The sequence below is a fragment of the Calonectris borealis genome, chromosome 27 (genome assembly GCF_964195595.1).
Source record: "Calonectris borealis chromosome 27, bCalBor7.hap1.2, whole genome shotgun sequence".
In the NCBI taxonomy this organism is placed as follows: Eukaryota; Metazoa; Chordata; class Aves; order Procellariiformes; family Procellariidae; genus Calonectris; species Calonectris borealis.
In genome coordinates, this window is record NC_134338.1 from 6,882,278 (window position 1) to 6,954,366 (window position 72,089).

Consider the following 72,089-nt stretch of genomic DNA (forward strand, 5'->3'; position numbering starts at 1 on the left):
TCTCAAGGCACAACAGGTACTTACGGCAAGGTTCATCATCCGTGATAGTGGATGTGAATACGTATTCCAAATCTCTTGATCATTTTGGATTTTCGGGGGGCAATTTCTTGTCACATCTGATTTGATCATCCTTGGTTTTGCCTCTTCTCGTGGCTGGCAAAGAGCTTATAGGAGGAGCAGGAGAAGGGTCAGCGCTGCTGTTTCCATGTTGGTCACTTGTACCGGAGTTATCAGGTTTATCTTCCACCCATGGCTTCTTTGCAGGCGTCTCTTTACGGCCACTTGTCTGTTTTGTGAGGGGTAGTGGACTTAACGGGAGACCTTTTGTTCCTCATTAGTGCCTCAGAGGTTTACCTGACATTTTTTGTTTGTTTGTTTGCTTCTTATTTGCTGTGCTTGATTTAAAAAGCTTATTGTAGCTCTTTGGATTTCTGTCACTAAAGGAAGTGTCTAGGATTTCTACGCAGGAGTGAGATGTCCAGGAAGAACTGTCCTTGTACACTGATGTCAGCCTTCAGTCTGGAGAAGTGTCTGGTAATGGTGTATGCTTAACAGGAATGTAACTCACATGCATCTTAAGTGAGGACACTTTAGAGTAGAGAAGAGAATGTGAAAAACACTTCAATGATATGCATCTAGTGAGGATGAAAGTACCTGCTTTAACTTTTTTTGGTTGTTTTTGCATTCTTTGGCAATATCTACTTAAAAGTCTACTTAGCAAAAGAAGAAGAAATCTCTTCCAATTTCTGTGTCTGACTAAAAGAACTAACCTGATCATACAGAGAACTGATGTGAAGAGCCATTTTTTGTCGTTATTGGGTACCACATCTGACTTGTTGTGCTTTCTCTGTGCGTAGGGTGATGGTTTGTGCATGGCACTGGTCTGTGCTGCGGGGTCCACATCCCTGTTGGTGCCAGATGCAAGGCAAAGGCCTTATCCTGGTTAAAAATTACTTGTCTATTTTCAGAAACTGTCTACATAGGTTTTAAAATGAAACTCTTCCTAATCTCTTTGTGCATTAGTAGAGAAGCAGTGTGGGGTTTTCAGGGCCGTGCCTGTGAAAGAGCCTTTAGGAGATCCTGTCCCTTGACTCTCAGATGGGGTAATGAAGAGTTTGAGAAAGTCATGGGTGTTTTGGTGTTCACCAAAGCATTTTTTTCTTTTGTAGCTTATGTAGCTTATGTTTCTTATGTAGGAGAGCTGTGAGGCTGGGAGGAAAGTCTGTGGGTAGGAGGGAATGTGCTTAGTTACACATCAAAGGAAGATAAAATAAATATCTAAGTAAGGGTCAGCGTAACTATTCAGTTTTGGCTGTTTAAATGTTGACCTGAACTTTTACCGAAATGGATTTGCTTGCATTTTTCTTTTTTCTTTGCAGTTCCCTGCACCTGTACTTTCTCTTGACTTTCCCCTATTTTTAGTACCTTCCCAGTGAATGCATATCCCACAAAGACAATCGGGTGAACTCACCCTGTGCCAGCTGTGTAGTACACGATAGACTCGCTCGCTAGGTTGGCAACCCATAGACTCCCATCTGAATCACCAAATTGTTACTGAAATGGATTTACTTGCTTTTTTCTTCTCTTCCAGTTCATGTGTGGGTACAGGAAAGAAGGCAGCAGACATACACACTAGCTAAAACCTCTTTTTATTGCTGCCCATAAAGGTGCCTCTCAGCTGGGAGCCCAAGAAGGACCCCATGTTACAATTCTTGATTCCTTATATGCAATCTTAAGGCTACTCACATATTGATTTTTACAGTCTAAAGAATCTATTGGCTTTGGCCATGAGATCACCTGTTACCATTCACTTTTGAGTATTTGTACAACCCACCCCCCCCGCATGCACTCTTAATGCATATTTATTAGCTGAGTTTGCACTATTTTGTTGCAACTTTGCCGCTTTCATCCGGTTTCCATCTGGTTTCTTCTAACAATAGACCCACTGGTACAGGCGACATCACTGTCGGTCAAGTTCTCTTGTGCATGTCTTCAAAGCCATCTTTACGTAAAGAGCTTTTTCGTATGTACAACAGTCAGCTTTTTCACCAGGGCTAGTTCAAAGCCTACGCAACAGGATGCAGCTGCTGCCTGACAAGTTTTTTCTATCCCACAGGAGCTATATGGTGATAATGCCATTTCTAGCTTTCCTTGGGAGACAGGGAGGACCAAAGCAACAGGATGCAGCTGCTGCCTGACAAGTTTTTTCTATCCCACAGGAGCTAGATGGTGATAAAGCCATTTCTAGCTTTCCTTGGGAGACAGGGAGGACCAAAGCTCTTGCATCACAACTTGGCTTGGTCTGGGAAGGCAAACTGAAAACCACGTGGCGGTCACAGAAACTTGTGTCCTGGGCTGTGAGCTGTGCAAATGCCGGCAGAAATCTCTGGGAACACTTTGCACATACGCCAAAGCATTCCTGCTGCTACCCCAGTGTCGCCAGCCTGAGCCCTGACATCTGGAGACCGATGTTTCATGCCAGCAGGGCAGTGGAAGGCAGAGTTGCCTCCTCTCTGACAGGAGGCTGCCACCCTGTGGAGCAGGCGTGCGCTGGTGGGGTCAGACCAGGTGCCTTTCCTATCTCCTGGCCTTCATGTTCTTCTCATGCGCATGGACAGCCCCATCTCTGTTGACAGTCTTTCATAAAGGGGGTTTGCAGAAGTGGAAGTTGTTTTTCCCTCCTGATGGGAGCACGAACCGGGGCTTTGTTGCCAGAGAAGCAAGTGGGGAGTGCTTCTGGTTGGATGCAGGTCCCTTGGCAGATGCTTGTGCTTGTCTCTTGGCCGCAAGGTCTGATTCGTGCCTTCCTCCCACCCAAGCTGTGCTGCCGGCTCTTGTGAAATGGGGGTACCAAGGGCAGATGGTTTTACCACAGTCGGGAAGTGCCAGTCAACCCGTCAGGGATGTTTTCTTTCTGGTTCTTGCAGTTACAGGTTTTCAAGCAACCCAGCAAAGAAGTTTTCCAAGGAAACGTGATCAAGGGAAGTGCAGGGTTGAGCTCTGATTGCTCTCTGTGTGGATTGTGTCCGTCCTCAGCCAGGCACGCAGTAGCTTTCAGACAAGGGATGGGACTAATCCAGGCTTAAGTGAGCAATCAGGATCCAAACTCTGTTTTGTGTAAGGCAATCAGGTGGAAATGTGTGGTCGGAGCCTTCTTGGTCGCTTACTCTTTGATTTCAGTGATGTCCTCTAGTCTGAATCTTGCAGTGTATTTGCTGAGGCCTAAAAATTAAAGGGGGAAAGCAGATCATCCTCACCTTTATACACACCTTCCCCCCAGCTCAAGGTGAACAGACAAAATCTTTGGGGGAAGGGGAGAAAAAGGTGACCATAGCGACTTGTTCCCAAATATGTTTATTTGTAATTTGTCATTGTACATTGCTTTATGTGTGCCTTGGAACATTTATCTCACAGTTCTTTCTCCTCTCCTCCCCCTCTTCCTCTGCCTGATCGTCTTCCTCTACCTCCTGTCCCTACTCCTCTTCACTGTCATTCTTTTACCCTTCTTCTCCTCCTTCTGTCTGTCCTGTTTGTTGTTGCTGTAGTTGTCCTCATCCTCTTCTTCTTCCTCCCCTTCATCCCACTCCTCCTCCACAACCTCATCCTAATCCTCCTTCTCCTGTTAACTGTCCTTATTCTCCTGTTCATCCTCTTGCTCATCCTTTTCTTGTTTCTCCTCCTCCTTCTTCTCCTCTTTCTCTCCTGCCTCCTCTACCGCTTCCTCTTTGTTCTGTTCCTCTTCATCCTCCTCCTCCTTCTCTTCATCTTCCTCCTCCTCATATTCCCATTCCTCTTCATTCTCCTTCTCCTTTGCTTTCCTCCTTTGCGTCCTCCTGCCCCTCTACCTCCTCCTCCTCCTTCTCGTCCTACTCCTCTTCCTCCTCTTTTTTTCTCTTCTTTCTTATGTTTGTCCTCCTCCTCCTGTATCTTGTTCCTTGTCATGGTTTAACCCCAGACAGCAACTAACAACCACAACCACTCGCTCACTCCCCCCCTGGTGGGATAGGGGAGAGAATCAGAAGAGTAAAAGTGAGAAAACTCGTGGGTTCAGATAAAGACAGTTTAATAGGTAAAGCAAAAGCCGTGCACGCAAGCAAAGCAAAACAAGGAATTCATTCACTACTTCCCATCGGCAGGCAGGTGTTCAGCAACTTCCAGGAAAGCAGGGCTGCACCACACATAACGGTTACTTGGGAAGACAAACGTCCCCCAGCTTTATATACTGAGCATGACGTCATATGGTATGGAATACCCCATGGGCCAGTTGGGTTAGCTCTCCTGGCTATGCTCCCTCCCAACTTCTTGTGCACCTGGCAGAGCATGGGAAGCTGAAAAGTCCTTGGCTACTGTAAACACTACTTAGCAACAACTAAAACGTCAGTGTGTTATTAACATTGTTCTCGTACTAAATCCAAAACATAGCGCTGTACCAACTCTAGGAAGAAAATTAACTCTATCCCAGCTGAAACAAGGACATTCCTCTATCTTCTGTTCCTCCTCCTGCTCATCCTTCTTCTCTTCCTATTTTTCCTCCTGCTCCTAGTTCTGTGCCACCTGTTCCTCTTCCAACTATTCCTTGTGTGCCTCTTCCACCTTTTCTTTCTCCTTCTCTTGCTCCTCCTCATGTTCTTCCTCTTCCTCCTTTTCTTTCTCTTCTTCCTCCTTGTTCTCATTCTCTTTCTATGTTCTTCATCCTCTTCATCCCCTTCCTCCTCCTCCTGCCGTCCACCAGTTCATCCTGTTTGTCTTCCTTCTTTTTCTCCTCCTCCTGTTTGTCCTCCTGTTAATTCTCTGTGATGGGGTCATCACAACCTGGTTTGTTGGATGTCTGGGATTCAGTGATAAATAAAGGGATTCGATTCCCCGTTTAGAAACAGTTTTCCGAATGCCCTTTTCTTGTGTCAACGTGAGAAAAACGACAAGCTGACAGTGGGGGTTTTAAAGGGTTTGTGGGTTGGAGAGAGCAGGAAAATGAGCTCATTCCACTGGGCATCTGGTGGATACCTGCCCACTATTAAACCGTCGTTATTTAAGTGCTGTTAGTTTTGGGTCTATAGGGCAGGTTGAAGACCCAGGTGACTCTGTGAGGTTCACACCATTCCTGTACAATTTTATGTGTTGTATGAAGACAGAAAACCTCTGCCCCACAGGAGGGGAAGGTGCCATTTGTCATTTCCTCCACAAATTAGCCCTTGGAGGAGAAGAGGGAAAAAGTATTGCTTGATTTTATAGATGGTGCTCTGTGTGCTGCTGCACTTCCCTGTTCTGTGATGGGGTCATCATAACCTTGTTGGCTGGTGCCTGGGACCTTTAAGGCGCATGAGGAGGGAAGAAGTCGGCCTGGCGCCCAGGAACCTTGAGGCAGACAGGGAGGGGGAGAAGAAGTCTGCCTGGTGCACAGGACCTTCAGGGCCTGATGAGGAGGGGAAAGGGGACTGATAGGTGACCAGCTCGGTCACAGAGCATGGCCGTTTGCCTCATAAAATGGCATTCGTTATGCTAACCATATTACCAGGAGCAGGGGGTACCAGTCACAAGTGCAATTGTTAATTGCCTTTCTTAGGTACTGGGACGGCAGCAATGCCAGGTTAGGCTTCAGGCCACTGCTGTTATCCTGGTTCTCCCAGGCAAAGCACAAGCAGAGATGTACCCCTGCCTGCAGGGGTGCCTCTCTGAAGGGAGTGTAGCAGCTCTTGCCAATTCCCAAGGGACTGGGTGGCCCCAGCCCCTACAGCATCCGAATCAGCATAAACTGTTCTGGCTCCAGCTTCAAAGCCTCGGGTTATGGCCAGGGACTCAGCTCACTGGGCGGAGCCTTTTGTTTCCTCAGTTAACTCTGCTTTTCCGATTGCAGAAATGGCTGTGGATTTATCCAAACCAAACACCATTTTTCAAGTGAGCACTTCTGTCTGTAAACCATACTCCTAAAGTATTACTGGGGTCAGAAGGGGGAGCATCCTGCATAGGAGAGGATGTGCATCCCTCTCATATTCTTGTGGCAGTCCTATTCGAGTTATGATTTCAGTGGGAGTCCTTCCTAGTCCTTCCCAGATCATTTCCTGGGAGGACAGCGTGATGATGGAGGTAAAGTGTCCCCCACTGAACGGTAGGCTTCTAGACCACTCCTAGGGGCAATTCTCGGCCTTCGAGGATAAATTTCAGGATGAGGAGAGGGGTAGTGTCATGAAAATTTTGCAACTAGCCCATGCCAACTGAGGAGTCTAGAACATGAAGTATAGAATTACAAGAGTAATTCTCTATTCATGCGCATGAAGTGTCCCAGTCAAAGTGGAGCACCCCGAATGTGGTTTTACACATGGTTCTTACGCCTTTCAAGCATTCAGGTACAACATGATTTGACCAATAGCTTCTTAACACACACACATACTGCTGTTTTGCAAAGTAACTCTAATTCTATGGCGTCGTCATCCATCTACTTCTTTCTGGATCTAGACATCCCTGGAGTCAGTCTTTCTACAGTTACTGATCTCTGATGCCAGATCATGGGACGGTTTCACAGAGGTGTTGGAGGGGCTGGGATGCTGGCATGATCTGGGTAGTCCAGGGGTATCCTTTCTTCTTCAGAGTGGGGGCTATCCTTCTCCTTGCAATGAGTCGGGGTTCTTTAGTCATGCTTACTGAACCATGACTATGCAGTATGCAATGTAAACTATATATAGCTTAAGAAAGTTCATACAATTTCATACTCTAAAGACTAATTGGTACAATAGTTAGGGAATGAGATTTTCTTAACAATCCCTCCTTTTCTTTTGACCATCAGGGTCACACTATACTATTCATTATTTAAGTCGTAAGTCGAGCATGTAAGGTAATACAACACTGTAAACATACATATATAATTACAAAGCAAAACAAGGTAGTGAATAAAACAACCCAAATACTTTTAGTTCACAGTCCTCTACCTAAGTCTGGGAGCCAAGAGGTTAACCACCCAGACAGATTTAAGGGAGATCCCTGCCTTACTTCATGTAATATTTTTAAATGAGTCTTTGTCTTGTTTCTGTCAGTTTCATTTTTCTGGTCTTGATTTACATAAAAACCCCAGTAGCTGTTATTCAATAATGCACATACTCTGTCCTGTACTTCTAAAAAGTGGTCTAGGGCTAATTGATTCTTTATTACCATTTATGATAATAATTTGATTTCTGCCCGTAGGGCTATAATACTATGTGCGGTTTCATTAATGGCTTTTTCTAATTCTCTTGACTCGTTTGCAATAGCTCTTTCCAGTTTTTGCAACCGCTAACTGTGGGTAAAAGCTGCTACAGGCAGGTGGAACTTAGTGCCACATTCTATCAGAGGGCTGTAACACTTTTTCCAATAGATATCAGTAGTTGGGAGCTACAGAGGCAGAAGAAATACTGTGTGGACGGTAGTAATGCACTTAGAATACACTTCTGAGCTCAGGTTGAGGGTAAATGCTCGAATGCCCTTTCTCCACCTATCCTATATTGCCCTGGTAGTTGTGCAAATAAGATAGTATAATCTTCAAATAAATCTGAATCATGTAAATTATTTCCTGTAAAAGGGTTGTCAGGTGCCGGATTTGGTTGTTCAGGTAAACCAGTAAGGTTCATACCCAGAGTATATAACTGTCGTGGTTTAACCCCAGCCAGCAGCTAAACCCCATGCAGCCGCTCTCTCACCCCCGTCCCTCCGGTGGGATGGGGGAGAGAATCGGGAGGGCACAAGTAGGAAAACTCGCGGGTTGAGATAAAAACAGTTTAATAATTGAAATAAAATGAAGTAGAACAGTAATAATAACAATGATAACAACAACAATAGCAGAATATACAAAGCAGGCAATACACAATGCAACTGCTCACCGACCACTGACTGCGTGTCACGAACTGGGGGGCAAGTCCCCCCCACCCCCTGGTTTTTGTACTGAGCATGATGTCCCATGGTACAGAATACCCCATTGGCCAGCTGGGTCAACCACCCCGGTTGTGCCCCCCCTCCCCCAGCTTCCCCTGCACGTGGCAGGGCATGGGAGGCCGAAAAGAGAAACAAAAAGTCCCCGGTGCAAGCCCCACCCAGCAACAGCCAAAGCATCAACGGGCCTTCAAAGCCCCTCTCATACCAAACCCAAAAGACAGCACACCCCCCAAGCTACTGGTAAGAAATTTAAGTCTGTCCCAGCCGGAACCAGGACAGTATCCACCCCTTATTCTATACCGTCTACATCATGCCCAGGTCTCACATTTTCCAATACATTCCAATTAATCATCACCACTTTTCCTGCCTTTATATATATATACACACAGAGAGAGATCATTCCCTTAGTCCATGCGCCATCCCTCTAAAATGTCCGTTGAGTTCATTTAGTCCATGACTTCGGGTTCCATTTGTCATAACAGTCTTTCAGGGCAGGAGAGATGGTGTGTGGTGTTGGACTGTTGCATGCTGAGGCCAGTTCTGGTTCCATTATCACTGCGCTCATCTGGTTCTATCATCGTTGCACTTTGCTCGGTTTCATCAGAGTTCATTAATCTGAGTGATTCTTACTGCAATACCGTTGATATGACATATAGTAACCATGGAAATGATGACATACAGTATTATATGTAACTAACATCATACAATCCAGTTCATTGGCTATTTTCACCCAAAATTAAATCCCCTTGAGGTACACATAGGACTTCCTCATCCTTTCGCATTACCCACCAAGTGCTCCCAGGTCCTTGAGAAAAAGCAATCCCACGGATGGGTTTTCCCTTGCCAGAGGCAGGAGTAACCCGGACTGTCTTCCCCAGCATATTTCTTATGTGCACGACAGGGACTTTATCCCCCTCTACAGTGCGTAAGGGTTTGGATTGGGCAGGGCCAGCTCGAGTGACAGACCCCCTAGTGTTGACTAACCAGGTGGCCTTTGCTAAATGTGTGTCCCAATGCTTGAATGTCCCACCACCCATTGCCCTCAGTGTTGTCTTTAGCAGCCCGTTGTATCGTTTGATTTTCCCGGAGGCTGGTGCATGGTAGGGGATGTGATAGACCCACTCAATGCCGTGCTCTTTGGCCCAGGTGTCTATGAGGGCGTTTCGGAAATGAGTCCCGTTGTCTGACTCAATTCTTCCTGGGGTGCCATGTCGCCATAGGACTGGCTTTTTAAGTCCCAGGATGGTGTTCCGGGTGGTGGCATGGGGCACAGGATATATTTCCAGCTATCCTGTGGTTACTTCTACCATGGTGAGCACATAGCGCTTGCCTTGTCGGGTTTGTGGGAGTGTGATATAATCAATCTGCCAAGCCTCCCCATATTTATACTTCAACCATCGTCCTCCATACCCAAGAGGCTTTACTCGCTTGGCTTGTTTGATTGCAGCGCATGTTTCGCATTCATGGATTACCTGTGCAATAGTGTCCATGGTCAAGTCCACCCCTCGATCACGAGCCCGTCTATATGTTGCATCTCTTCCTTGATGGCCTGAGGTGCCATGGGCCCACTGAGCTATAAATAATTCACTCTTATGTTGCCAGTCCAGATCCACCTGAGCCACTTCGATCTTGGCAGCCTGATCCACCTGCTGGTTGTTTTGGTGTTCTTTAGTGGCCTGACTCTTGGTATTTGAGCATCTACGTGACGCATTTTTACAAGCAGGTTCTCTACCCGGGCAGCAATGTCTTGCCACAATGCGGCAGCCCAGATGGGTTTACCTCTGCAACCACCCCCACAGGGCATTTGCCACCATCCATGAGTCAGTATAGAGATAAAGTACTGGCCATTTTTCTCGTTCGGCAATGTCCAAGGCCAGCTGGATGGCTTTCACCTCTGCAAACTGACTTGATTCACCTTCTCCTTCAGCAGTTTCTGCAACTTGGTATATAGGACTCCATGCAGCAGCCTTCCGTCTCCGATGCTTCCCCACAAGGCGACAGGACCCATCAGTGAACAGGGCATATTGCTTCTCATTTTCTGGTAGTTTGTTATATGGTGGGGCCTCTTCAGCATGCGTCACCTCCTCCTCTGGGGATATTCCGAAATCTTTGCCTTCTAGCCAGTTCATGATCACTTCCAAGATTCCTGGGCGACTGGGATTTCCTATTTGGGCCCGTTGTGTGATCAGTGCGACCCACTTACTCCACATAGCATTGGTTGCATGATGTGTAGAGGGGAGCTCCCTTTGAACATCCAGCCCAGCACCAGCAGTCGGGGTGCCAGGAGAAGCTGTGCTTCAGTACCAACCACTTCCGAAGCAGCTCGAACCCCTTCATATGCTGCCAATATCTCCTTCTCAGTTGGAGTGTAGCGGGCCTCGGATCCTCTGTATCCCCGACTCCAGAACCCCAGGGGTCGACCTCGAGTGTCTCCTGGTGCTTTCTACCAAAGGCTCCAGGTAGGGCTGTTCTCCCCGGCTGCGGTGTAGAGCGCATTTTTTACATCTTGTCCTGCCCGGACTGGCAGGACAGGGGTTGACCTCGAGTCTCCCCTGGTGCTTTCTGCCAAAGGCTCCAGGTAGGGCTGTTCTCCCCGGCTAAAGTGTAGAGCACATTTTTTACATCTTGTCCTGCCCGGACTGGCCCAAGGGCTACTGCCTGAACTATCTCCTGTTTAATTTGTTCAAAGGCTTGTCATTGCTCAGGGCCCCATTTGAAGTTGTTCTTTTTCCTGGTCAGTTGATAGAGAGGGCTTATGATCTGGCTGTGATTTGGAATATGCATTCTCCAAAAGCCCACAACGCCTAAGAAAACTTGTGTTTTCTTTTTGCTAGTTGGTAAAGACATGGCTGTTATTTTATTGATCATATCCGTTGGGATCTGACAACGTCCATCTTGCCATTTTATTCCTAAAAACTGTGCAGGCCCCTTGACCTTACTTTGTTTTATGGCAAAGCTGGCCTTCAGAAGGATTTGGACTATTCTCTCCCCTTTCTCAAAAACTTCTTCTGCTGTGTTGCCCCACACAATGATGTCATCAATGTATTGCAGGTGTTCTGGAGCCTCACCCTGTTCCAGTGCGGTGTGAATTAGTCCATGGCAAATGGTAGGGCTGTGTTTCCACCCCTGGGGCAGTCGGTTCCAGGTGTACTGGACGCCCCTCCAAGTGAAAGCAAACTGTGGCCTGCACTCTGCCGCCAAAGGGATTGAGAAGAACGCATTAGCGATATCAGTTGTGGCGTACCACTTGGCTGCCTTTGATTCCAATTCGTATTGGAGTTCTACCATGTCCGGCACGGCAGCTCTCAGTGGCAGCGTGACTTCGTTCAGGCCACGATAGCCCAGTGTTTGTCTCCACTCTCCATTAGACTTTTGCACTGGCCATATGGGACTGTTGAAGGGTGAGCGAGTCTTGCTGATCACTCCTTGGCTCTCCAGTCAAAGAATCAGCTTATGGATGGGAAACAGGGAGTCTGAGTTGGTGTGGTATTGCCGCCAGTGCGCCATTGTGGTGGTGATTGGCACCTGTTGTTCTTTGACCTTCAGCCAACCCCACAACAGAAGGGTCCTCCGAGAGACCGGGCAAGGTGGACAGCTGTTTAATTTCCTCTGTCTCCAGGGCAGCTAAAAGCCCACCGGTACCCTTTTGGGTCCTTGAAATACCCTCTCCTAAGGTAATCTATGCCAAGGATGCACGGAGCCTCTGGGTCAGTCACAATGGGGTGCTTCTGCCACTCGTTCCCAGTTAGGCTCACTTCGGCCTCCAATACGGTTAACTCTTGGGATCCCCCTGTCACTCCAGAAATACAGATGGGTTCTGCCCCTTTACAGCTTGATGGCATCAGGGTACACTGTGCACTGGTGTCTACGAGAGCCTTATACTTCTGTGGGTCTGATGTGCCAGGCCATCGAATCCACACAGTCCAGTAAACCCGGTTGTCCCTTTCCTCCACCTGGCTGGAGTCAGGGCCCCTCTAGTCCTGGTCATCATATTTGCTACCCACTTCTTGTAACTATGAATCAGAAGTCCCTTTATTGAGGTTGCAAGTGGAATCAGCCCTTCTACTCTGTCTGTGGAACTGCTCACTGGAGACTGGAGCAGCAGTTTTCCTAGAAGAACCCCCTTTTGTGGTTGTTTTTTCTTGCAACTCACGTCCCGTGCCTCTAGGGTCGAGATAGATTTTCCATCCCACTTCCTCATGTCCTCTCCGTGGTCACGCAGGCAAAACCACAGGATGCCCCGGGTGTGTACCCACGATGTCTCCTCTCTTGAGCAGAGGGATGCTTGCTCCTAATGGCTGAGACACTGGCCTGTGCAGGCGGGGAGTAGGACATATCCTCTTTGAGTTGCTGGACGTCCTGAGACAGTTTCTCCATAGCAGAGACACAGTCCTGTAGGGAGGAAGAGACTTTCTTCATATTGCCGGAGTTGACCAGCCAATTCATCCACTGTTTGTTCCTCTCCATCTTTCCAGGTCATTACTGCCAATGAGTTTGCGGGTGACGCTGGTGCGCTCCGTACAAACTTCCGCCATGTGGGTTGGGTGCATTTGACTTCATCTGGATCTTTGGATAACTGCTCGTTGTTCAGGTCATCATAAATCACTTCCAGCACAGCTAATTCCCTCAGGTACTGAATACCTCTCTCCATGGTGGTCCACTTGCCTGGGTGGCATATAACATCTTCCTTGAAGGGATACCTTTCCTTCACGCCTGACAGGAGTCGCCTCCAGAGGCTGAAGACTTGTGCCCCTTGTCCAACTGCTTTGTCAATGCCCCCTTCCCTAGAAAGGGATCCCAGCTGCTTGGCTTCCCTACCCTCTAATTCCAGGCTACTGGCCCCGTTATCCCAGCATTGAAGCAGCCAGGTGGCAATGTGCTCACCTGGACGACGACTGAAGTCTTTTCGCATATCTTGCAGCTCACTCAGGGATAGGGATCGGGTGGTTACCATCTCATTTACGGGTTCTGCCTCTTCCTCCTCCTGTTCTCGTGACGGCCCTGTTCATTTTCATCCCTTACCAAATGAGCTGACTTCCTTGTGTATTTTCTTTTTTGTATAGAAAGTTAAGTCTGTCCCAGCCAGAACCAGGAGAATGACTCAGAGCAGTCAGGATCCTATAGGCCTGTAGTGGAAACCAAAATTGTATCATTATCTCTAGTTTGATTATGGATTCCTGCAGAATGCCAAGTTAATCTATCTGCGAATATCCACATTGTCTCAGAGTCTGCAGGGCCTGATAAACATCTAGGAAAAAATCTACAGTGTGATGGCTTATTAGGTTTTATGTAAGGGCTTCTGGAGAATCTCCCATCCATGTTCAGTGGATGTGGTACATAGTAAGGTTTTGGAATAATCTGTGGAGCAATACCGATTGCCTTTAGGCCTAGGAACAGGTCTGTGGAATGTTCCACACATAAGACTTCCCTTTTCATCTGTATGGTCTTAAGATCTGAATTGTCCATGTCCATCCATTGTATTAATTTTAAGGCTCTATTGGCCTTTCCAGTTCCCAGCCCCTATAGACTGGGTAAGCTTGTCAATAGGTTTGCTCTCCAAGCACACCCAGGGGTCTCCTTTCAGACTACCGACGAACCTTTCTTGGCGGAAGGGTGACATGCTTCCTTTCTTCAGTGAAAATTCATAATGCAGAAGCCCATCCTTGTACCACTGAGAATTCAATGGCACAGATACCCAGAAGAGTTGATTTCTGGTAGAGGATGGGCTTTTAGTGCATATCCAACAGTTGGGCTTGTTTGCCTCTGCTGCTGTAGTTTGGACTGTGGCCATGGCCAAATTATGGAATGAGTACGTATAATCCATATTCCACCACAGGCTTATAAGCAAGGCTACCATATTAAAACCTAGGCTTCCAAATCACTATTAACAGGAAAAACAAACAGACATAAATAGCAAAAATAACTATCCCTTGGATATAGAGGACAGCACTGAAATCAAAAGGGTTTCCTGACCCTGGAAGCCCAAAAGGCATTTAAAGATCTAAAACAAGCAGTCGTGGAAGCTCCCTCATTAGCCCTGCCAGACCACAACAAGCCTTTTACATTATATTTACATGAGCAGAAATGAATAGCCAGTTGGCCCAGAAATGTCTGCAAGCCATAGCATATTAATCAGCAGAACTAGACCTCGTAATTCAAGGCATGATTTCATGTGCTAGGATTGTTGCAGCAGCAGCTGCGATGATTGAGAAAGCAAGAAATACTGTCCTGGGGCACCTCCTAATGCCAATGGTTCGTTCCTTACTTTTTAGTCCTCCTCTCTAGAGGTCAAGCAACGGTGGATGTGCCACAGTGGGGAAGTACATTGGTTTATGGCCATAAACATAAATGGTCATTGGCTTCTTTGACTGAACTTTCCATGAATGCCACCAGATACACTCAAGCACCCTGAGATGTCCCCTCCCTTTGCTGGCCCTGCACCGCGGGCAGCCGAGCGCCACACGGCCAAGCCCGCTGCATCTGCCCCAGGCTGTCTTGCCCTGGCTGGCTGCTGACAGGAGGGGACACCAGGTGGTGACCGCCTGGGGGGTGACAGGACACCAGGCGGTGATGGGCCCGGGGGGTGACAGGAGGGACACCAGGTGGTGACCGCCTGGGGGGTGACAGGAGGGACACCAGGTGGTGACAGGCCCAGGGGGTGACGGGACATCAGGCAGTGATGGGCTCAGGGCTGTTGGGAGAGCCACCACAGGCCCAGGGGCTGACGGGAGGTGACGCTGGGCAGTGAAGGCCTGGGGGGTGACAGGAGGGACACCAGAGGCCCCAGGGGGTGACAGGACCTGGGGGTGTGACAGGACATTGGGAGTGACAGGCCCAGGGGGTGACAGGAGAGACACCAGGCAGTGAGAGGCCTGGGGGGTGACAGGGCACTGGGCAGTGACAGGCCAGGGGACAGCAGGGAGACCAGCGGCCCAGGGTAGTGACAGGCCCAGGGCTGACGGGCGGTGGCGCCGACCGGTAACGGCTTTTCCCTAGAGAGTGTTCAGTGTTAGGACAAAGGGGGCAGGTCTTTTATCATAATGTGCTGGGTCACGTGAGGCTGGGGCGGTGGGTGCGGTGTGCCATTGCGCGTGTGCAGTGACGCGCTCTCCATGGCCCGTGTGGTTGGCGGCTGGTAAACCCCGCGGCAGAACGGTGAGGCAGGGGTGTCCGAGTCCCCATAGCGAGCGGTCAGGCCTGGGAGTGCTGTATACGAGAGAGGGAGTGGAGGCCAAGCCGGGGCCAGGGGGGCCTCTCCCCGTCATCCACCCGCCCGGGCTGCGAGGAGGAGCTGGGCAGACGCTGCCGCTGCAGCGCAGCTCAATCGCTGAGAGCTGCGGCCCAGAGTCATTGCAGGGGCAGAGGCCTCACAGCACCGCTGTGATGGAGTCCTGAGGCCTCCGCCAGCTGACTGCCTGAGGCCCCAGAGGAGTGCTGTGGCCTCTGAGCGCCGCCGGCAGCTCAAGCTCAGCCCGCACTGCTTGCCCCAGCCCCCTAACCTGGCACGGAGGCCACGACGCCGTCTGCCGTGGTAGACGCTGTCGTGGAGCAGGCACTGCCTGGCCCCGACCATGTCGTGCGTCCACTACAAGTTCGCCTCCAAGCTGAACTATGATACGGTCACCTTCAACGGCCTCCACATCTCCCTGTACGACCTCAAGCACCAGATCATGGGACGCGAGAAGCTGAAGGCGGCCAACTGTGACCTGCAGATCATCAACGCCCAGACCAAAGAAGGTGTGTGGGAGGGCGGGCGCAGGGCCTCAGGGACTGCCCGGTTGACGGCGTCGCAGACCACCCCACAGTGGCTGCAGCGTGTGGGAGCCATGGGTCATCCCCATGTAGCTTGAGTCAGCCTGGGGCCCATCGTGCCGGTGGCCGGGGGGACCAGGAGGGCAAGTGGCGCCAGGGATTAAGCGGGGTGGGAAGCCATAATGCGATTTGGCCGCGATCAGTAGCAGTGACTTGTGTTGGGGGCCTCACAGAGCTGTTCTTTAGTAGTTGCTGTTCTGACAACTACCTTCAGATCCATGTTTTAGATGCAGAGCTACACGTAGAAGAATATGTGGTCGATGTGCGACGTATAGTGCTTACAAAAGTTTTGGTTTCCTGGAATTCTTCTAGGTAAAATAATAAAGAAATGTGGGAGAATATCTTATAATAACAAACTTGCCAGATGTCTTTGAAATCTGACGAAAGCTGAAAGTGATAGAAATAGAACAGATGGCTACATTGAAGAAAAAAAGTGGGTTTGGGGACTTAATTTTGTCTTCAACTTGTTTTACTCCACTGCATTGAAAAACTGGTTTTGTGGCTGTTGCAGAAACTTCTCACTAGCAACATTTTGGATCAAGGGTGTATCTGTGAGTTATAATCTATGCAGACCCTTTAAAGCCATCTTGCACATGGGTGTTCTCTGTACCTAAATTATACTTTAGAATTTCTTGTTAATATAACTTCTTTTCCACACTAAAGACATTGTCATTCAGATGCTATTGAGCATCATTTCATCATTCATTTCTAACCGTTTTTTTTTTTTCCTGGTACTACGTGTTAATCATGTCAGGGCAGTACTGAAGTTTTATGGCAGAACATTTAATGGTGACGTAAGAAATGTTCTTAGAGAAGTCATAAATTCTTTTAAATCTAATAAATGGTGCTTGATTCTCAGAGATTATGGTGGTTTTGTATGACTTAGTAGGGTATTTCAGTTTGGTAATCTGCCATCTTGATAACTTTGAATGTGATTAAAGACTGAGATGTGACTTTTCAGAAATAAAAAGACTTGTAAAGTGTTTTCATTCCTTAAACATTAGATTTCTTTTTTTTTTTTCCCTGCGGTTCTGTGACACTCTTATAACAGTCTTTTCTTTAACATGTATACTAGTGGTTTTTTTCCTCTTCCTGTTTGATGTATTAAAACTTAAACAGAATATATGTATATTGCGGTAACTGTAACTTCAGCCCTAGTCTTTAAAGTGGTTGGACCTAAAGGTTGCTGTTTATCTACAGATATTTAAACTATTTTCAGGAGAATGTCTGTGAAGAGACTTAACAGCACGATGTCAGGGTTCTTAGGGATGTCATTGGATTGCATGACATACGTAGGTAGAGATACATTTCAGAAGTCTTGAATTTTTCTACAAGTATTGAATAAAATTGTCAAGAGATTTTTGAAAAATGTTTAATTTGCTTTAAGGGCTTTGCTGCAGAAGGGTCTTTGAATTTTGTCTTCAGTTGCTACTGTACTTTCAGCTTCACAAATGCTGGCAGGCTGAATGGCCCACTGGCTGACGTCACTACAGTAATAGTTAGGTCTGTGTAAAACAGAGCCTTAAAAACATAATGTTGGATGGTAATAAACTGGGATGGAGCCCAGTTATTATCACCAGAAGAAAAAAATGTTTTGAAATAGACCAAACACATGGATTCTGTTGTAGCAGATGAGGAACAGAAAGCAAAGTTTTAGAAGAAAAAATTATGGTCATAAATATGTTATTCCATAAAGTGTTACTCTAATATACATAATACCAGTTTTACAAAATGTGTGGCTTTGTTTTCGTACGTAATCAGAATCCAGTGAAGAAAAAGTATCTGCTTCACTAGGTTATGTTAAATGTGGTGTTGCCTAAAGGTGAAGTTAAAGAAGGAATATGTTTCATCACTTGTTTAACAGTGACAAGATCCTCGTCTAGGTAGGTTGTGTTGCACTTTGACCTTTGTAAAATTAGTATAAAATTTTAAACTTCGTATATTAGTGACAAAGATGCTTATTGAAGCTTTCGTAAGGGTGTTTTCCGTGTGAAAACGCAAAAATCCCCCAGTGGTTTTCAGAGCAAAGCTAGAGAATACATTTCAGTGTAATATATATGTATGCTCTATTTTTGGTTTATATGCATAACCATGAATTTCAGTTTTTATTAATCAGATGTAGATGCTTAAACTCACCTTCAGAAGATAAAGGAAAAAACTAGACCTGGATATTCTGCCTAAATGAGATGTTTGGAATTCTTACATGTGGACATAAAGTATTGGTTTTTTTATAACTTTGTGCAGGAGTCCTGACTAATTGTTGAAACGATCTTGGAAGAACAAAGTGAACCTTGAGTGAAGATGGCCTACTTGTTCAGATTTTTCAAAGTACTCTAACCTTTTACAGTTCAGTAACTGTTACTTTTCATAATGGAAATCTAGTAATAGAAGCAATGCTAATATAAGCTAAAAGTAAACAGGATTTTAAATATCAGTGGAAAAAAATTATATGATGGACTCTTTTTAAGATGCTGGGAAAGCAAAATGGATGGTTGGGACCTATTTTAAAAAGGGTGGGGTGTCCTCTTCCATGCTTACTATAGAGGCAGGTTCTGTAGAGGCAGAATTCCCTTCAAATACTCAACAATGATGCATTTAAACTTGCCTCCTTTTAATTTGATCTGAATTTCTTGACCTGTCTTTTATAATAGATGTTCTCACAATATTGTGGAAGAACTGCAAAATCCAGAACTTAAATTTCTTGAGTACTCTTTCCTGCCCTGTAACGTTCTCATGCCAAACACTTGGACAATGTGGTATTCTGCTTATAGAATCATAGAATCATAGAATAGTTTGGGTTGGAAGGTGCCTTTAAAGGTCATCTAGTCCAACCCCCCCGCCGTGGGCAGGGACTTCTACAACTAGATCAGGTTGCTCAGAGCCCGGTCCAACCTGACCTTGAATGTTTCCAGGGATGGGGCATTTACTACCTCTCTGGGCAACCTGTGCCAGTGTTTCATCACCCTCTTCCTTATAGCTAGTCTACATCTGCCCTCCTTTATTTAAAACCATTCCCCATTTTCCTGTCACAACAGGCCCTGCTAAAAAGTTTGCCGCCATCTTTCTTATAAGCCCCCTTTAAGTACTGATAGGCCGCAATAAGGTCTCCCCGGAGCCTTCTCTTCTCCAGGCTGAATACCCCCAACTCTCTCAGCCTTTCTTCATAGGAGAGGCGTTCCACCCCACTGATTATTTTTGTGGTCCTCCTCTGAACCCACTCCAACAGGTCCATGTCTTTCTTGTGCTGAGGGCTCCAGAGCTGGACACAGTACTCCAGGTGGGGTCTCACCAGAGCAGAGCAGAGGGGCAGAATCCCCTCCCTCGACCTGCTGGCCACACTTCTTTTGATGCAGCCCAGGATACGGTTGGCCTTCTGGGCTGCGAGCACACATTGCTGGCTCATGTCCAGCTTTTCATCCACCAGTACCCCCAAGGCCTTCTCGGCAGGGCTGCTCTCAATCCCTTCATCCCCCAGCCTGTATCGATACCAGGGGTTGCCCCAACCCAGGGGCAGGACCTTGCACTTGGCCTTGTTCAATCTCATGAGGTTCACACGGGCCCACTTCTCGAGCTTGTCCAGGTCCCTCTGGATGGCATCCCGTCCCTCAGGCGTGTCAACTGCACCAGTCAGCATGGTGTCATCTGCAAACTTGCTGAGCATGCACTCGATCCCACTGTCTATGTCATTGATGAAGATATTAAACAGTACTGGTCCCAATACAGACCCCTGAGGGACACCACTCGTCACTGATCTCCATCTGGACATTGAGCCGTTGACCACTACCCTCTGGATGCATCCATCCAACTAATTCCTCACCTGCTGGACAGTCCACCCATGAAATCCGTACCTCTCCAGTTTAGAGAGAAGGATGTTGTGAGGGACCATGTCAAAGGCCTTACAGAAGTCCAGATAGACGACATCAGTAGCCCTTCCCATGTCCACTGATGTAGTCATCATAGAAGGCCACTAGGTTAGTCAGGCAGGACTTGCCCTTGGTGAAGCCATGCTAGCTGTGGACACTAATGCAATTGTTGATTTAAGATTTCTAAGTCAGTGTGAGGCAGCAGTCAAAGTAGCTATTGTTTAACTTGTCTGCCTCCATTCATTTCTTGAAATATTTCTTTCGCTTGACTCTTTCAAACATACTATTTTCTTGTAGAATAGATAGCAAGTTTTAGACTGTTATGTCTCTTCTGTTCTTGACTTTAATATAACATCCAAATCTTCCTTGGCTTTTGCAAGCTTTCTGAGTTAATTGAATCCTTATTTTTAATTACAGGTCAGATTGACAAAAGCCCAGTAGCCACTTATTGGCCATCACTGGCAGTAAAACAAGTTTTGTGCTATAAGGGAATAGGAATCAACAATGTTGTTACCTCCAGCTTTGTTGAACATTTCTATTGGAGCTCTGCTTGGACAAGTGTGAAAAGTAGCCTTGTTGAGCATGATGTCGCTGCTCACTTTGCAGATGTGGAGTCATGTGGTGAGGCAGATGGTCACTGCTTTGCAGGTCCTGGTAGTTGCCAAGTCTCTGCTGCCTGCGGGGAACAGGTTCCTGCTGGGAGATGCCAGTGTAGTCTGAGAGCTGTTAGACTAAGCTGGCATCTGTTAAATTCAAATTGAGCAAGCAAAAATTTCAAGGGACTTCAGGAATAGTGCTCCAGCTTTAGTCCTTTCCTATTTAAAAAAAAAAAAGTTAACTTTTTAGTCTACATTGTTTGACTTCACCTTTACTAAAATTTTATCACCAAAATGAACTCAAATAATTGAAGCGAAGGAAAAATAAATGTATTAAAGCCAACTGGTACCAGGTCCCTTCACAGAACTAACTCAACAATGTACTCTGCTCTATGGAAACACTCTTCCACAAATTCTCTGACACGGTGACCAAACTATTGGGATACTTCAAGTATCAAATACAAATATGTACCATGAAAAGTGTCTTATACAAATAAAGCCTTTACTTCACCAAGCTGTTGTCCCTCTTCAGGTGATCCATTTAAATGTGTACTGATTGAGTTTTAAGGTGAATTCATTTTTATATCAGTCTGTACTAGATGGCTGGAGCTCTCTTCACTGTGCACTTAACAAGCGGATTTAAAACAAGCACATATCGAGATTATGTATGTACATGCAAGGATAGTCTATTCAGAAGGCAGATGTCAATGCTTCTCTTCTAATAATTGATGAATTGTCACAAAATACTAAAAGAGGACTTATTCTTTTTGCATCATACACCTGTTTTGCATGTTCAAATTGATCTCTGCAGGCTTGCATAATTTGTGAATAAATGCATTGGTTGCTATCCTCATATATACAATCTCTTTCTAGGAGAGGTGCTGCCACTTGTAATCTGCAGAACTACCACAACCCTCAGTTTGGCACAGGTGTAGCAAACTCCTACCTTTTTGTGGAGCCACTGTTGCTTATCCTATATTTCTGAAATCTTAATCCAGATTTACAGTGGTTTACACTGTCCAGATTTACATTTGTCCACAGACAGTGGTTTGTGATCTGGACCAGAAAGAATACTCTGTATGACTCCATTCAGCAGGTAGAAACAGCTGCTTTGGGCTTCTAGAACTGCAGCTGGCGTGATCTCCCAGTTGTTTGTCTGGGCCTCAGCACTGTTTGAGCTCCTTCTCCATCAAAAAGTCCCAGGGCAGGTCTTTCTTGACAGGTGCTGTGCAATGGTTAGATTTTCCTCTTGAGAAGAGCTCTAGGGGTTGGTTTCAGGATATATGACTTCTGTAAAAGCTTCTTTTTTCGTCATTAGTAGTCCTTTCTCCTACAATTTTGTTGCGAATGAGTGGTTTAGAGGCCGCTTAGAGAATCACTGTCAAAGGTACTAACAGAAAGTGATTTTAATAGTAAATCGTAAAGGCGCGACCTGACAGAGTTTGATGGCAAACTTCACTCTATTACTTACTACACGAATAAAGTATACAAAGTATACAAAGTAAAATCGTGTTATAATTGAACTAGAATGATTTATACAGAGACCGAGGATGAAAAGGATAAGGGAGACCCTCCTGTTGAGTCACGGGGTTCAGAGAAGATCCGGCAGGATCCAATCTTAGTTTCAGACTTGGACAACGGTTTATGTCTAATACAAAAAGGAATTATATCTGTTTAGCAGCAGTCTAAGGCTCATTCACAGTTTTAAGGTGGATCACAAGATTTTAGCAGCACTTAATCATTAGCTAATTTAACATTTGCAAAGTAAGTTGTAGTAGAATCTACTACAGTCACGACAGTGACTTAATTACAGATTATTCTTACCGTTAGTCCACACATACACACACACACACAGAGACAAAAATATATATAAATATACAAAAGGCATACCTGTTAAAAATTCCCCTCGAGTTCGGTAAAGAAATATTCACGTAAAATGTCTCAGCATTTCTCAGTGGGTGAGGGATGAGCCTCGAAGAGTGAAGGGTTTCAGCCCAGGTCCCGTCAGATGACGATCCTCTAAATATCGCTGGTTCAAGACGTCGCAAGCTCTGAGAGGCGTCCCACTCAGAGGGAGACGCTGGCTGTAGCCCACTGCGATCCAGGAGAGCTCAAAGGGTCTCACTTAGGACCACCGTGTATAGGTTCGCAAGATGGTTGGCTTTAGTCATCCATAAATTTCCGTCCTGGCCACAGTCCCAGGTGGTAATTACTAAAAATTCTCAAGGTTTCAGTGTTGTTCCACTTGAGCTACGACTCAGATAAGATGACACCTGGGCCAGGCAGTAGGAGTACGTTCCCAGCCTTAGCTATGCAGAGTTTCTGATACAGTCAAGGAGAGCTCAGTACACCGAGGCCAAGGTTTCACAGGAATTTCTGAGATCAACAAGTGGCCCAGGAGAAGGGGGGGTGAATGCACCACCACAAATTTGAAACTACTCTGAAGTCCAGAGGAAGCTTGCTGTTCGGTTCACTAGGGGGGAAGAGCAGGAATTTGTTTCAGTGAAATGATTTCTCAGTTTTCTGAAGAAGCATTCTGTCATTTGGAAATAGAAATAAAATTTTCATTTCGTGCTTGAAATAATGTCTTCTGGTAGGTATGTTTTGGTCTAAGAGAGGTCCCTGCCCTTAGGAATAAAAAAATGGAGCATAAATTGTGAAATATTCCTGTTTTGTGTGTGACCACTTAGCAAAACCAGCCTGACAGAGCTTGACTAGATATACAGAAGCAAAAGGAACTTAAGCTAGATCAGGAAAGAACCTCATGCATTAGCAGAGTCTCCTTTAGTGACCTTTGAGACCATTTTGCTATTGGCATTTGAACTATTTAAAAAAAATGAAAAAGATTTTTCTGCTTGTGTTTGATTATCAAACCTGAAGATTTCTTGAAATGTACTGTTAGTGTGTTGAGACGATAAAAGCACGATGTTACGTATAAAATTTTGCTTTTACATCTGTAAAGGGATTCTCTGATGTGCTATGTAATTACATATTAATATACATTCTTACGAATTGACTGATGTTTTTCTCTGTATTTATGTTGTTTTCAGAATACACAGATGATAATGCCCTAATTCCCAAGAACTCATCGGTAATTGTTAGAAGAATCCCTGTTGGAGGAGTTAAAGCTACCAGCAAAACATATGTTATGTAAGTATCCATAAAGCATTGTATTCTTTGTTAGGAGTTTCAGTGTGTTAACTTTTTTCATGGATATTAGTTTATAGAAGTATTCAGACTGTATTTTTCTTATTAAAACTGCTGTTAATTTTTGTTGTCATGGGGCAGATTTTAATGTGTCTGTCCCAAAGTGGGATTTTTAGGCGTGCTGGGACAATAGGGTTCGAACTCCAACAATGGTAACTTTTAAGATGATTCTATTAGGTTTGTTCTTGGGGTTGATTGTTCTGAGACCCAAGCTGTAGATCCTGTTTCCTCTACGTGCAGAGATTCCTTATTGTATGTGTTTGCTTTTATGGCTTTTATAGTAAAGACAGATATGCATTATAGTGTAAATTTATAATTTGTTCCCATCTCAGAAGAGTCTGATTCTCAGTGTTGGACTATTTCTTGCATTGGGGGAGGGGGAGCCGGATATGGCAGGTATTCTTACGCCCCAAATCTAGGGTTTTTTGCATACTAGCTATAGAGGAAAGACCAAGGGTTGCCAGTTGGCTAACCATGCAAACAAGAAGTTCCATTCGTAAGTGATTCCTATTAGTTTCCTAAAGACAATGTCCATTTCAGGCAAGAGAAAAAGAACAATATCCTAAAGTGTATTGCCTTTTGTGCAAGTACGATGAAGGAATAGTTAATCCTTTCCAAACTTGAAACTCAGTAAGCAGTTTAGCACATTACCAAATGTTAGTAGTTATCTTTCTAAGTCTGTTTTTACCCTAAGCTGATATCTGTGCTCCGGGTTTTAATTCTGTATTCCTAAGATTTACGGAGGACCGAGAATCGGGTGTATTAATTAAAATTACAGATACTCAAATGCAATCCTGACTACAGGATTATTGCTGTCATTTATGTATTCATACAGTCCAGTTCTATATCAGCTACATTAGCATTGTTTGAATGGTCATGTTTTTCAGCCTTCTCAAAGATATGCCTCTCCACCACAATTAGTAGATATTATTAGCTTGTGGTTTTGCCATGTCTTTCTAATGTTCGTTGTCAATAAATAAAGTAGACTGATGAGTTACAGTGTGTCTTGAACAAACAGTACAGCAGCATCCCGGTACCCATGAAGCATTTGTAAGCAAAAAACCCTGAATTTGTGTGGCTCTGCATGTAAACCTTAGGCATATTACTGCAGTAGTTGTTGCAGTGCTTTCAGACACTACCTAGTAATTCTGGACACCACAGCATTGTGCTTACAAACATGACCTTGTTTTGGGAATTAATTTAAATACATATGCTTAGTACTGTCTTGTCAATGCATCCTCTGTTTCTGGTTGGATGACACCCTCTCCTGGTACTGTAATGCTGCCCTAAAATAAGAGGATAGATGCTGCTAGCATCAAAGGTCAAATAAATAGCTGTATGTGGGGACAAGGAAAGAATGGCACTGCTGTTCTAACACTGAAAATTAACCAGACAGATTAGCTTTCTGGTCCTTCAGCTGAGAACATTGCAGAAACAACTGGTAGAGTGGTGAATGTTTGGGAATGATGAATGTATGCTGTAATGGTGGAGAGGCCTTCAAAAATACATTACTCGCCTTGTAGTACGTTCTTCAAGGTAAATGTATGAAGAAACCATGATGTGGTAATATCTAAAGCATTTCCTTGTACTTCCTCATCCTCAGGAGGTACGTGGCTGTAATTGCGAGCCTGGTGGTGTTCCAGCAGTGGCAGGGAGCGTGAGCCTTTCTATTTGTACATCAACTCCACAGTAGCCTTTGAATTGCCTCTGCTCATGGGACACTTTGGATGATGTGTGAATTGTTTGTTAACGATATCCATGGTTGCATGTCCGATTCATGATGAGTAGCATGCAGATACAGATCAATGAGTATGTGGAATCTCAGCAAGTTTTCAAATGCAATAAATATGTCCTAAAATATTGTAGCATTTTCAAGATTATCTTAAAGCCAACTCTGGCAATTAAGACCTTTTATTTTGTCACAGGACTCCTAAATTGCACAAAATCCTAGGACCTGCTTTCAGATGACATTTCTACTATGATTTTTAGTCAATATAGCATATGTGGTCTTCCATAAAGAAACACTGTTTTAAAGACGATGCTACCGACAGTTTTATTATTTCTTTGTCTGATTTTTTTCACTTAAGTAAACTTGCACTTTGAAGTGTCTAGCCTATCACTGTTCTTTCTTAGAAACTAAAGTACTCTATATGGTACCTATTTGTGATAGTAGGGCTATACAGATTGGCTAAAGTTACCTTCATATTTTGATGGTTGATTATTTAAGAACACAAAACTGTAGTACAGACTTCATATTTTTGATACTTAAAATAGCAGAGACAAAATATCTGAGGACTTCCTCTTGCACTGTTGTGTTCTATATCTGTAAGCCTTAGAGTAATTTGTGACAAAGTAGAAATGGGATTTGGGGAGTTTTTTTTAGTTGCACTGAATGTACCGAGAGAGAACGGTTTATGTATAGGAATAAATGTCCACATTCACTAGACTATCAGAACATAAAGTTTTGATGTTCAGGTTTTATAGTTTGTTTTCACTGCTTTATGTTGGGTAAAAGCGCTTTATTTTAAGTTCTGATCACCTTTATTTCTTCTTCTAGAAGTCGAACTGAGCCAGTGAGTGGAACATCAAAAGCAGTATGTAAAAACACAATCTCACACTTTTTTCTACACACTGCACTTAATTCTAAACAATGTAGCCTTGTATTAATTTTCCAAACATTAACTTAATATATTTTCCAGTAAAACATAGTATATGTGGTAAATACAATGTATTTGATACAGCATAGTAAAAACTGAGTAATGCCATCATTTGCACAGCTCCAACGTGAATATTGATATTTGTGCCTAGTAACGCATTGTATTTCATATTGAATATGCTAGAATATTTCCTGAATAACTTTGTGTTGTACAGATCATGTATGATTGTTTTTAGATTGTGTATGTTCAAGGTTTGCACAATTGAACGTGGTGCCATGTTCTACATCTGTCTGTCTATAGCTAGTAATACATATGTTTGTATAGGTTATTGTGTGCTTTTTGTTTCTTGCAACAAAAATTGTTTGGAGTGTATTTTTTGCTGTTTTCACATTGTATCACTTAGCTTTTGTTTTTAAGTACTTTTTTTGCCTCATGGTTTTTGAAAACCATTATTGTTAAACTTGGTACTGTTTCTTACTTTTGACTTGGGGGTTCAAGCAAATACCAAAACCGACATATCCCGTACATTTCGAGGACAGTTTTGTGCAGCTAAATGACTCCTTTTCATGTCCTTAAGTACTTGTGTATTTGTTCCTAAAACTGTATAATTGAAGTGATATTGATTGGGCCCCTCTGAGTGCATAACTGTCTTTAATAGATTGCAGTGAATTTAAATATCGTTGCTACACAAAGTGGTATTCTAAAGTTCTGCATTTGATCTTTGCACTTTATCTGATGAAGAAGTTTAGATTAATAGTTTGTCTGCAAATGAAAATACCTAAAACCCAGTGTACAAATTTTGGCACAAGGTTAGAGCCTGGTGCATTTGTGGGTAAAACCCCTGTCATTTCTCTTAACTTCTGCCTGCAGTACACTTTTGGATCTGGGTGACTTCAGGGCTGGATGCTGCTTTAATTTCCCAAAGGTTAAGCCTTTCTTTAGTATACCACCACTTTGAATTTACATTTGGAAAAGAAGCAGCATTTTTCTTCAGGTTTGAAAACACTGTCGTTCTGCTGCTAAAATATAAGTAAGTAACACAAGGAAATACTTGACTGGTAATGGTCTAGATCTTGATTTGCCACTTGGGTTGAATACTATCTGTAACTATGCATTTCAAAATATCCTTATAGTATAAAAATTACTATGTGGTGTTTTTTATTTTTCATCTTTATTTTAAGTGTAACTTTTTCTTCACTAGAATGGTGTGAGGCATTAAACTAATCCTGGACCATTGGATCTGATCACTTGATAAGCTGTTAGGATAACTTAATCTAGAAATTCATGAACTCTGGGTCTGTGTTCTGTGAAGAATATAGCCTCTGATTCTCGTGGAATGGTGTGCAATCAACTTAAAATTGAAAACTTTTTGTATGTAGGTCTAAAAACACCAAGTCTAAATCTGACATCGGTAATTCTATCACTGACTGGTTTGAATTCCTTTTTGGACATTAATGCCTCTCATTGTGAGTTTGTTTAACTGGTCCAGTGACCCTAGTAGTTAATGTAATGCATTTATATAAACCACATTTATAGTATTTGATCTAATTCAGATGGGGTTTTATTTCTTGAAAACAATTATTTTTCTTTTTGTTTACTAGCATGTGTATAAACACAAATCACATGTTCATAAATAAAGTTAACATTCTTTTAGCCTCATGTGTTCCCTGGCATGCCTGTATTACATTTCTAAGTAGCATCTTACCATAAACTAACACAGATGTCTCAAAAAAAAAATTTAAAAAAAGGAAAAATCCTGGAGTGGAAGGGAAAACTTAGTGTTAGTTAGAACTAATTAAAGTAAACAAAAGACAAAGCAAAAACATTCCCTTCTTGTTTGCTCTGACTGTACCTGATTTGGGTTGTGGGTAGCCATAGGGTGGAAGCCTTGCATCTCTTTTTATAAGTCTTCTCTCTCTCACTATAAAAGCACTGCAGTCTCAAATGCTTCTAGTATTGGAGACACAATTAGCTTTATTTTTAAAGCTAACTCAGTTCTTGGTCTAAAGTGTGGGTTTTTTTGGTTTTGTTTTGTTTTGGTTTAAATACACATATTTCTGTATGTATTTCAAAGCAGAACCTGGATCTTAGTGTGGTAGGAATAAATCACAGCAAAGCTTGTCAATTATTGTTGAACAGTAAAGCAGCAAAATTACAATTAGTTATGATTTTTTAAAAAAGGATGCACAAAAGCTTATACTTTGAATATTTCTTCATTGTCTTGCTCTTATGTTAGCTGTAATTCTACACTTCCAAATGTGTCCTGCTGTCCTACTGTTACTACATCCAAATCAAGAAAGTGGATCCTTTTTGTCTTAGTGTTACTATTTCAGTAACTGCAAGGGTCTCTAGTTAGTATTTGTCCTTAGAGGCTGCAGAAATGCAGAGAGTCATGGCCATTGTTTTAGTGCCATCAGGCACAACTGTGATCCTTCCTGGCTGAATTTTTAGTTTAGCCAAGCTATTGGCTATTTAGGAAACCACTGTAATTTAAATGTAGGACTCCAGCAGTGAGATTAGCCTTTTCCTCCTACTTTATGTCCCCTTTCCCACTTGCTTTGTGTTAGTTTCTGTGTAGTCTTCTGTTTGAAATGGGAATTAGTACATCGACTGTCAATTTTGGTTTTGGGGGAGTTTTTTTTGGTTGGTTGATTGGTTGGTTGGTGTTTTGGTTTTTTCGAGTTCTTCTGCAGTATTATCTTAGGATTGTATACGAGTTTCATAGAGATGTTGTTTCTACTTGACTGATTGGAGGGACTGACAGGAAATACTTCAGTGGAAATTTAAAGGAAAAAAAAAGACACAAGAATGTAGGATCATTGGAAGATGGCCATTGGGCAAACATACCAAATAGTACATTAATTATCTATTTGCTGATTTTGATAACTGTTTAGTAGAAAGGAGTGCTATCACCTCCTTTAAGAAATTAGACTGTTGCCTGCAGGCCATATAATAACTACTTCCTAAAAAAAATACAGGAACTAATTAGTAGTTTATTAACTGTTATGTTTCAGTTACTGGTCAGTACTAGGCTGTTTAATGCTGGACTCCAATAGAGAGCTTTCCTAATTTCTTGTTTGCTTCTGAAAACCCACTAAATGATAGTGGTTGTGCCTGCCATGAGAGAACATAGGCCTGTTTTTCTACATGTAAAAAAGGAGTGGCATATGGAGCATGAAGCTGCAAAATACTTGATCAAACTTCCTTTTTAACATAACTAGGTACAAAATGTTCTGAAAAGAATGAAAGTTGAATCTTCTGGTAAGGCTTGTAATGGAAAGAAGGTGTCTTTTTCCAGATCTGGGTGTTCCTTGCCAAAGGCACATTTTCAAGAACTCTTGAGTTCGTAATACAGTACTGTTGGATGTGCTTTCCTAAACATATAGAGAAGGAATGATTAACTGGAGTGAGGAATCATCTTCTGCATGTAGATATTTTTTCCCCGGAGTCTGCTAAAACTGCTCCCTTGAATTCTTCCACTACATTAGGTAATAAAGGACAAGAGCTTTTTCCAAGGAAGGGTTTTAATCTCTCCCAATTTAGTGACCTCTTGAGGAGAACTGTTCAGTTTACGTTGTGAAATTTTATTCTATGTTTTTGAACAACTTAAGACATAATAAGCAATTATTCGAGTCTCTTTCTGATAATGTTTTACTAGTATCAGCTTAACTGCTGCTTGTAGCGTAATATAATTCAATATACTGGAAAAGGAACAAGATAAGAGTTAGCCTTTTTACTTGTGGGAAAACTGCACTTCAGTATTAGTTCTCTATAAACATTGCAGTCCATTACTAACTAAGTGAGGACTTAATTCCTGAAAGCTGTTCCAGTAGGTAGCTGGGAGCGAGGAGTGTAGTTGCAATGGAGAAAAAAATTACAGGATTGTGCTCTGAATCCATGTTTTCATCATCATTAAAAATTGTTTTTGGTCTGATAGCAAGGAGAATAATATTAAATTCTCACACTTCCCAAACTAATTTGGATAGTATGGCCTGTGGCCTAATAAAATACAAGAAATCAGTTTTCTCAGTTTTTATAGGCTACTCTGTCATGGTAAACACCTTTATTTCAATAATTTGAGAAGTTTATTTTTTTCTAGACAAAGTGGTGGGTTACTTTTATGGCTGATGTTTTGGATTGGTGTTTTTATTTGGATTTTGTGGGGTATGGTGAGTTTGGCATTTTTAAACTTATTGACAGGAGGGGCATAGTTCACGTTTCAGGACTGATATACCTGTGCTTTATTTTGACAGGCAACTACTGTGTTCATAAAAGCATAACCATGTGCATTTATAAATGATGAGACATTAACTGCTTGATTTACAAACTACACTGAAAATAGGTTTACTGTAGTGATGCTTCCTTCTCAAATAAATATTTTTTTAAATACTTTTTGTCTGAAAATTGACGGCTTCCTTGCCCCTTCGACTTTTAAGCAGTTGTGAGCATTTGACACGGGTCTCTTTCTGAGATATTCTGGAGCAATAAGTTGATCTCAAGTGGGTTTGGTTAGTTTAGTTTCTTCTTATTAACCATATAGGCACTCTTAAGCTGTCACAGGTTTGGACTCTGTTTTGAACAAATATAAATTACACTAGGTTGGAAATGCCTCTTTCCGTGACGCTCAGAGGTTATAGTGCAGACTTTCAGACTACAGTAGAGGTTAACTATTGCTATGTTTTGATTGTAGAATTTGAATATGTGTTTAATTTTTTGTGAACAGATTGATGACTCTTCTGCATCTATTTCTCTGACCCAGCTTACTAAGGTATATATATATATTCTTGTCAAATACTTTTAAACAAAAAAAGTGTTTGTTTCATATTTTTAAATCTTATACTGTGATATATAGCTGGATAACTGTTATAATGTGAACAAAACTTTAATTTAATTTTTAATAATTTGAAGTATTTCTTTTAACTTTAAAATGTGTGTATATTTTGATACTATCCTGTAAAGAGTAGTTCCCAGTTTGGGAAGATAGAAGGGGGGGTACCTTATCAGCCTCAACCTTATAGTGTTGCAGTATTACTCATCTTCAAGACACAAAGAAGAAGCACTGCAAAAGCTGTTCACCATTTTTCATATGTTTCATTAATTTTCTGTTGGAAACTAACACAATTCTCACAGAAGAATTTAATTGGCTATAAGTTATGGACATTTGAGGCGGGTTTGCAACAGACAAAATAGAAGCATTTCTGGAACATGGACAATTGCATGGCTATTTTTGAATGTCTAGTCATTATAGTTATAGATCCATGCTTTGAGTGCTGCACAATTTCATACACTGTAGTATATATACAGTGGACAACACAATCTAATTTGTTTGATCGCAGACTGTGTAAATTGTGTAAATGCACCTAATTGTTTACAGGAAAATACTGATGCGTATGTGTGGCATATTAGCAGATGTGACCTTCTGTAACTGTTGTAATGCCATGTTTTGCTATGGAACTGCTTGCATTTTTTGCTCAACAACGTGTAACTTTGTGTGGGAAAGCATTAGTGATTGCACTTTGTGAAAAAGCATAGTGCTAGCCAATTAAATTACTATTGTTTAGAGTTACAAAGATTAGAGAAGGCAGGGTCTAACGCAGAGGAGCTAGTTCTTTCTTCTGAAAATAAAGGCTGGAGTTCATTTCTGAGAAAGAGAAATCTCTTCCCACTGTCTTGTGGTTTAACCCAGCAGGCAGCCAAACGCCACATAGCCGCTCGCTCACTCTCTCCCCTCCCCGCAGTGGGATGGGGGAGAGAATCGGGAAAAAAAAAAAAAATTCGTTGATTGAGATAAAGACAGTTTAAAAGAACAGAAAAAGAAGGGGGGGAAAAAAATGATGATGATAGAATATACAAAATGAGTGATGCACAATGCAATTGCTCACCACCCGCTGACCAATGCCCAAACAGCAATCGCTACTTCCTGGACCACGCCTCCTATTTATATACTTAGTATGACATCATATGGTATGGAATACCCCGTTGGCCAGTTAGCTGTCCTGGCTATGCTCCCTCCGAGCTTCTTGTGCACCTGGCAGAGCATGGGAAGCTGAAAAGTCCTTGACTATAGATTACTTAGCAACAATTAAAAACATCAGTGTGTTATCAACATTCTTCTCATACTAAATCCAAAACACAGCACTAGGAAGAAATTTAACTCTATCCCAGCTGAAACCAAGACACGATGGTAACTTCTTCCCTCTCTCAGTGTAGAAATTAAATTGTGGACATTTGGCAAAAAAAAAAAAATAGTTTGGAAAGTAACCACCAAAACAAATTGGTCTCCACTAGTGCTGTCCCTAAACGTGTCCTTGGTTCTGTAAACTCATGTGAAGTTTTACTCTAAAATGTGAAAAACTGTCCAAGTGGTGTACACACCACAGCTTTTGAGAAAAATTAAGTATTTCAGAAAAATACAGGAACATAACATAAAGCAGCTCAAAACAGTTACTTACTCTAACCTCTTCAGTGCAGACTGGCTTAGCATGGAGGCAACGTGTTAACAGTTTTCTGTTTTATTATTACTATCTATGAAATGCGATATTTGAATTTTGGTCTATTCCTAGTAATGTTTTGTGGGTTTGGGATGTGTTTTGTAAACCATTTGGGTTCAAACAAATTAGTCAAGTGTGGTGTATGTTTGCACGGACTCTCACATAAGCATGCGCAGAATCATTTATTGTTACAATACAGGAGAATATATCCTTTACCATAACGGGGAGGTCCCGCTGTCTCCCCCAGTCATGACCCGATTCGTATCCCTTATTAACTACGAAAAACAGTCTCTCTTCCTTTTGGCAAAGATCCACACGACTGCTCTCAGATCCGCTTATTCTCACGGTTAACCAGTTACATAATTCTCTTGATGTTTTCAGTTTCCTTACAGAGGAGACCGCTAAGCCAGGTGTTCAGGTCTTATCTCAGGCGTATGTGCGCGTCTGCTAGTTCTCAGCGCACAGGCCGAATTCCTGTCTTATCTTGGCCGAAACTCCCAACTCCACAATTCTTCTCCACATCTCCCCCTTTTTTGTTTATCACCACCCCATTGGTAAGTAAGGTCACCATGACGCGAGCTTCTATTTTGCGCACGTTGCGGATCGCAGACTGAAGGACCTGCAGGAACACTAGGAACAAAATAAACATTCCTGCCCCTATGCCAATAAACACCCACATGCGTAGATTGAGGCCGTTAAACCAATTTTTTTGATTTATCCAAGACAAGTCTTGCTGTAACCTGTCAAACACACTTTGGCTAGTCAATTCCTGTAATCTGTGAATCTGATTCTGCTGCTGATCATGTAAAGATTGAATATTTCGCTGCAATGACAAATCGAATGCTCCCATCAAATGTCGCTTAATAAAAGTCCAATCATGTTGTGATGAATTCCATGGTAAGGGGGTTACACATTGGGAACATTGTGTACATGTTCCCAATCACACGGCAGACTAATTCTCGTTTTTAACGCTTCCTGCCAATCCCCCAACCACATCACCGTAGCCTCTAGGGCTTGTAGCCAAGATAATACCTCCTCATCAACTTTCTCTTGAATTTGGAATTCTTTAGTAACATTGGTTAATGCCTCACTTACGTCATGTGCAGTTTTTACAGATTGTGTCAAGGAAGCGATGGCTGCAGTGGCACTTGCTAAAATAATAACAGCAGAAATAATTGCAAAAATTAACCAACCTAAGAATCGTTTTGCTCTTTTCTTAGACTTATCTATATCTTCTACTAGAATTCTAACAAATCTACCCAAACCATCCTCTCCTTCCCACTGTCTGGTTAAATTAACTGGTATCCATAGTTCTGCCCGACGTCGAAGGGGAAAAATGTAAGCAGTTTCATTAAAATCATGTTTAGATATACAACTTCTAAAAGAAGGAGAATAAAGCTGAATACAAAAGGAGTGATTACATCAAGTAATGTTTACACGCGAAGTCATAGCAAAAAGATAAGGATGAGTAGTACATACCGTCACATTAATTTAATGTATTATATTCAGATTAGCTTGTGTTTTGTTGACAATCCATACTTGAGATAGTTGCCTCGTAAAAAAAGGCAAAGCTAAACGCCACACATTCGGTTGTGGAGGAGAAAATGAACCATTATACTCCATCTGTAGGATGGGTCCTGTGGACCCACCATTGTGCCAGACTGTTGAATGATTGGCTTTCTGAAAAGGCAAAACAGATTGATTCAAAGATGGATCCCAAAATGACCCATAAGGGCCCCAATCTATAATACGACCAACGGTTAAATTTTGTTCTCGAGGCCGTTCTCCCAAGCATGGCTTCCAACCAAATTGTGTGATCGATGAGAGTTTGTGCAAAATGCATTGCGGAAAATCAGAAACAAAGTCACCAATTAACATATCATTATCAATAGTATTTTTTGATGCCAACCCAGGAATGGTGACCATAGTAAGGTTCGCCCGTTTTCCATGTGACACTGCTACTAAGTGTTGCTGTGTTTCAACGATCACACAATACTCTGACTTATTATCTACGGTAAGACATAATGGAGGAAAATCAGAAACAAACATTGTGTCATTAGCATAATATGTATCATCTTTCCCATCTAGAGATGGGGGAATCCAAATGCCACCTGACCATAAAGTATCACTATTGCTAATCGGTAACGACGCGTCCCACCATGACAAAGGTCGGTAAAAAGGAGGGTCCGTCACATGTGCCCAATAAACATGAGCTTCCACAGGTTGAAACATCATGGTAGTGCCAATTCCCCATAGCATTATCGTGGGACAAGATTGAACAGAAAACAGCACTGTAGACCGTATTACTAATGTTGACCTGATTGCATTACCGAACCATCGTAGGGGCAGCATCCTCTCGTTGTTTTTCCTCGGGTCCTTTTTCTGGGCCATCTGCCAACACTTGCGCTGGCTTGACATTCTTCGCAGGGACCCAATATGGGCCTGTAGGAAGAGAAACACAAGCGTATGCCCGTCCCCAGGTAAGCAAGGGAACCGGACCTTCCCATAGACCAGATTCTAAGTGTTTATAAAATACCTTCGGATACACTTCAGTAACCTCTCCTGTTCGAAAATGCCGGTCATCAGCTGAATGATATTGCTGCTTTGTCCCTGACAAATTTAAAAAAATTAATACATATGTGGCTTTATCTAACATCTCCTGAGGGGTAGTTCCCAGTGGATTCCCCCTTTTTTGTTTTTCAAGAATCAGCTTTAAGGAAGAGTGAGCACGTTCCACAATTGCTTGACCTGTGGGGGAATGCGGAATACCTGTAACATGATACACGCCCCATGCCTGTAGGAATAATAACAACCGTTTAGAGACATAGGCAGGTCCATTATCTATTTTGAGTTTACGGGGGACCCCCAATACCGCAAAGCATCAAAGAAGATGTTTGATAACATCACGAGCACATTCACCTGTATGAGCCGTTGCGACCAAAAACCCAGAAAAGGTATCAACAGACACATGAACAAAGCGCAGACGACCAAAGGAGGAAACATGAGTAACATCCATCTGCCATAGTTCATTGGAAGTCAGTCCCCTGGGATTCACAGCAGATACTACTGGCATTGGCGTGAGCCGCTGACAATCCGGGCAAGCACGAACGATGTCCTGGGCCTGTTCATCTGTAAGAGAAAACTGCTTCCGTAAGGAGCGAGCATTCTGATGAAAAAATTCATGGGATAATTTGGCTTGTTCCAAACGGCGAGGTAGGACTGCCATCAGAGTGAGTGCATCCGCAGCAGCATTACCGGAAATGAGCGGTCCTGGTAAATTAGTATGAGATTGGATATGCATAATAAAATACGGAAATCGTCTAACACGCAGCAGCTGTGCTAACTGTATTAGTAAAGAAAATAGTTGCTTATTATCTACTTCTCGAATAAATGCAGTCTCTATGCGCTGTCCTACGCCTGTGACATAAGCTGAGTCTGCCACTATATTAAGTGGTATTTGAGAAAACAATTCAAAAGCGCAAACAGCAGCTGCTAATTCAACTACCTGCGTAGATCCAGGTAGACAAGTAACATCCGAAGACCAGGAGGCCTGATCTGCTTCCTCCACTTGGTGTTCAGACGTTTTCCATCCTCCCAGCATCTTCCACACCACTACAGCTTTACCTGTTTTTCCAGATCTGTCAATGAAAACAGTTTGCACCTGTGGTACAGGTGCAGAGCTTAATAGTATGCGTGGTTGTAGTGGTAGAGACTGTAAGGAATTCAAAAGTCGATGGGTGGTAAGTTGTGTTCTATGGAATTAACGTAATCTGCCATTGCAATCTGAAAACTCAGGCTGTTTTGTAATAATGTCCAAAATTCATCTCCTGTGAAATGCAAATGCATAACATCTGGATCTCAACCTGTCAATTGTTGACATTGTAGTCGACCTTGTGATATCAAACGAGAGATCATTTCAATTGCAGTGGTCAATGTCTTAGTAAACGAGTGAGGTAAAAACAGCCATTCCAGAACGTGTAAGGCATCCTTTTCACTTTGTACCCTAGCGTCCCATTGTCCCAGTAAGGCAAACAGTTGAAAGTAGTGGTAAATAAGGAACAATCGAACCGGCAACGATAGCCGGATTCGATGTGCGAAGGTATCATTAATTTTATCCATTACCTGTTGCAATGCTGCTTGGCCTGGTTCCGAAAGAGATCTGGGGGATGCCAAATCAGGATCCCCTTTCAGCAACGAGAACAGAGGTGACAGTTCATGAGTGGTAATTCCCAATAGAGGTCGCAACCAATTGATTGTGCCCAACAACTTCTGTAGATCGTTCAGAGTACTTACAGTAGTAGCAAGCCGCAAGGCTTGCGGACACACACGCGACTCGAAGAGTTTCCAGCCTAGGTATTTCCAAGGAGAAACTGACTGTACCTTCTCTGCTGCTATCTGAAATCCGTATCGATGCAATTCTGTGGACAAACACTCAAAAATTTGAGAGAGGTATGATTCTGTCTCCGCTGCCAACGGATATCATCCATATAATGATACAATACAATATTTTTATACCGTTGATGAATTGACAAAAGTGCCTCTCCCACCACTATTTGACAGATGGTAGGACTATTCTTCATGCCTTGAGGTAAAACAACCCAATGGAACCGTTGCATAGGTTGATTGTTGTTAATTGTAGGAACAGAAAAAGCAAACCGAACACAATCTTCTGGGTGTAGATAAATTGTAAAAAAGCAGTCTTTGAGATCAATAACATTTAAATGCCAATCATCAGGGATCATGGTAGGATTTGGGGTCCCGGGCTGCAATACCCCCATGGATACCATAATGGCATTAATAGCTCACAAATCCTGTAACAATCTCCATTTCCCTGATTTTTTAGGTATGACAAAAATAGGCGTGTTCCAAGGACTGGTGGATGGCACTATGTGTCCTAATTGTAATTGCTCCTGTACTAATTCCCAAGCTTTTTCTAGCCGCTCATCTTTCAAAGGCCACTGATCAACGCGCACTGGCTTGTCTGTAAGCCAAGTCAGTTTCAGGCGTGGCTGTACTTCAGTGGCCTTCATTAAAAATGGGTCGTATGTGCTACATTCCATTGTTGCAACAGATCACGTCCCCATAGGGTACATGGGACATTTAAAACATAGGGTTTCAGCATGGCATGTTTATTTTCTGGACCTTCCACCAGTAAAGAATGGAAGCTCTGCCATGGTATTTGGGTACCACCAACTCCGGTAACGGCAGCAAAAACTTGTACTAATAGCCAATCAGAGGGCCATTCAGATCTCTGAATTATTGAGACATCCGCCCCTGTATCCACCAGTCCAGTAAAAGCACGGCCATTTACTTTACACATCAACATAGCCTGACCCGTAGTTATCTTTTGAGTCCAGAATATTTGAGGCAAACCTGTGCTTCCAAATCCTGCTGACCCCCTCTGCTGGCCTGATATAGGATCTCCCTTCTCCCTTTGAACATTAGGGAACAAAATTAGCTGAGCAATGTGCTCCCCCGCAGGAATAGTACACGGAGGAGTAGGAGTCCAAGCCATAATTTTAATTTCCCCAGTATAATCAGTATCAATCACCCCAGGAAGAACAAAAAGTCCTGCCTTGGAGGTTGAGGAACTTCCTATCAATAAGGCACAAAACCCTGCTGGTAAAGGACCATACACTCCAGTGGGGAGTGTGTTAACAGATTGATCTCGTATTACTGTTGATTGGCTGGTGGCCAGATCCAACCCGGTGCTTCCGAATGTAGCTGGCTTAAGGGCATGGACGGTTGGCAATTGTTCACATTTATTTCGTGCAAATTCACCGCCCAGGTTGAGGCTTGAGCTACCCGCCCTGAAATCGGGGTCCTGTTGAAGGTTCTCGGGGCGCCGGACCTCGCGCCCCTCCTCCCGTTTCCCTGTACCAGTCCCGGGAGCAGGTTACCATTCTTATCAAATTTGGATCGACATTGGTTACCCCAGTGATATCCCTTCTGACAACGAGGACACAGCTGAGCGGGACCTTTAATTTGCCCTTTGTTCCTCGTCTTGCTTTGGGCCAGTCTTTTTTAATATGACCTTCCTGGCCACATACAAAACACTTAGTCGCCGCTCGAGCCACCGTTAGTTGTTGAGCCAACGCTGCTGCTAATATCTCCACTTTAAACTGTTCTGACCCCACATTTTGACAGGCTCTGATTAAATCAGTTAAAGTCTTTGCCTGATTCCGAACGGGATCTATAGCTTTTCTACAATCAGAATTAGCATTCTCTCAATTGCAAGCTGAAAAAGCAACAACTCGGCGGCTTCAGGAGACTCTATCTGACGTTGTATAGCAGTTTGTAATCGATCTAAAAATTGCACATAGGGTTCTTGCGCCCCTTGCCGGATCGTAGCAAATGATGATTCCGGCTTTCCAGAATCCGGCACTCGCCTTAATGCTTTCCTAGCCAAATCAGCCGCCTGTGTAAGCAGTTCACAGGGTAAGGTGGCTTGTGCAGCAGGTGACGCCCAATTCCCTTCACCTAACATTTCATCTCGCCCATAGGGTAGTTGCAAATTGTCCAAATTGTCTACTACCTTTGCAATAACAAGTTCACAATACTCAAAAAACCACACAGAATACTGCACTGCTGACAAAACAAGGCATAATACAGACTTCCAATTTAAAGGAGTCATTGCATAAGATTCCCCTATTGCTTGCAATAAGTTTATTGTAAATGAAGCCTGTAACCCGTACTCCTTTATCGATTTGCGCACCTCCTTAATCACCTCATATGGTAAATGAGCATACTCTGGCGCTCTGCCAGGTTGATAAATTACAGGCATTGCCTGGAGAAGCGTTATATCCCTCTTTTTTAATGCCTCCGTACGACACTCATCAAAGGACAGCCTTGGCGCTACTGTACCTAAAGGCTGATATGTGGGGGGGGTGCGCGGATCCCCGCAGCGGATCTCCTCGGGGGGGTGGGAGGGGGCAAATGGTGGTGGTTTTACAATAGACAACCGAGAAAGTGTCTTTTGTCTCTGTCGCTGTAAAATTTCATCCGCCGTTGGCGCAGATGCAGCCATTGCTTTAACTGGCATGAGTAGAGGGTATAAATCAGGCTCTCGTTCAGGATCTATCGAGCCCGTGTCAAAGGGATCGTCTAGCCCCGTATCATCCTTCAGAGGTGGGGGCTCTGCCACTCCTGCATAATCAGGCTCTGCCTGAGGCATTACAGTTTCATCAGGAGCCAACAATTCAAAGGAATCTTCCCTATCTTTTGATTCTCCCTCCGGTATTGCTGGATCAGTCACATTTTGCAACACCTGTTCGGCAGGGCATAACTTTTGCAGAGCTGTATACACAACTCGCCAGGTAATCAATATTCCCTCTGGAACTTCTAGTTGCAAAATCTGTTTAGTCTGTAATTCCTCACCCACTTTTTGCCATTGCTTTAAATCATAACACCCAGCCGTTCCTACAGAAGGGAACCAAGGGCAGTGATCCCGGACCCACGCAAGGAGTCTCACCAATTGTATTGGAGCGACCTTAAAACCTTGTTCCTTTAAAATACGTTGAAATATTTCAAGTTGAAGCTTCTGTGACTGAGATGCCGACTGCCCCATGACTAATGTATCAAGTTCGTATAACTTCCCCGCGGCTGCTCACCTGAATCGTCCTGCGACCTGTGATGAATCGAGCTCGATATATTGATCCTCTGTTTATCCTCCGTCCAGCTCAACAGGGGTACAGCACCGGATATTTCTATTTCCTTTCTTCAAGACCTTCTTTCTTCAGGTCGTTGTCTTTTTTTTTTTTTTTTTCTTCAGTCGTGCCCCACGTTGGGCGCCATTTGTGGTGTATGATTGCACGGACTCTCACATAAGCATGCGCAGAATCATTTATTGTTACAATATAGGAGAATATATCCTTTACCATAACGGGGAGGTCCCGCTGTCTCCCCCAGTCATGACCCGATTCGTATCCCTTATTAACTACGAAAAACAGTCTCTCTTCCTTTTGGCAAAGATCCACACGACTGCTCTCAGATCCGCTTATTCTCACGGTTAACCAGTTACATAATTCTCTTGATGTTTTCAGTTTCCTTACAGAGGAGACCGCTAAGCCAGGTGTTCAGGTCTTATCTCAGGCGTATGTGCGCGTCTGCTAGTTCTCAGCGCACAGGCCGAATTCCTGTCTTATCTTGGCCGAAACTCCCAACTCCACAATTCTTCTCCACAGTCAAGTATCTGTAAAGTTTTCTGTAAATGTTAATGGAAATTATTTCATAGATGTCAATCTGGAATTATGTTACTGTTGAGAAAAAACTGTGTAGATGTAACAACCGTTTAATAGAATGTTGAAACTAGTTGGTTGCTTCTGTGAATGAATGCATGTAAAAACAAACCATGAGTGGTTGATCTGAATGATAGGTGCCTGAAGGTCCAAATAATTTACAGTCACTCCCTTAGACCCTGCTTGTGTCTGGACTAGTTTGTAATAAATGTATTTGAACAAATACTTTAAAAAGATCAGCTGGCTTCAATAATTTGAAGATCTAGTTCTGCATAAGGTTTATACTACAATTTGTATGTTAAAAGGACACAGTCAACGGGAAAAAACTGCAGGTTTTGCTCACTGTGGTTAAATCACTTAATATGAAGAAGTTAGTAGGGGGGAACATGCAGTTTGGACTGCCTACAGCACATGATGGTCAAATTTCTACTGGAAAGCATCTTTTGTCTTGCTGAGGGATTATAAAAACCTTGATTCCTTTTAATGCTTCTGTGTCTGAAGCTGAATTTCAGCAAGCAAAAATGACTCTTAAGTTGTGTGTCCTTTTAATGCTGCAAAATGTAAATAATGGTACCTGCATACATCTTTCTCAATTAAATGTACAGTAGATATCTTCTCCTTCAAATAGTCTGGAGCTTAAAAATCAGTTTAAAAATACTGGATAGTATAATTTTTTCTACACATAGCTTCAATCCACTTGGAAAAAAATTGGACTGGTTACACAAGTCTTTATTTAAGGTACAAACAGAGCCTAAGGTTTTGAGAGCCCAAGAATGCTCTTTTCAGATAGGTTAACAGGCATGTAATGGTGTAAAGACTCCCCAGAACATCTTCAGGACAACCATATTTTATATAAGCAGCTGTTTTCACACAACCCCAGCTGGCGTTGTGCTGCTCTTTATGGGATTGGGTGGGTAGTGTTGTCTTTGGCTGTGTGGGTTTAAATGTGTTTCTAATGTGTGTCAATTAATTATCTGTTAAACAGACTGCCAATCTGGCTGAAGCCAATGCTTCTGAAGAAGATAAAATAAAAGCTATGATGACACAGTCTGGCCATGTATATGATCCAATCAAGTAAGCGTTGGTAATGTCAAATCTGTTCTTTGAAGGTTATAGAAAAATTGTAGAGATGTTTGTTTTAACAAGAGAGACACATATCTTTTTCTTTTTTTCCTAAAAAACTTTTAGTTACATGAAGAAACCCTTGGGTCCACCTCCATCATCATATACTTGCTTTCGTTGCGGAAAACCTGGCCACTATATAAAGAACTGCCCAACAAATGGGGTAAGACTGTGGGGCACTCTTGGTGTTATTTAGCTTTTAATTTTTTATCTTGGCAGTTACGTAACAAATACACGAATACTCATATTAAGAATTATTTCTCTTGGGGTTAAATACAGAGGTTATATGGCAATGTTGCAAAGCCCTTCAAAATCCAAGGGAAACCTGGCATTATAAATGTAAACTTTTCTTTTTTCTAGGTCATAGACATTAAGTATGTCCACAGATCTTTCTCTGTGAACTTTCATGCATATTTTTATATATTTCAATATTACTGGAAATGTTTCTGGTTTTAACTCTTTTTAATGACAGTTCACACTTTTTAGTATTTTGTATAAAACCAAGATGTTTCTGTTGACCCCATCTATTGAATATCTGCATGTTTTAATTACACAAGCCTCTGGTTGAGTATTTGTCCCATTTAACATTAGTCACTGAATGCATGAGGTATGAATTCAACCTTCATATCTAGATGGTGATATGATTCCCCAGTGACTGATTCAGAGCACCGAATTAAGCTCTTACTCTGAACTGCACTTTGGAGGAGGAGGAGCAGGTTTGTGTCTCTTCTTTGAGTGGATGGTGGGCTAAGGGATATTTCACCCTTAAGGAACCTGAAGTTAAGCCAAAGAATGTCGAATGAGTTCAAAACACTGCTCAAGCCTTTGGAACATCCTGGCTATATTCATTTAGGAAAATAAGTATTTTAGTCGAGTAACCCTTATGCAAGGTAAAAGGAGAGGATTAAAGGCTTTTGCTGCTTAAAATAATCATTGAAATGTCATTTTAAGTGTGGGTCTTAAAAGGAGATATGTCTGCATTTCTTTTCTTAACAGGACAAAAATTTTGAGTCTGTTCCCAGAATTAAAAAGAGCACAGGAATTCCAAGGAGTTTCATGGTGGAGGTGAAAGACCCCAATACAAAGGGTGCTATGCTGACAAACACTGGAAAATACGCAATACCAACTATTAATGCGTAAGTATGGAATTAATTGGACTGGCCAAAAAGTGAGCGAGAGAAACCGTGCGTGCATGTCTGAATGGCTATGCAACCAAGTTGGCCAGCATCTGTAATTACGGGGCAGGAAGCACTGTCATTGTGCTTAACCATAGAATCTGTGATACTTTTGAATATTAAAATAGGGTGGTCCTATTGTTCGTGCCCTTGGAAGTTGGTTAAACTTGTGGTATGCTGAGAATCTGTATTTCTGCAAAACATTTCAGTAGTGTTTGCAGTGGAGTCGTTCTCTCTGAAAGCTCGTTTTGCTTTTGGTTTATGTTTCAAAGGCTTCTTGCAAAATTTAACAAGTAGCTGTTGGACTGAGATTTCCGCCCCCTCGGACTTTTATCAAATCCCATGTGTGAAACAGACTGAAGTTTTCCTGGTGCTATAAACTAAGAAAATACTGCTGTGTGCTGACACGAGCGGCTGTTTTAAAATGCACTTGGTAGCACTTCTGTTTTTCTGTCATGGGTCTTCTTTTGTAGAAGCTGTAACATAGAATTCTTTAATTCGTAAAATGTAATTACTTGGAGACTAACTTTATTCTGAGCCTGCAATTTACATTTACCCTCTGGCAAAGGAGAGGTGGGATTCATTTCACCTGATTTCTATCTGTCAAAAAATCATTTTTCTAGTCTGAACTAATTTCTTAGTTGATCCAATGAATGGGAGAGTTCTGTAGGAGGAAAATTGTTCCCCCCTTCCTCTTCTGGTGTTATGACTATAGAAAAGTAGTTTAAACTAAATGCCTATGTTTTAGAAGGCTCATGTGGAGTGAGAAGAATTCCATCTATTGTCTTCCTTTGATAAAATTCAAAACTTGAAAAAGTTTTCCTTTACCCATCTTTAACTGTTTTCTTTTTCCTTCCCCACCACTCCTTCAGGGAAGCTTATGCTAGAGGAAAGAAGGAAAAGCCTCCCTTTTTACCAGAGGAGCCCGAGTCCTCCTCTTCCTCAGATGATCCTTTTCCAGATGAGTTGTTATGTCTCATTTGTAAAGATATAATGACTGATGCAGTTGTTATTCCCTGCTGTAGAAACAGTTACTGTGACGAATGTAAGTGTTACTCCCATGTTTGTTAATTCAAAACATCACATCTCATCTTCTGAAAGCAGAAATAGAAGATAATGAAATTACTTTGTTACCAGTTCTATTTAATACTTAAGTATACCCTGAGTAGGAAAGGACTCTTCTCATATAAAGGAAAAAAAAAAGGCAGAAAGCTTTTTTCCCTTCTTACGTATCTAGTTAAATCCTCTTTACATGCGGAAGAACGAGTATGAGAAGAGTGCATAATTGTGCAGGTGATTACAGTATTGGATATTGAATGCATTTAGTTTGTCCACAGCCCTTTCTCTCATACAAAATTATATATCCAACTGATATATGACTTACTGTGGTCCGCAACAAACGGATAGTTAGGCATTTAATCCACATTCTTCTCCACAGGGCAGTTGGTTAAAACCTTCAGAACTCAAACCTACTAATGGTTTTTTGAAATGTGTTTTGTTCATTAACCTTGAGGTTGGTGACTTCTTACTGTACTCGATAGTGGAAAGAAGACTAGTCGAAACATCAAGACACAGACTACTCTACATCTTCAAATGTTACAATAGTGAGATATCAAAACTGTATAGTTATTTGCTGGATAGTATAAATTTTTTACACTATTGAACATTTATAATTCATGCTCTCCATTCAAGACCATATTCACCCATTACTCATATAGGTCTTTTTATAATTGATTAGAACCGCAATAATTTCCTTAGTTTGGCTAAAAACTATTTTGATTATTCTAATTATTCACAGGTATTAGAACAGCATTACTGGAATCTGAGGAACATACATGCCCAACGTGTCATCAAACAGATGTTTCTCCTGATGCTTTAATTGCCAACAAGTTCCTACGCAAGGTAACATGATAACTTTTACGTAAACTGTTTGCCAGAAAAGTCTATTTGTAAAAAGCTGAAAAGGAAGAAAATATTAATTTACAACTCCTTAAGCAAGGCTAAATTGAATAAGGCTAAATTTACTTTTCAAATACATTACCTGTTGTTACAGAAGCTTACAACTCTTTAGAGACAATATGGCAAATTCAGGTCACACTTTTGTTTATCGTGATTGCCTCACTTTCAAATTCGGTGTTAACACTGAAGTACTTTAAATACAGATACTCTGAGTGACCAGTTATTAATATCAGTGTTTAATGTGACGTGTTCATATATCTGTATGTTGATTTATTTTAGGATTGATAGCATTTACAGGAAATACACAAGTAATTTTACTCTGTGGAGGCTTTTGTTCTTATATCTACTGAAGTTTCATATTAACTTTTTGTAAATGTTCACATGCCTCTAGGCTGTGAACAACTTCAAAAATGGAACTGGCTACACAAAAAGGCTCTGTAAGCAGATTCAGGAGCAACAGCAACAGCAGCTGCCACTGACACCACCTCTACCAGTGCTAATGAGACAAACAATGATACACAACCTGCAGCCTCTACTCCGGCAAACAATTTCCAGACAGCAGGATCCACTAATGATGCCATTAGCTTCTCTGGCTTCTCATTCCGCTGCTGCTTTGTCCTCGTTGGCCCCTGGTCAGTCATCTGTGGCATCTGGGCTGCCAGTAAACCCATCTTCTGTTGTTGTCTCTGATGTCCCTCCAGCAGTGTCCCTATCTCGCCGTGCTGAAAAGCCAGATGGACCTTTTCGGTAAGTAAATCTGTAGATCAACATGAATATAAAAGACACCAAAATGCTGAAGTTAGATTCTTCTTCTTGAGCTTCTCAGCTAGCGATTTATATATAATTAGTGACAGTTCTAGATAATTGTGGAAGTTCTGGGGTTTTTTGTTTTTACTTTGAATGAGGACACTTGGATAAGTTGGAAGTGTGCCTCATGCAAGAATTTTCTCAGAAGTATTTCTTGTTTGGTTCCCTTATCAGTCATTCAGTACAGGTTTACCCTGAAAGAGGAACTTTTTTCCCCCAGGAGCCCTTTGATTTTAAGTGGCTAGCAATTCCTAAAGTAACCTTCTTGAGTGCATTAATTTCTCTTTAGTACTGAGGAAATAATCTTTGAATGAAAAGTGTAAAAGCGCAATTAGAGGTAAAATTGACCAGGTGTTTTCACATTACTTTTTTCTACAATATTTTTATCATCAATATTATGATAAGTCAGAGTCATCCTCAGTAATACACAGTGTAGTCAGTGACACATACAGATTTGGATAATAAACATTGAAACACTGTAAATTTGAACTATTTACAAACATGACAGTCTAAGTTTGCAATCCAGTGAAGTCAGATGAAAATACATGAAAAATCTATACTATTGTTAAGGGTTTATATCCTTTTAACTTTATGCCTTGAATGCAAATAGCCACTCTGTCCAGAAGACTGTCAGGCTCGGCTGTACCATTGAATACAAAGGATCACAATTCAAAAGAACCTCTAAGGCAGCCTCTGAAGTAGCACATAAACATTTCCTAGTAGAATTTCAGTTCTTGCATGTTCCAAAACTGAGATTCAGTGTGTGGGTTATATGTACTGTAATCCTTTCATGTGCAGCTAGCATAATAAAATATTTTTCTGGTGAGCTTTCTCTTTAAATGCCAGTAGTCAAATAGAATTCTCGTTAGTGCTTCATTTGGAATCGGCCAACTTATATATATATTATAAATCTGGTGAAGATTATTTTTAAATTTTTTTTTCCATTTACAGTAGTCAGCCTTTTCTCACCTTGTATTTCAAGTAGCACTTCAAAACACTGTTTGAATAATAAAAATTTGGGGTTTTTTGTAGTGATGCCGATACTGTTATACCTCCTGCTGCTCTGGTGACTGCCACTGAACTTTCTAAATCTCCCTCTCTGTCAATCAGCAGTTTGTTGGAAGAGAAGGTAAGTTTTATTTCAACATATGCAGTGATTCTTATATTTTAGTAGAGCTTATTTTCCAACTGTTTGCACAAGGGCTATCAGGTTCCTGTACAAAGACAACCAGCATTACCAAGTCTTCTGGGCCCCCAAGGACAATCAATACCCACAACTGGTAAGTAACTATAACTTTAGAATTTATTTTTAAAAATTATCTTCAGATACACTGAATGGGATTTTTTTCTTTTTCCTCTCCCCACTCGCAAAGGTCATCCAATGAGAGCCAGTCCAGTTCGCTCAGCAGGTGGCAGACCAGGCTGGGAACTGTAAGTATTCTTATATATTACTACTTGTAACCTGTTAAATGAGGCCGTAACACATAACTTATACAATAGCTGATTTATAATGAAATAAGTATGCACAGATAGTTGTGGAGAATACAAGTGGTAATTAATTTTTAAATGGCTTAATTTGAATTGGCTTTAACAAAGGGCATCTGTGCTTGCAGTAAGATTATTTAAACTAAAACTCCAGTACATGATTGAAAAGAGGACTCTGAGAAATGAACGCTTTTTGAGGAAACCATAAGTACGTATAAAAATTAAAGATAATTAAAGAATCAGGTGGAAAGCCACCCTTTTGATTACTGGGCTGAAGAAATTTATTTCCCAATAGAAATCAGCCTCCAACATTCTTTTTTTAACAACTTAGTTGATACTGAATGAGCAAATTATTGGAAAAGTCAACATTGTTATTTTATGACAATTTTGAATTTCTTCAATTTAGTCATCTCAAATAGCCAAACTGCTTTCCCTCAGTTGCAGAGTGAGGAGTTTTATTACTGCAGTGTCAAGCTAGTCTTTCCTTTTGGTATATATTTGTTATAGATAGATTGTAAGGGTGCATTGTGTTTATAAAATCTTAAAGATAAATCAAAACAAAAACCAGGATCCATCCTAGATTGCCTAAATCTCCAATTCAGTTAGCAAGAATAACAATTCAGGGACAGGACCAGGCCAAATACATCATCATGAGGCAACAACATATGAAGCATATGTGGAAGAAGTTAAAAGAAGTTCCAGAGAAGATTAGTTAATATCTGTGCAGTACTTGGAAGATCAGAAGTGTGATGTATTAAGTGTACCAAGGAGTGGCAGAGGAGCAGTGGGCACTTGGCCCACGGGAGATGGGAGTCTCTTTCAAGTGTGGGCAGCCTCCATCCACAGGTGCAAAGCCGAGTATAAGGAGAGAAGACTGAATGAACTGTTGGGGGTGAGGATGTGGAAGGCAAGTATGAGGATCAGGAAATGAGCGTAGTCTCTAATGAACAGAAAGCAGGGAGAAAAATGCTTAAGCTGAAAACAAGAAGTGCTCGCCACCATTCTCCCGCTTCATTTGCTTTCCTCTTTAAAATCAGGGCAGAGCATAGCAAACAGTGACACATGTTTTTGGGTTTCTTTAGAAGTTCAAATCAAGGACGCCCGCATAGTGAACATACCCAAAGGGCTCAGGCCCCAGGACTGCCAGCATCAACACCAGTCTTTGTGCCTGTGCCTCCACCTCACTTGTATCCTCCACCGCCCCATGCACTTCCTCTTCCACCGCGGGTACCACCACCACAGTTTCCTCCTCAGCTTCCACCTGGTCAGCCTCCATCTGCTGGATGCACTGTCCCCCCTCCAGGATATCCCCCAGCTCCTGCAGACATGTCATCAGCTTGGGTACCAACAGCAGTACCAACGGCTCATTCAAATACCATCCCAACGACACAAGCACCTCCTTTATCTAGGGAGTTTTACAGAGAACAACAGAGACTTAAAGAGGAGTAAGTATTTGGCTCAATGAAGTTGCGTTGTTTCTCATTTTTGTATTTCGATAGCATATCAGACTGCAGTTATACTAAAGTGCATCTGACATAAGCAAAAATGATGTAGTGTTTTTTCCAATATGCTTTTTCATTGCAGATGGTAAACATGCAAAACTAAACCAAAACAAATGTAATTCTAAAACTTTCCCTAAAACTTGTAGGAATTCTAAATTGGTTTTGCTTAAATAGGATGGTCACCTTTTGCATTTGCATGCAGTATACATTTTCTCATATTAGCCATGGTTTGTTTCTTGATGTCTTTTTGTCATAAAGGTCAAACTATAATTGTAATAAAGGTCAAACTTATTTTAACAGGGAGAAGAAAAAGTCCAAATGTGATGAGTTTACAAATGATTTTACTAAGGAATTGGTGGAATATAAAAAGATTCAAAAGGAGCGTAGGCGTTCATTTTCCAGGTAACTGCCTTACATGTCCGTAATGGAGAAGCAGATTGTCTAGAAGAATCAGGAGGAGTTCCACTCCACCTCTCTATCGTTAGATGGATTGGATGATTCAAGGGATTAGCAGTGATAGGAGTTTCATATATAGGTGACGAGCTCAAATATGGCAGAGATTACAGTTGACTGATACTTATAATTTGGCAGCAATTGTTAAGGAACAAGTGTCTCTTTTACTAAAGCTTCTCTGCAATGGCATCCTCCACCTTCTGACAGCCGTGAGAGGCTGGAAACTGAATAGGTGTAGTTGCTGGATTTTCTGCGTCTCCCTATTCTAATTGTAACCATTACCTCAAAGCACTTCAGAGGAGATATATGAGAGAAATTGTCTTCCTCTTTTGTTTATCTCATGTGGATACACAGAGAGGTTTTAACCTGAACTGCAAACTGGTGGCTTTCACTAGTATTTTGTTGACATTGTTAAATTTTTCTTAGGAATTAAAAGATCAGACTTGTTTTAAGGAAATCTTAAATTGTTAAAGGATTTTGAGAGGAGGAATGATACTAATGAACATATGCAGAATAATGTGAAATGGTTCTTTAAAAAATAATAAAAGGAAAACTTGTGAAGAAAAAACTCAGGGTAGCTGATGTTTTCTATCCCCAAAAATCACTTGGGCAGGAGTCTGAAGAGCTCTCTATTAGTAATGCTGTTAGTACCTTTCCTAGAGTAATGGCATTGAGTCATACTACTACAGGCTGAGTTTAGAAGCTTTTAGATATGTTTTTTCTTGAAATGCGGTCACTATCCTCGGTTAGAGCTAGAGGTATGTTCAAAATTTTGCTAGGACATCTGGCTAGAAGTGTTGATTAAATAGTACTGCATGTAAGATTGCAGTAGAAATTGCCAAATAACCAGTGTAGTTAAATAGATTAAGCTGGCATTTTAAAATTGAGCTTTACTGTCTTCAGGCTAAACCGTGTTTTCTTGATGTTTGATACTGCACTGTAGCCATTAAGACTTGCTCTTTTTGCGTCTTACTGCAACAAAAATTATTTGCACTGCATGTAGTTGTTGAGTAGTGAAAAATGTGGACATTCACATACCAGTAGAGGCCAGTATATACCACCTTAAATCAATCAATAGCTATGGTAGTTCATGTGATAGAAGTACGTGGAAATAGACTTACCCTTCCCGTATGTTTTTACACTAACAAAGCAGCAGCTGTTCTGTCTTGTAAGCAGAAACTTTTACATGTTATCAAGTTCTTCAATTTGCAGCAGCATTATGTCAGCAGCTGAAAGAAGCTTTGACATAAGCATATGGAGAGGAAAAAAAAAACCACAAACCACATTTAGGAGGAAAAAAACTGGGGAGAGTGACTGTTTTGAATTAAGTTCTTTTTTTTTTTTTTTTGTGGTGTTTTTTCTAAGGTCCAAGTCTCCCTATAGTGCTTCATCTTACTCTAGAAGTTCATATACCTACTCCAAGTCAAGATCAGGTTCTTCCGGCTCTCACTCCTACTCTCAATCATTTAGTCGTTCCCATTCTCGTTCCTACTCGCAATCGCCAATGTATCCAAGAAGAGACAAAGGGAAGAGTCATAACTATCGTTCTAGGACAAGGTCACACGGTTATCACCATTCAAGGTCAGAGTCACCCCCATACAGAAGATGCCATTCACGGTCAAGGTCTCCAGCATTTAGAGGCCAGTCTCCCACTAAACAGACTATACCTCAAGGGGAAGGAGGAAGGGAGTATTTTAACAGATACAGAGAAGTTCCACCATATGATCTGAAAGCTTACTATGGCAGATCTGTTGACTTTAGAGATCCGTTTGAAAAGGAAAGATGCAGAGAGTGGGAAAGGAACCATAGAGAATGGTATGAAAAGTTTTACAAGGGCTATGCTGTTGGTGCTCAACCTCGACCTCCGGTAAATAGAGAAAACTTTTCTCCAGGTAGGTTTGGTCCACCTGGGACCAGACAAGAGAATTCGCCATATGCTCGGGGACGTAGGGAGGATTATCCTGGTGGGCAGAGGTACAGAAATCATAATATAGCTGGAAATTACTCTGAAAAACCTTCTGGAAGTGAAAGCCTTGGCATCAAAGCAACTACAAAATCAAAAGAGAAGGAGGTGGAAAATCCACTGGGAGATGGCAAAGGAAATAAACATAAAAAACACCGGAAGAGAAGAAAAGGAGATGAGAATGAAAGATTTCCCCATGCTGAGTTGTTAGAAGGTGCGAGAAAAGGAAGAGAGGCAATTATGGCAGAAGACATTAAAACAGGCTCTCTGTTCATGCTCCCAAGCAGAGATGAAGCCACCTCTGTGAGAGATGAGCCTATGGAAGCAGATTCTATTGCTTTCAAACCGGTGTCTGAAAAAGAGAAAAAAGAGAAGGATAAGCCAAAAGCAAAAATTGACAAGACAAAGCAGAAAGTAGAAGTGGTTGTTCCTCCTAAGAAAGGCAATATAATAAAACCAGCTAAAGCTTCCCAAGAGAAGGTGGACACCGATCGCGAAAAATCTCTTCGAATGCAAGCTCCTGTGAAAAAAGTGAATGAAGAGTTGCCAAAGACAGAGAATGTTAAAACATATTCCTCTCAAAAGGATGAGAAGGCTCTTGGTACCCCTCAGAAAGTTCACCCAAAAGTGACAAAAGATCACCCAGAAACTAGACCAGCCAAGGAGGAAAAGACAAAGAAAGACCATCCAAAAGAAACCAAGTCGGAGAAGCCCTCCAACAAAGAGGACAAGTCAAAAAAATCTGCTGAAAAAAGCAAACCTTCTGATACAAAACCTGAAAAAAGAAAAAGAAAAGTAGATGAAAAGGTTGATAAAGAACATGAAGCCACTTCTATAAAGGCCTCTAAACCAGAAACTGCTGAATCAAAAACATCGCCAAAAGGGAAGACCAAGCCTGATGGTGAAAAAGGAGAGCGAACTCCAGAAAAGGATAAATCTGCTTTTCTTAACAACCCCACAAAAAAGATTGAACTTAACCAAGAAACTCGCAAAAAGATTGTGAGTGGAGAAAAGGTGCCACCTGCAAAAGAACCTGTTGAGAAACCTGAACTGAGCAGCAGCAAACTTAAACAAGAAAAAACAAAGGGAAAATTGAGAAGAAAAGTAACAGCAGCTGACGGATCTAGTTCAGCTCTTGTAGATTACACCAGGTATCTCATAATTTCTTTTCTATTTCTTTCTTTCCTCCCTCCCCCCCCAAAAAAAAAAGTAAAATTCTTTATGGTGACTAATGAAAGGAACAGCTGAATCCATGCTAAATGAGTGAATAATCTGTGATCTTTCCTGTTAAACTGTACTTGGGTCAAAATTAATTTTTATTCAAGAAAACAAGCAGTCTGTACTGCACAGAAATCTAATAAGGTTAATTCATTGGTGACGTGTTTGACCCTTACTTTTGGGACTTTTTTTCCCATCTTCTTATTCATTACATGTTGAGTCTTTGAGGAGTCCCCTCTATGTCTTTCTTCAAATCCAGCTTACTGAACAAGGCAAGGATAACAGACATGTCTATACCATGCAATATTTTGTATTTAAAAAAGTGCAAGGTACTGTAATGATCTACTTTTGTCAGTATGACATGAAATTATACCTCGCAGAAATAGCAGCTTGGTTGCCAATATATTGTACTGATTTTAGCTTTGAGCACAGGGCCATATTGACACAGCTACACTGCTTCCAGCTTAGTGTCAACTTTTTTGGGCACTTACCTTAGAGATGTCTCTTCTCTATTCGATTGTGTGACATGTGAAAAAAAGAAACGTGATCTAGTGTGGAGCTGTTATTACTTTCATTTCAGCATCTAAAGAAGCAGTGCAAAGCAAACTCAAAACATTTGAGACATTGCTGGAGACTTAGGATAGTGTCTTGATATTCTAAAAACTTTTTAAAACGTATGTTTTTCTAAAGAAGAATACTGGGACAAGAGGATAAAACTTTGGTTGTGTATACCTGTCCATAATTGCTTGCTTACATGTTGAAACAAGAATGTATATCTAATTTATCTACCATTGGTAGAAGAAGGACATGAAGGAATTACCAGATCAGACAAAGTCCCCAATCTGATAATCTTGTGTCATGGTTTAACCTGGCAGGCAGCCAAATACCACACAGCCGCTCGCTCACTCCCCCCCTCCCCGGTGGCACGGGGAGTGAATCGGAAGGGTAAGAGTGAGGAAAACTCCTGAGTTGAGACAAAGACAGTTTAATAGAAAAGAAAAGGGAAAATAATAATAATAATAATAATGATAGAATATACAAAATGAGTGATGCTCACCACCCGCGCTGACCGATAACCAAGTAGTGGTTGCTACTTCCTGGATCACACCTACCATTCATATACTGAGCATGACGTCACATGTTATGTCAGCCCCCCGTTGGCCAGCTGGGCTAGCTGTCCTGGCTGTGCTCCCTGCTCCCAGTCTAGCTTGGTAGCAGAGGATAGTTGTCCTTGACAAGGTACTTGGCAACAACTGAAAACATCAGTGTGTTATCAACATTCTCCTCATACTAAATCCAAAACACAGCACTAGGAGGAAATTTAACTCTATCCCAGCCGAAACCAGGACATCTTGTGTCTTTGTTAATTAAATGTAGAGTAGGAAGATAATAAATTAATTGATTGCTCATAATCTTAGCTAGTGGACTCATCCTTTCTCTTGTCTGTTGCTTTAATTGAACACCTTTTGAAAAAATATTGAAGATTTAGAATTGAGACAAAAGCCATTTATAAAATGTTACAAAAGATGGCGGTCCGTGTATCTCGCCTGTTATTAATGTACGTTTTTTTCCTCTTAGCACTAGTTCTACTGGAGGAAGCCCCGTTAGAAAGACTGAAGAAAAGCCACATACAAAACGAACTGTTATTAAGACCATGGAGGAGTATAATAATGATATAACAGCCCCTGCTGAAGATGTCATTATTATGCTCCAGGTCCCTCAGTCAAAGTGGGATAAAGATGACTCTGAGTCTGAAGAGGAAGACATTAAATCTACCCAGGTGCCCGCAAACATGGGAGAACCTGCTAGTGCTATGAAAAATGTGAGTGCTACGCCACCAAACCCTGTAAAACACAATGAAAAAGAGACGGAGCCTTTGGAGGAAACACAGAAAACTGCAAAAGAGGCGAGTTATGAAAGCTCCCAGCATGATGCAAAAAGTTCAAAAAATTTGATGTCAAATGAAAAAGGAAAAACCAAAGACCGAGATCATTCTTTGTCAGACAAAGACATTTCTGAGGAGAGAAAGAGCAGTGTTCAGAGAGAAAAAGACCACTCGGAACATGCAACTGAACAAGGAAATGGAAAAAATATTTCTCAATCTTCCAAAGAGTGCAGATCTTCAGAGAAACATGGTACTGGCTGTGGATCCACTGCTAAAGACTTTACTCCTAACCGACACAAAAAATCTGACCATGATGGCAACAGAGATCATTTTAGTTCCAAGTGTAGAGACGAAAAGAGTGAATTAGCAAGGAGAAAAGATTCCCCTTCTCGAAACAGAGAATCTGCATCAGTACAGAAAAGTAAGCTGAGAGACAAACGAGCAGAGCCATCCAAAAAGGGCGCTGGAGATACCAAAAGGAGCAGCTACAGTCTTCCGTGTGAGCAGAAGCAGTCTGGTCACAAAGCTGCTTATGATTCCAAGTGTACATTGGAGGAACACAAACCTCCAGATAAAAATTCAGGAAAAGAGGAAGAGAAGAATGTAGCAGAAGTAAAGAGCAATAAAGAGAAAGAGCCAGGTGGTAATAAACCACCTTTAAGACAAGAATCACCTGATGTAAAAAATGAGAAAGAGAATGTGACTGGACAAAACAATAAAAGTGTTGTCAAGCCCAAGCCTCAGGTAAGCAGCTCCTCACGGCTCTCTTCTGATCTAACTCGAGAGACTGATGAGGCTGCGTTTGTACCAGACTACAATGAAGGGGACAGTGAGAGTAATGTATCTGCAAAAGATAAGGAAGCTGCAGGAAAAAATCCTAAAGAACAGAAAGAAAAGGCTGTTGATAAGGTGAAACAGAATACAGCAGCAGCTGCTGCAGTTGACCAGCCTGAAGCAAGCCGAAGTCAAAATCAAAGCAGTCCCAGTGATAGCCGCAGCTGTAGTCAGAGCCCTTCTGAGAGTCAGACTCGAAGCCACAGCAGCAGTGCCAGCTCACGAGAGAGTCAAGACAGCAGGAAAAAGAAGAAGAAAAAAAAGAAACAGCACAAGAAGCATAAGAAACACAAGAAGCATAAGAAACACATTGGAAACAAAACGGAATTGGAAACGAGCCAAAAACACAAACACAAGAAGAAAAAAATCAAAGAAGAGCAAAGATAAAGATGACTAAAAAGTGAAAGCTGTCACTACACTGAATGGCAGATAATAAAAAAATGGCTTAGTTCCTAAGTCATCTGTAATGAATTTTGTTAAAATGTAAACAAATTCAGGTGTCGCAAATAATGACATGAAAGACCCTGTGCTGCACTTAAAATATTGCTACTTGATTATTTGATTTTTACATCAGAGCTTTATAAAAGTGAACATTTTGTATGGAATTGTGAGTTGTGACCATGTAACATGAAAGGTTTTGCTGGGGCATCTTATTTTTAACCACTGTTAATTAGTTTGGGTGGAGTTTACTGCACAATTTTCACAGTTGAATTATTTTTAATTGCCTGGCAGAAGCAGCTGGTATCAGTTATAAAATATCAGCAGAATGATTTGCAGAATACATTACAGCCCTCTTATGTCACTTTTTGATTACAATAAAAAGTTTTCAGTAAACTATCCAATGTGATGAGATTTCCAGTGATAGCTGAACATTAGCAGAGAAAAGACCAGTGACAGAAAAAAGCTACCAGTAAAAACTTGTGTGGTGGTGCATTCATACCCCCCTTCTTCCCTGGGCCACTTGTTGATCTGGGCCGCCTGTTGATCTCAGAAATTTCCATGAAACCTCGGCCTTGGTGTATTGAGTCTGGCAGTTGAGTGCTCCTTGACTGTATCAGAAACTCTGCACAGCTGAGGCTGGGAACATCCTCCTACTGCCTGGCCCGGGTGTCCAGCAGAACAACACCGAAACCTTGAGAATTCTTTAGTAATTACCACCTGGGACTGTGGCCAGGATGGAAATTTACGGATGACTAAAGCCAACCATCTTGCGAACCTATAAAGGGTGGTCCTAAGCGAGGCCCTTTGAGCTCTCCTGGACTGCAGCGGCTGCACCCAGCATCTCCCTCTGAGTGGGAGCCTCTCAGAGCTTGCGATCTTTCAGGCCTGCGATATTCGGAGGACCACTGGGTCCTGGGTGAGTCCCTTTCGAAGCTCAACCCTTCGCCCGTTGAGAGGGAATGCCTAGACATTCAACGTGAGTATTTCTTCACTGAAATCGAGGGGAATTTTTAACAGGTATACCTTCTGTATATTTATATATATATATATGTTTCTGTGTGTGTGTGAACTAATAGTAAGCATAATCTGTAATTAAGTTGTGATTGTAGTAGACTTACTAACCTATTTTGCAAATAGTGAATAGTTAATGATTAAGTGTTACTAAAGTTTGTTAATGATTAGTTGATAATTAAGTGTTGCTAAATTGTGAATGAAACCTAGACTGTCCCTGAAATATAAACCCTTAGATGATTTTGCCTTGTATGTTTCACCCATGTAATAAGTAATAGAGTGAACCTTGCCATCGAATTCTATTAGGTCGCACCTTTATAAATCTCTATTAAAATCACTTTCTGCTACTTTCTTTGACGGTGATTCTTTAAGCGGCCTCTAAACCACTCACTCGCGACAAATTGGCGTAGTCGGCAGGATGGCAAGTAGTATCACTGATTACTTACAAAAACATGGAATAAATCCAAGTCTTAAATTCTCAGAAGAATGGGCTCGTAATAATTGGCATGATTGGGAAGCTGTGAAAAAACAACTAAAAGTAGCTAAGGGCTATATAAAAGATGGAAAAGGAATTATTTGCAAAATGTTAGGCACCTGTTTGGAAGCTGCTCTTCAGTACAGAAAGAATAACAATAGAAGGGAGCAGGACCTGAAAGAAGAAATAGAAGGCAGAAAGGCAGCTGAATTAATACTGTCCTTGAAAATCGAGCAGCTGCAAAAACAGTTACAGGAAGAAAAGGAGAAATCACAAAAGTTGGAAGAAAAGATCAAGACGATGCTTATGCGGGCTCCCAATCCCCCTGACATTGTACAGATTACGAAATTAATTGTATCCGCTGAGGAACTGGATGGTGATATTTGTGGTGATCCTGATGACTATGATGAGGGAAATGATGACCCCTTGTTCCCCTTAGATTCCTCTGAATATGAGGCTAGACCCATCATTAAAGCAAAATATATTTTAATTCCAGTTGGTCCTCGACAACAATTGATAAAATTTGTAATAGATGCGGGAGCACAAATTTCAATATTAACACAGCAAGATGCCGAGAAGCTGGGTGTACGACCCGGACGGCAAAGAGTTAAAATCACTGGAGTGAACGGAGCAAGTGTTATGTGCCAACTGCAAAAGTTAATTTACGGCTCCCGGGTGAGAAACGTGTATCATCTACTTGCTTTGCAATTAAAGATCACAATGAAAATATTTTAGGTTTCGATGTTTTGAACAGGCGAACCTGGTGTCTGCCGGACGGCAGCGTGTGGTCCTTCGGTTCAAATGTCGACCCTAACCGTGATAAAAATCAGGAAATGATAGTGCGCATACCCCGTGCAGCTCCTGTACTCCCTGATTCAAAAATCACTAACATCCCGCAGTATCCGATTTCTGCTGCGGCACGAGTTGGAATCTCTGAAGTAATAACAGATTTGGAAAAATGGCACATTATTTCCAAAACGCACTCCCCATATAATTCACCAGTTTGGCCAGTGCGAAAACCAGACGGGAGGTGACGATTAACAATTGATTATCGGCGCTTAAATGCCAACACAGCTCCGCTAACGGCTGCCGTACCTAATATTGCAACTTTAACAGCCACATTACAAGCAGCCGCACACCCATGGATGGCAGCATTAGATGTAAAGGATATGTTCTTTATGATCGCTTTACAGGAAAAAGATAAAGAGAAATTTGCTTTTACTTGGGAAGGTATACAATACACCTTTAACAGACTCCCACAGGGGTATAAACATTCACCCACAATCGCTCATGCCGCGCTTGCTGAGCTTTTACAAACAGCCTCGCTCCCCCAGAATGTGAAACTGTACCAATATATAGATGATATTCTAATCGGAGGAGATTCCTCTGAAGAGGTAGGGGAAGCAGCAACAGCAGTATGGCAAGTGTTACATAAAGCAGAAATTGAAATTCCCTCTGAGAAATGTCAGGGACCAACTAAAGAAGTAAAATTTTTAGGTATTTGGTGGATTGCAGGTAGTGCAACAATTCCACCAGACACCCTAAGTAAAATAGAAAAATTGCAGATGCCCCAATCTAGAAAAGAATTACAACAGCTTATGGGTACTTTAGGATATTGGAGGAAACATGTACCTGGATTTTCTATCATTGCTCGCCCACTATATTCACTTTTACGAAAAGGAAAATAATGGAAATGGAATTCAGAACATGAAGAGGCAGTCAAAACTCTCATTCAGGAATTAAAATCATTGGGACCACTACACCCCCACGACCCTCTTACAGCAGAATGGGTTTTTGCTGAACACGGTACTTACTGTAACCTGTTCCAAACTGGCCCTGGCAGACCAAAAAGACCTTTGATGTTCAGTTCGACTGCACTTAAAGAGACAGAACAGAGATATTCCGAGTGGGAAAAAGGACTTTTGTCTTTAGTCCGAGCAGTGAAACAAGCTGAGAAAATACACCAGGAACAACCTGTACAAACCAGAGGTCCATTTAATTTATTAGAAGCAGTTCTAAAGGGGACTGCCCCCCTAGAAGGAGTTGCACAAAAGCCTACAATTAGGAAATGGTATGCTTATTTGACAGGAATTGCAGAAGAAATGAGATTAACTGAAGGACACACTAAACTCTCTAAATTACAGATGCCTATAAATGCAGACCCATTAGCATTACAACAACCTTTTAAACCATCACCTATTTTAAATGCACCTCCCTTTACCGAGGGAACACCATCAGAAGATATTTGGTTTACTGATGCCTCAGCAAGGAGAATAAATGGCAGATGGCAATACAAGGCTGCTGCATTAAACATCAACACTGGCAAACAAATCATAGAAAAAGGTGAAGGTAGTGCACAAGTAGGAGAATTAAGGGCAGTTGTTCTAGCAGCACAAAACGGAGCAAAAGTTATCTATGTTGACTCCTATGCCGTGTGGGCAGGTGCCACACAGTGGCTTTGTCAGTGGGAAGTCCTGAACTGGGAAGTAAATAGATCTCCAGTTTGGAGATCTCAAGATTGGCAACTATTCCTTAAAATAGCCAGAAACACTCCATTCAAGATGGGATGGGTGAAAGCTCATGCCAAAAATAATGAACCAGCCACAAACTGGAATCAAAAGGTAGATGAATTGGCAAAAATTAGAAAAATAAAAATAGGAAATTCCTTAAATTCTGAGTGATATCAATTGGGAGAATGGCTACATCAAAAATTAGGTCATACAGGTAAAGAAGCACTTTATTTTGTTGCACAAAGTAAGGGTTGGCCCCTAAACAGGAAAACCTGTGAAATTTTTCTTACAGAATGCCCTCAATGTAGATTAAATTACAAATGAATCATCCTGCTAAAGCACCCCCCTTACATATCAGTCAGGGAAAGACTCTGTGGTCTACATGGCAAATTGATTACATTGGGCCACTAAAATCTTCTGCAGGATATCGATATATCCTCACGGGGGTAGAAGTAATCTCCGGCCTGCTTATGGCAACTAAATGCCGAAAAGCTGATGGGAAAAACACAGTACGAGGACTATCTTCTTGGTTCTCTAGTCTACCTGCTCCTGATGCTATCCAAAGCACACATTTCACAAATAGGGAAGTGCAAGAATGGACAAAACAGAAAGAAATTCAATGGGTATTCCACACCCCCTACTACCCCCAATCAAATGGGATGATAGAACGAGCTAATGGCTTATTAAGACAGAGTCTTAAGCCACACGAAGTCCAGTGGGATACACAACTTTTCGAAGTACTCCATCAATTAAATAATCGATACGGACCCACTGGAAGCCCTGTGAGCTGAGCATTCTTTGTAAAAGCTAAATCTAATCCCCCCCCTACTGATGAAAGAAAATGTCCGCTAACATTACAGCCAGGACAACCCGTTGTGGTAAATTTACCACAAATTGGAACTGTGCCTGTGACTTTAACTAAACCCCGTGGCCCACTGGCTTGGGAAGCTACTGATAGCAGTGGTGCAAAACATAGAATCAGTACTAGATGGATTCTTCCTTCTTTCTAAAAGGGGTAACCCCTTCGGCCTTCCCCACCGAAACGTCTTCTTTCTTTTTTTTTAAACAGGAGAAGATGAACCTATACCGATGGCAACAACAGCAGCAGCATCTCCCCAACCCAATATTATTTTTCCTTTTAGTCAAGATAACTATAATCCTTTTAGTTCAGACACAAGATCCCTGGGACCATGCACTACTAAATTACACTGGAAATATAGGAACCCTACCAACAGAAAAGACAAACTTGAACCTTGCTATTTTAGTTATACATGGGAATGAGACATGTTCAAAAGATGAATGGAGATGGGAGACACTACACCAGAAAGAAATTAAGATATCTCACAATAATAATAACATTCATCAAATTTTATCACTTCAAGCCACACCAGGGGAAGAAATAAAAATAGGGTGCTGTATAATCAATGGATCTACCCACAAAAAAATGCACTGAAATTAAAATATACTACACTGATTTTTCTAAACGTAAAGACAATGAGAAATCTTGCTATAAGACACCAAAACCAGGTTGTTGGTACAATTTCACTTTCACGCAACCTGTACTCACTTTTTGCTTCTGAAGTAATTGTGGTGTAGAACTATTGTTTGATTTTATGATTAGTGAACGAAAAATTTGGAATTTGTGTACGACAGGGTGGCCGTGGATTGATGCATATGTGTCTTTTAACATACCTACATCTAATCTAAATTTATCTGCAATAGCACTACACAACAACATCACCTTTCATAGGCAGGAATGGATTATTAAAGACGAAAATGAAACCCAACAAATTCCATCCTTAAAGGGAACCAAAGGAGACACCATTTCGATAGGATGCCGAATTGAAAATCATACTAAATGTATGACAACAACCTTACACATTGTTGTAAACAACATTGAAGGAAAAGACAACATACATACCTGTCCTTTTCAACAAGAATGTTGGTATACTTTTACTATATCCCATTCAGTACTCGTAAGGTGTCTTTGGACAAACCCTAACTCTCATTCCAGCTTAGGTTTTCAATTCAGGATTGATACCGCACAACCACATTCACCAACTCAGCCTCCTACCAAACTGTCTCCTCACATTTATAACATTGATCCCTATATAATCAAGAACATAGGACAACAGCAAGTGCTATTTAATCCATCGTGGTCTCTAAAACGAGTGGAGCTATCAATGCAAGTTGATATCTCTACAATTAAACCTGCTTGCTTACCATTCCTGAATACATCTTTTACAGGATGGTTAGCGTGGCTACATGGACGAACCCTCACCTCTCCAAAACGATCAAGGAGAGATGTAACTGGCATCCTGGGAACGGGACTAGGAATATTGAACAGCGTGGATGCTGAAGTTTTAAGCAAACAAAATAAATTTGGCAACAAGTGATTTACATAAATTAGAACACCCATTACAATCATCTTTGACAGCATTAGGAACAAGCCAGTGGCTTTTGGCTAATATATTGCCTACATGGGAAAGAATTAATGAAAAGGACCACCAACTAATCACAAATACATTTGGCACAATTCAAAATAATATTTCTCTAGCTCTTAGCTGAATCCAGGCTCAATTATGGATACCATCTACTGTGGCAGCTATTATAAGGGAAGGTGATGAGGGCACCTTGCCCACTGAAATCCGAAAGGTAGTTTGGGATAATGCAACTAAATTTGAAAAAGAATTTCAAGCTTGGTGGCATCTAGTCAATTTTACTTACGACTCCACTGACAGCAAAGTCACAGCCTTTGTCTTGACAATACGCAATGCTTCGGTATATATCATATACCCAATCATTGCACTGGGATTAAATAGAACATAGAGTATGGACCCAAAAAAATGGGAATAAATGGCAAACTATTGATGTTGATGCATGTGTTTTGTGAGAACAACAGGGATTTATTTGTGAAAGCAATACCATCAAAGCTCAAGACATTTGTCTTGACACTGAACAAAATGTTTGTAATTTTGAAATACATCCTGATGAAACCCCTGAAACTGTACTTATATATGTTGGAAATGCATGTGTTTGCATGAGAACTCTTTGTGATTCTATCCTTACAGATAACATAATTGTGGAAACATCTAACCATTCAAATATCTGTGTTTGTAATTTTACTAAGATTATAGGATGCGACTTCAATTATTCAGCTCCTGCTACAACCCATCAATTGCTGCAATCAAGCTATACATATTATCAAGATCTACTACCTACCCCCATCGGAATGAATCTTACATTAGTACAAAAACTGTTACAACATGATGACCTGAGCCAATTGCTAAACCAGATTCGAAACAACGGACAAAGAACTCTGATTACGGTCCATCATGATGCAGAGAAGATACATGATGTCCTAGAAAAGGTGAAGAAGGATGGAGAACATCACTGGTGGGATGTTTTATTTAGATAGTCACCAACGGCAACAGGAACTTTGAATTGGGTTTTACATCCCATAACAATTTTATTAATTTCTATTCTGCTATGCTTATTGTTGAACATTATTCTATGTGTTAAAGTGTGGAAAATAACTAAACAAATGGCACTAATACCAAAACCTCCTCGCATATATAACATTGCTTAATTGTACTTAATAGAACCTTAATAGTTAAGTATATTAATAATTGAGTATACCAACCAAAAATTTCCCTCAAATTACAATTGGAATATGACATTGATCTGTTTATAGGCACAGAGGCAAGAGGCGACCACACCGCCACTCTGTGATCAAGATGGATTGACTTTAGTCACAGGGTGGATTGTGGTGGTGCATTCATACCCCCCTTCTTCCCTGGGCCACTTGTTGATCTGGGCCGCCTGTTGATCTCAGAAATTTCCATGAAACCTCGGCCTTGGTGTATTGAGTCTGGCAGTTGAGCGCTCCTTGACTGTATCAGAAACTCTGCACAGCTGAGGCTGGGAACATCCTCCTACTGCCTGGCCCGGGTGTCCAGCAGAACAACACCGAAACCTTGAGAATTCTTTAGTAATTACCACCTGGGACTGTGGCCAGGATGGAAATTTACAGATGACTAAAGCCAACCATCTTGCGAACCTATAAAGGGTGGTCCTGAGTGAGGCCCTTTGAGCTCTCCTGGACCGCAGCGGCTGCACCCAGCATCTCCCTCTGAGTGGGAGCCTCTCAGAGCTTGCGATCTTTCAGGCCTGCGATATTCGGAGGACCACTGGGTCCTGGGTGAGTCCCTTTCGAAGCTCAACCCTTCGCCCGTTGAGAGGGAATGCCTAGACATTCGACGTGAATATTTCTTCACTGAAATCGAGGGGAATTTTTAACAGGTATACCTTCTGTATATTTATATATATATATATGTTTCTGTGTGTGTGTGAACTAATAGTAAGCATAATCTGTAATTAAGTTGTGATTGTAGTAGACTTACTAACCTACTTTGCAAATAGTGAATAGTTAATGATTAAGTGTTACTAAAGTTTGTTAATGATTAGTTGATAATTAAGTGTTGCTAAATTGTGAATGAAACCTAGACTGTCCCTGAAATATAAACCCTTAGATGATTTTCCCTTGTATGTTTCACCCATGTAATAAGTAATAGAGTGAACCTTGCCATCGAATTCTATTAGGTCGCACCTTTATAAATCTCTATTAAAATCACTGTCTGCTAGTTTCTTTGACGGTGATTCTTTAAGCGGCCTCTAAACCACTCGCGACAGCTTGCTGATAGCTAACATGTATGAAAAATAACATATCAACAGGTTTAATTTTGAAAAGACAGGTGGGACTTTAAATCTTTTGAACTGATGCAATGTGGGAAGGTACTGCCAAGAGGTGCACTTTTTCATGTGCCAAGTGGACTTGGTTTTGTATTGTAAAAGGTAGTATAAGGCTCCAAACATATAGCCACTATTAACAGCTGGTACTGACTGTTGTAAAATAACATTATATATGAAGCTGTCACATTTCAACATCGTCCCAGTTTGTTTAGAAATCTGTTGTCATTTGCCAGCAAACATTTACACATATACTTTAAGATGCCCTGTAATCTGTATTTCCTCTCATAACCATGCTGATCACCAAGATGTTTGTGGTTTTTTAAATAGAAGCTTTATTGTGAGTATTTTCATATGGTGGTGCCATGATACAGAACTAACCCTTCCATTAAATGTTCGGTTCAGCAGATGAGTTTGGCAGAAGAAGAAAGCCCACTAGAAAGTCAGGCTTCTACTTTAAACTACTTTGAACAATGACAGGAAATCTAGGAAATGTAAGTTTAATTAGCTTGATAATTTCAAGACAGACGTAATTGGAAAAAAAAAAAAAAGGTGGCAGTGGTGGGTGTTGCTCAACTGTAAGAAAGCCAGTATGGTAAGAAATACTTCTCATTGTGCATTAAGGGCATAACATCCTGGTAATGACTGAATTCAGTAGTGAAAGCCCTCGACTGTTTGGTTATGGGATCTGACTCAAAAGAGTTCTGTTTGAAAGTACTATAAATTTAAGCAGCATTTTAGGGCTTCCTGCTTGTGGAGACTATTTTGTTCAAAAACTGTCATTACTATACAGCAGTACAGTAATAGGAAATAGTAATAGTAAAAATTCATCTTGCTTTTCAGTGGGGGTGACTGTCACATTTTAAATATTGGGTTAGAGATTGAGCATCCTGTACTTCTGATGGTTAAAAAAAGAACAAACCAGAATTGGTACTGGATTTCACTTCCAGTAGTTTGTGCCTTTTCACGTCAAGGCATTCTTGGTGGACTTCAAGTGTTTTCTGCACAAGGTAAAGCACGCTTTCCAGTTAAGCCACTCAAAGTTTTACTTCCCAGAATCAAAAAGCACAGGTCCGTAATAGTCGTTAAATTTGCTCATCTAGCATTTCCTATGTGTGGTGGTCCGGGGAACTCGTATCACCAAAGTAAACACCAGATGTATGGGAATTTAAGGCAGCCTCAGACTCTCCCTTGACATAGTCTGTGCTCGTGATGATGAGGCCATTGAAAACAGAAGATTTATTTTGCACCGTTCTCTGTGAACATACTTTGGCCGAATGAAATACAGAAAATTTAGGACTCAATGAAATGGGATTCTTACTTGAGTTGGAATGTGTTATGTATGCTTTATTATCAAGGTTCAGAATGACTAGTAAACTTGCATGAAGTAGTATTTTGAATGTTTCTTTATGGAATAGCTCCATACAGCCAGGCAAAATTGTGTATTTTTATATAACCTTGTGCTGAAAAAGCTGTAGTGGAAGCCTGTCTTAATGCTCAGCTGAACTCCCCTCTGTTTTCAGAGTGCTATAGCAGCATTACTGATGGTTTTTCAGTCTCCTGTGTATTTAGTTTACTCTGCACATGGAGTTTCTTATGATTACTTTTTTCCAAATTTTTTGAGCTGAAGACACCTGGAATGCAGTTATGCTCGGCCCTGAGTAGGTAATTTTTACTACAGTCATGTTTAGACGTCTTCTGACTGAATTTCTGAAGTTTTTATGCAGTGCCTACAGTAGTGTGAAGGGATGTATCCAAACAGGGCTCTCTGGATGAGGGTAAATACTGGAACGCATTTGACTTCAGGTGGTGAAATGGTTTTAACCACAGTGAAGGAAAGCATGCTTACGGAGCAAAATAAGTTTTGACTCTTGTTCAGACATAAGAAACAGATGTTGACTCAGTGACTAAATTTAGTATGTTCCTTCTGGAACAATACTGCTTGGTCATCTACTAAAGGTAAGGGTGGTCCGTTCCACGGAAATGGTCACAGATCCCTATGTCTGCCTGCAGAGAACCCTTGGACCAACATGCCTCATCTCCCATCTTCAGTTGAGGCTAAATGTGTCTGAACAGTTTGAACATACTGATAGGCAGCAACTCTTAAGCTGGAAAAGCTCAGACGGGAAAGAAGGTGGTTTGAAAATCTAAGTGTAAATGACCAAACAGAAAACTACCCCAAAGTGGGTGACAGACTCATAGGTTATCATCCACAACTCTGAAATAAAAGAACTGTGTGAAAAAGAAGAGGCGGGCATAAGGCACAGGATAACATCATGCATGGTTAGAGATAAAATTCACACAAAGTGAATTTTAGTTAGAACCCCTAATAATTGGTTTGCATTTTAAAAGTAAAGGCCAGGAAGGAAAAGCTTACATCCATTGTTTAATGACAGAGAAGAAATAATCGTTGAAACAGCAGTGGCAAATACGCTTTTCCTTACTCTTCACCGGAAGAGGTTGTTGGTGGTGCTTTCCCCCCCACACCTTCCTGGGCCACATCACGATCTCAGAAACTCCTGTTAAACCTTGGCCTTGGTGTAATGAGTCAGGCGGTGAAGTGTCCCTGTACCCTTAATTTTTAGTTACTTGGTAGATTGCAGGTAGTGCAACAATTCCACCAGACACCCTAAGTAAAACAGAACAATTGCAGATGCCCCAATCTAGGAAAGAATTACAACAGCTTATAGGTACTTTAGGATATTGGAGAAAACAGGTACCCGGATTTTCTATGATGCTCTGCCAGGTGCACAAGAAGCTGGGAGGGAGCGTAGCCCAGCGACTAAACACCACACAGCTGCTCGCTCACTCCCCTGGCCACCTTGGGTGGCGTGGAGAGAGAATTGGGAGAGTAAAAGCAATAAAACTCACAGATTGAGATAAGAACAGTTTAATAATTGAAATAAAGTAAAATAGTAGTAGTAGTAATAATAATAATGGGTGTACTTGGTGGGTAATGTGGAAGGATGGGGAGACCCGGTGTGTGCCTCAAGGAAATTTAACCTTGGAGGAAAAATAATCTGTGAAGTGGGTTGTATGTTCTAGGAAGTAACGTGGCAGGAATGACCTGAGCTGACGTTTGCAAGGAACCAGACGAGTGCAACAATGACCCAAACCAAGCCGGTGTTGGTGCCCAACAATCGAACATACTGCTGCTCCTGTCCTGAGCACCCATCTTGACACATGAGGCCCAAGTCATAGCCTGTTCTTAGGAAGATCTGGAGGAGTGGAGTAAGCCCATGGAATGGGAGAGTAATATCTGTCTGTAAAGGACAGGGGATAGTAGTTAATGAGAATGTATAAATATGTATGTTGGTATAAAGATGGCTTAAGTATGTAGTTTAAGTTGTAAGTGTTGGTAAGAAGGGATTTCAGTAATGAGAATTAAATACAGTGGTATGGTAGAAAGAGCTAATGGCTTATCATGAAAAACCCACCAAAATTAAAATACACTACACCGATTTTCTAAATGCAAAACGAACAAGAAATCTTGCTATAAGATACCAGAACCAAATTGTTGGTACAATTCACTTTTACAAAACCTGTACTCGCATTTTGCTTCTGGAGTAATCACGGTGTAGAACTACTGTTTGATTTTATGATTATTGAGCGCAAAATGTGGAATTTGTGTACAACGGGGTGGCCATAGGTTGATGTGTATGTACTTTTTAATGTTCCTACACGTGATCTAAGTTTATCTGCAATAGCACTACACAATAACATCACCTTTCGTAGGCAGGAATGGATTATTAAAGATGAAAATGAAAATCAACAAATTCCATCTTTAAAGGGAAGCAAAGGAGACACCATTTCGGTACGATGACGAATTGAAAATCACACTAAATGTATGACAACTTTACACATTGTTGTAAACAATGTTGAAGGAAAAGACAACATACATACCTGTCTTAAATACAAATGCTGGTATACTTATACTTTATATCCCGTTCAGCATTCGTAATATGTCTTTGGACAAACCCTAACTCTCATTCCAGCCTAGGTCTTCAATTCAGGATTGACATCGAACAACCATATTCACCAACTCAGCCTCCTATCAAACTGTCTCCTCACATTCATAACACTGGTCCCTACATAAATAAAAACATAGGACAACAGCAAGTGCTATTTAATCCATCATAGTCTCAAACGAGTGGAGCTATCAACGCAAGTTAATATCTCTGCAATTAAACCTGCCTGCTCACGAATACATCTTATTCAAGGTGGTTAGCATGGTTGCATGGATGAACCCTCACCTCTCCAAAACAATCAAGGAGAAATGTGACTGGCATTCTGGGAATGGGATAAGGAATATTCGACAGCATAGACGCTGAAGTTTTAGCAAACAAAATAAGTGCAGCAACAAGTGATTTACATAAATTAGAACACCCATTACGATCTTTGATGGCACTAGGAACGAGTCAATGGCTTTTGGCTAATATATTGCCTAAGTGGGAAAGAATTAGTGAAAAAGACCACCGACTAATTATAGATGCATTTGGCATAACCCAAAATAATATTTCTCTAACTCTTAGCTGCATCCAAGCTCAATTGTGGATACAATCTACCATGGCAGCAATTATAAGGGAAGGTGATGAGGGCACCTTGCCCACTGAAATCCGAAAGGTAGTTTGGGATAATGCAACTAAATTTGAAAGGGAATGCCAATCCTGGTGGCGTCTAGTCGATTTTATTTATGACCCCAGTGATAGAAAAGTCACAGCTTTTATTTTGACAACATGCAATGCTTCAGTGGATACTAGCTACCCAATCATTGTGATGGGATTAAATCACAACGGAACTGTCTTCTATCCATTAGAACAATAGCATTAAGGCCCAAGACATTTGTCTTGACACAATGTTTGTCATTTGGAAATACATTCTAATAAAACCCCTGAAACTGTACTTATATATGTTGGAAATGGATGTGTTTGTATGAGAACTCTTTGTGATTCTATACTTACAGACAACACCACTGGAAACACATAATCACTCAAATATCTGTATTTGTAGTTTTACCAAGATTGTGGGATGCGACTTTAACTATTCAGCTCCTGTTACAACCCATTAGCTGTTACAATCAAGCTATACATCTTATCAAGGTTTACTACCTACCCCCATCGGAATAAATCTCACATTGGTAAGAAAACTGTTGCAACATGATGACCTGAGTCAAGCGCTACAATGAAGTCAAAACAATGGACAAAAAACCTCTGATTACCATCCATCATGATACAGAGAATATACACTACATCCTAGAAAAGATGAAGAAAGATGGAGAACATCACTGGTGGGACACCTTATTTGGATGGTCACCGACAGCTACAGGAACCTTGAATCGGATGTTACATCCCATTGTAATTTTACTAATTTCCGTTGTATTATGCTTGCTGTTGAACATTGTTTTCTATGTTAAAGTGTGGAAAATAGCTAGACGGGTGGCACTATTACCAAAACCTCCTCACATATATAACATTGCTTAATCACATTTAACAAAACCTTAGTAATTAAGTAGACCAACCAAAAATTTTCCTTAAATTACAATTGGAATATGGCATTGATCTGTTTATAGGCACAGAGGCAAGAGGCGACCACACCACTACTCTGTGATAAAGATGGATTGACTTTAGTCACAGGGTGGATTGTAGTGGTGCATCCCTCTCCACCTTCCTGGGCCACTCCACAATCTCAGAAACTCCCGTTAAACCTTGGCTTTGGTGTAATGAGTCAGGTGGTGAAGCGTCCCTTTACGGTATCAGGAACTCTTGCATAGCTGAGGTTGGGGAATGTACTGATCGTACCAGAAACTTCCGCTGCCTGGCCCAAGGTGGAGGATGAGAGTGTGGATAATTGTCATCCCCTGATACCCTTATCTGAGTCGTAGCTCTAGTGGCATGATACTGTTGTTACTGAAACTTTGAGAGTTTTGACAGATGACCAAAGTCAATCATCTTGCGACCCTATAAACAGCAGTCCCAAGTGAGGCCCTTTGAGCAGAGGGCTGCGCCCAGAATCTCCCTCTGAATGGAACGCTTCTCAGAGTTCACAAACTCTCGAGTTTCCGATGTTTGGAAGACTGTCGCTGACTGGCATGGGACCTGGGCTGCAACGCTCCTTGGCCGAAACACTCTTCAAGGCTCAACCTTTCGCCCATCGAGAAATGCCAAGACATTTGATGTGAGTATTTCACTGAACTAGAGGGGAATTTTTAACAGGAATACTTTTGTATATTTACCTATTTTTTTGTGTCTGTGTGCATGTGTGTGAATTGATCGAGGTCCCCGCTAGCAATTATAATCTTCTAAAATCTTATGATCTACCTTAAAATTGGGCATGAACCTTAGACTGCTGCTAAACACATACAGTCCTTTAGACTGACAGGTCTGACACTAGGGGTAGATCCAGCTGCACCTAGACTCCTCTCTGAGGAGTTTAGAAAGCAAGGGGGTCTACTCTGAACCTTGTGACTCATCGGGAGGGTCTCCTTACCCTTATTTTCATTAGACATAAACCATTGCTCAAGTCTGAGACTAAGATTGGATCCAGTTGGGTCTTCTCTGAACCTCATGACTCAATGGGAGGGTCTCCCTTAATCTTTTCGTCCTCCTCCTCTGTATAAATCATTCCAACTCAATTCTAACATGATATCATGGTTTCAGCTGAGATAGACTTAATTTTCTTCCCAGTAGCTGGTATAGTACTGTGTTTTGGATTTAGTATGACAATAAGGTTGATACCAGACTGATGTTTTAGTTGTTGCAAAGTAGTGTTTACACTAGTCAAGGACTTTTCAGCTTCCAATGCTCTTTTCCTTTGTATGCTTCATCCGTGTAGTAAGTGATAGAGTGAACCTTGCCATCGAACTCTGTTAAGGTGCACTTTTATAAATTTCTATTAAAATCACTTTCTGCTAATACCTTGGACAGTGATTCCCTTAGAAGCCTCTAAACCACTCATTCGTGACAAATGTTGATTGTAACCAGCTTTAGGGAAATTTAGTTTAGTAAAATACCAGAATCATGGTCTAGAGAAAAGAGTACGTTAAACAATGTTCAGATAGAACTTCTTGAATAGTAAAGGTACTAGCCAAAGTGCCTTTTTTAAACTGAGGGGTGATGTTACATCTCAGATGACTGAAGAGCAAACCTTGTACCTACCTTCAAAGGGGAAAAGAATTGGAATGTATTTACATACTTGTTGTAATATCAATCCAAATTTGGTTGAATATTTTATCATGTATAACCACACAGGAGATAATAGGATGAAGAAGAGTCATGATCAAACGTCGGACCCAGCCCTGTCTCTGCAAACTCTGGTTGTGAGCTCTGCCGCAGATTAGAAAACTGACTGCTGGGGCTGTGTGCCACCAGCTGTGCTGGTGCTGCCTTATGTGTGAACACTCCAGCACACTTAGATACACATGGGCTCCTTGCAACATGGAGGTGAAGCTGCTTTATGTCGAAACATGTCTGTGAAGGTGGTGATTGTGCCCGTGGTTTATATAATGCCTCATAATGGCTGAGCTTGCCCAGGTAGTTGGAGGTCCAGAGTTCGTGCCCTCAGCCTGAAGCTTCACAGCCGTATTGCTCCCTATGCCTGTAGGAATGAGACAGAGACTTGCAGAGCAGAGAGCACATGTGAGGCCGCCTTGCAGCTGGGACGCTCCTTGGGGTAGGGATGAATCCTGGGCTTTGTCATGGAAGTATTGAGCCTGAGGTGCAGGAAGGAAAACTTGGGGTAG

The 72,089-nt window shown here is 41.6% G+C and overlaps 1 protein-coding gene across 1 annotated transcript; it reads left to right on the top strand.

Annotated features, from left to right (window-relative positions):
• Positions 1-15,470: 15,470 nt before the first annotated feature.
• LOC142093464 (E3 ubiquitin-protein ligase RBBP6-like) lies at positions 15,471-55,562 on the top strand. Its single transcript, XM_075174644.1, is given in 18 exon segments — positions 15,471-15,636; positions 23,221-23,320; positions 25,935-25,971; positions 30,758-30,802; positions 41,748-41,836; positions 41,951-42,047; positions 42,881-43,020; positions 43,932-44,104; positions 44,858-44,961; positions 45,410-45,765; positions 46,858-46,954; positions 47,027-47,105; positions 47,199-47,256; positions 48,393-48,755; positions 49,113-49,214; positions 50,631-52,379; positions 54,025-55,536; positions 55,538-55,562. Coding segments are annotated over 18 exon segments (5,292 nt in total).
• The last annotated feature ends 16,527 nt before the right edge of the window (positions 55,563-72,089 follow it).